This window comes from Dendropsophus ebraccatus, chromosome 7 (genome assembly GCF_027789765.1).
Source record: "Dendropsophus ebraccatus isolate aDenEbr1 chromosome 7, aDenEbr1.pat, whole genome shotgun sequence".
Taxonomy (NCBI): Eukaryota; Metazoa; Chordata; class Amphibia; order Anura; family Hylidae; genus Dendropsophus; species Dendropsophus ebraccatus.
Genome location: NC_091460.1, coordinates 115,978,130 through 116,050,218, shown reverse-complemented (window position 1 = coordinate 116,050,218; position 72,089 = coordinate 115,978,130). Strand labels below are relative to the sequence as shown.

The following is a 72,089-nucleotide window of genomic DNA, read 5'->3' as shown; positions in this document are numbered from 1 at the left end:
CTCACCGTCAGTAATGCAGTATGCACCCCCTCCCCCCGGGCCCCGCCACCAACTGCCACTAGCACCAAAGGCCTATCACCAGGAGCAAAAGCCCACCCCCATACCACCAGCACCAAAAGCCCACCCCCATACCTCCAGGATCAAAAGCCCACCATATGTTTTTATTATTATTATTTTTGTGTGTGTGTGTGTGTGTGTGTGTGTGTGTCTGGGGATGGTTTAAAAAAAAAAAAAAAAGGGAGCAGATATACTCATCTACCAGTGATGTTCATCCTGTTCCTGTTGATGAATCATCCATACAAGAAGATTCTGCACACCTGCTCACCCAATCACAGGCAATACACTGCTGCAGGCCAGTTTAAGGTGGTCGATTTAATGGATATATGTAAGCAATAACCAGAAACATGTCAAGACTGAAAAGTACTTGAATGAAGTCAAGTTATGATAATTGTTAGCCAACATTTCTTAGGAAGAGAAATAAAAAGTAATATCACAATTCCAAAGAATTATATACAATGGAAACCTTTCCGAGTTATACTGTATAATACTGTCTAATTTAAGGAGAAGAAGAACAGTAGGGAGCCAAAAGCCCCAGTGAATTTCACACATTTTGCAATGCTGTGCATTACTGAAATTATTAGAACACATCTAAATTGTGGTTGTCATGGCTGTTATTCTGGGACTGGCACTTTATAATTATTTTCTATTATTAATTTTCAATTTTACAAAATTAAATCTAGCTGCCATGATTACCACTGGTATTGAGACTAAGGGTGGTATTACACGGGCCGAGCAGGGCCCGATAATACCTGTAAACGAGCGCCGATTTGCTAGATCGTCACTCGTTTACTGGGCCTATTACAGCCCGATAATTGTTACCGATGTCCTTGCAGCCCTTGCTTAACTGGCATACATTACCCATCCACGTTCCAGGGCTGCTCCTGCCGTCCGCTTCTCCCAGGGTCCCACGCGTGCTCTAGGCCTCTAGGCTGATAGGCCGCTCAGCCAATCACAGGCCGGGACCGCCGTGGCCTATGATTGGCTATCAGCTGTCAGGCCGATGTGAAGTTAGAGCGCGCGCGGGACCCCGGGAGAAGCGGACGGCAGGAGCAGCCCTGGAACGTGGATGGGTAATGTATATCGTTGGTCGCCGCCCGTGCACTGCTATTACACGCAGCGGTGCACGGTCGGCGCCCGACAAAAATAGGTTCTAACCTATATCAATGATCAGCCGATGATCGTTGTCATCGGCTGATCGTTGCATTTATTACACGGAGCGATAATCGGCCGAATCGGGCCAATTCGGCCGATTATCGTTCTGTGTAATAGGGCCCTAAGGGTACTATTCCACCAACAGATCTGACGACAGATTATCTGCCAAAGATTTGAAGCCAAACCCAGGACTGGATTTGAAAAGAGGAGAAATCCAGTCTTTCCTTTATGACCTGTTCTCTGATTATAGTCTGTTCCTGGGTTTGACTTCAAATCTTTGGCAGATAATCTTTCGCCAGATCTGTTGGTGTAATAGTACCCTAAAGATAGAATATAGAGTAGTATATAGGTACTTGAAACAGACTTCCAGCAGATGTGGTTGGTAAATCTACAATAACAAAATTTAAACTGCCTGGGATACACACAGTATATATATATCCTAAGATAATAGGAATGGAAATACTAAAAGGGCAGACTAGATGGACCAGGTGGTCTTTTTCTGCCGACAATCTTCTATGTTTCTATGTAAGGTATATAGATATAGTTCTCTCTCACTTCATATGTTAAATGACTGAGCGTGAGGGGCTTTGCCATACATCATACATCATTTTGTCTTTTAACATGCACTTAACCCCTTCCTGACTGCCCCATTATAAAGTAATGTGTCAGGTCGGGAAGGCGTATGAAGCGGTCTCATGATGGTGGCAACCAACTGCTATCTACAACTGACAGCTAATGACTGACATCAGCAATTATGTTGATGCGGGTCATTTAACACACTAAATGCCCTGATCAATAGCAATCACAGCATTCAGGGAGTTGCCCGATCTCTGATCAGTTACCATGGCAGCCAGAGACCTTACGGTCTCTTATGGTACTTTTACACGGAGCGATAATTCACCCGATCGCACGATTAACGATTTTGAATGAACAATGTTTTTTTTTATAACGATCAGCGTTTAGACTGAACGATACATCGTACGGAAAAATTGTTATGCGATCGTTTTGCGTTTAAGCCTATCTCACACATAGGTGAAATCGTTAAAAGACTGTTTACACTGAACGATCTGCGAATTTTTTGCGAACAACCAACGATAATTTGAGAACATGTTGAAAGATTAAAATGAACGATTTCTCGCTTGTCGTTTGATCGTTCGCTGCGTTTACACGTACGATTATCGTTCGAATTCGATCGTTATCGTGCAAATTCGAACTATAAATCGTTCCGTGTAAAACCACCATTAAGGTCTCTTAAGGTCCCAGTGCCTGTCATGGTAGATCTCCTTGTACAGCCTGCTTCACAAAGATAAGCGAATCACTAATTTAATAGATCAATACAATGCAATAACTGCTATAATCAAGTGACTTCTTATAAAAGTCCTCTAGAATTTTATTTTTTAAAGGTTTATCAAACTGGTGTAAAGCAGAATTGTCTCAGTTGCCCCTAGCAACCAACCAGATTCCACTTTTCATTCCTCACAGATTCTTTGAAAAAAAAGGTGGAATCTGATTGGTTGCTAGGGGCAACTAAGACAATACTGCTCCAGTTTGATAAATCTCCCCCACAATGGTCAGAATTATTTTTTTTAGTAATGTAATCTATCAAAAACTATATAAATTAGTCACAGTGAATAGCATAAGGGCTCGTTCACACAGAGCAAAAGCAGCTGAATTTCTGCGCTGAATCAGTGCTGAAATTTCAGCCGTTAAAATAGGTGCAGAGCTAATTTCCATTGTGTTGAATGTAAATTCTGCTCTGCAGTTCACACAGTGGAATTTCCACACTGAACTAATCCGCTTTCTGCCAGAAGAATGAACATGTTCATTCTTCCGCTAGCGGAAGCCTATACAAACCAATAGGACTCTGAATTTCTGTTTCAGCGCGGAATACGCGCGTATTCAACGCGGATTACAAGCGTAATACAAGCGGAAATTACATGCTGAATCAGCGAGGAAATGGGGAAAAAAGGGGGGAGGAGGATTCTAGTATATATTCTGGTATAGTCTAGTTTACTTGCCAAATTTCAGCACTGAATGCATGCGGATTCAGGGCAGATTCCTCGAGTATTCCGCGCTGAATTTGTCAAGAGCTGATTACAAGCTGAACACTTTCCTAGCGGAATACGCAGGGAATCTGCTTACATTCTGCTTATATTCTGCTTGGAATTCAGCGTCAGTTGATTTCAGGCGGAAATATTTCCTCGTGTAATCCGCCCCTTTTGCTCTGTGTGAACGTAGCCTAAAAGTAAAAGCAGCTGAAAGGGAACAGGACATCATTGCAATTAGAAAGTGCTGGACCTCAGCGGGGAATGGAAGATATGACAGCTGCAGCACCAGTAGAACATCTGTGTATGTGTTATTTTATTATTTTAATGCTGGAGAATATTGGGAAAAGTAGAATTGGTCTGGCATTTGCACAAGGAACTTTTTCCTCCTCCTTTGGGATTAAAGGAGTTGTTAGGGAGCAGAAGACAGCTTAAGTTTTCTGTTCACCAGTCACATCTTGGATGTAAGACTTCCAAGACATGGAGGGAGCGGATCGCGACATCATGCAGTTATTGGACATCCCATGAGGGCATGGTTTTGCCTGGACAGATTGATTAGGGTATACGCCTAACACCCTCCACATCTCAGAAGGCTTACTTCTGAGACATGGTATCACAGGAAGCAGCCTTTTAAATTAACATTGTCACTATCCCCTTAAATGCCGCAATGCATAGGAAGTCAGTGACAGTATAAGAACCTGTCACTGACTGATTGGCCATGCTGTGGGGGGCCTGATCACATGTACTGACAGGTGGGGGTAAGCCACTTACCTTCGTCCTGTTGCATTGGCTATCTGTAGATAGATTCTCAGGTAGACTCTGTACAGATCGCCAATAGTACTGATCTATGCTTTGCTATGGCATATTATTGATCAGTATATGCTATCTAATGATTACATGTTTATCAGTTAAAAAAAGTGTAATTAACTCCTTGCCTCCGCAGCCTGTTTAGGCCTCAATGCCTGGAGCCTATTTTTCAAATCTGATCTGTCTCCCTTTATGTAGTGATAACTCTAACGCGATGCTTTTAACTATCACAGTTATTCTGAGATTGTTTTTTCGTGACATATTCCTCTTTATGTTTGTGGTATACTTTGGTTGATACACTCAGTAGTTTTTTGTAAAAAAAAAAAAAACCAAAACACAACATCTGTGCAAAAATGTGAAAAATTCCCATTTCTTTACATTCAAAATTCTCTTTTTCTAAGAAAAATAGTCATGCCATATGAACTAATTATTACTGAAACATCTACAACATGGTGACATCAATTGGTTGAATGTCCTTTTAATTTTTAGGATGTTTGAGGGCTTCTAAATTTTGCAGGAATTTTTCAAATTTTCAGGAAAATTTCAAATTCTGATTTTATTAGGGACCAGTTCAGTTCTGAAGTGGATTTGTGGGGCCTGTACGTTAGTTACCTTCATAAATCCATCCACTGTAAAAACTGCACCCCTCAAAGTATTCAAAGTAACATTTTATAAGTTTATTAACCCTTTAGGTGTTTCACACAAATTTAAGCAAGTTGGAGGGAAAATTTAATTTTTTTTATTTTTCTGGCAGATATTCTATTTTAATCCATTTTTTTCCTCTAACACAGCAAATACTAACTGAGAAATACCACTCACTATTTATTCCCATTATTCCAATGTTGCTGGAAATCCCCCATATGTGGCCACATTGCGTCACCTGACTCCACCACGGGCCGCGGACATGACAGAGACCTGTTGAATTTTGGGGCCTTTTTTATTTCAGTTTTTTTTTTTTTGCCATTATACCATGTCACAGAGGCCTTGCGGTGCCACAATATTTGACGTTTTCATCTGTTCCAATCTGGGGGACATTTTTTTTTGTACGCAGTTTACTATACGTTACATATGATGTGTTATTGTTATTCATCAGGTCAGTACGATTACAGTGATGTCCATTTTACATAGCTTTTGTTATTGTTTACGGCATTTATACTGCAAAAACTGTTTGTGTCTTGCATATTGTAGTAGCAGTAATATTTTTATTTTTTCACCAATGGAGTTATGTGAGGGCTTTTTTTTTGTGGTATAAGCTGATGTTTTTAGCAGTACACCTTTTGGGTACATGTGATGTTTTGATCGTGTTTTTCTGTATTTTTTAGGGGGTGGGTTGGGGATGGGAGGCGTGGGGGGGCACGGAAAGGGGGTCTGCGAGAGTCCGCTGGGGGGGGGTGAGCACAGGGAGGAGGGCTGTGGGAGCAGACTCAGCAGGGGAGGTGGGGAATCACAGGGAGGGTGGCATGCGTGGAGGGGGGGCAGTGGGAGCTGGCTCAGGGGGAAGGGGTGCCTGACTGGGAGCACAGTAGTGGTGGCGGGAGGAGTCAATGTGCCGCAGCCTCCTCCCGCCGCTCGATTGGCGGGAGAGAGCAGATCTCACCATAGACACTGCGGGCGCACCGCATCTATGGGGTTAGCTGCCCAAGGGAAGTGCAGCTCCCCACCGGGCAATGGCGGTGGGAGGAGGCTGTATGCGGCAGCCTTTTCCCGCTGCCAGATCGCAGTTAGGGACAGCAGGGGTAGGCAGGAACAGCATGACCTCCAGGGACGTAATGATGCAGAATGGCACTGCTTTTCAGGATGTCCCTGCATGTCAGTTTGGGGGAAGGGGTTAAAAAAGCAGGTTTTTTTAGGTACCAAAAACCCTTATAACCCCCCTCAATAAAAGTTTAAAATACCGCCTTGCCCACTATAAAATAAAAATATGTAAAAAAATAAATAAAAATAAACATATATATCGTAGTGTTTGGAATTGTCCAGTCTATTAACCCCTTAGCGACCCATGACGTACCTGGTACGTCATGGTGCCGCGGGGGGTGTTCAGAGCGGAGCCCCGCCGGGACCCCGCTCTGAAAGGTGCTGATCCCGGCTGACACGTGCAGCCGGGCAGTGCCTCTATTAGCCGGCGTGGGTCCCGTTGCCGCGCCGGCTAATTAAGCACTTCAATGCAGCTGTCAAACCTGACAGCTGCATTGAAGTGCTTCATGCACAACATTCCTGGTGTCTAGTGGGTCAGATCTCCCCCGTGCGATGCGATCGCGGGGGGGGGGGGGGGGGGGGGAGATCCGTTCTTCTGCCCGTGCCGGGCCTCAGCGTCGCAACGACGCTGATCCCGACTCGGCAATAGATTGCTATGGCCTGCAGCAGGCCATAGCAATCTATGACCGATCTGATCGATCTTTGCTGTGTATATACACAGCATTGATCTCTATGAGAGATCAGTGCTGTGGATATACAAGTCCCCCAGGGGGACTTCTAGTTCATGTAAAAAAAAAAAGTAAAAAAGTATTTTTATTAATAAAAAATCCCCTCCCCTAATAAAAGTCCAAATGTCCAAAAAGTCGTATATGCGCAATCAAGGTACCGATAGAAAGAACACATCATGGTGCAAAAAATGACACCTCACACAGCCCCATAGACCAAAGGATAAAAGCGCTATAAGCCTGGGAATAGAGGGATTTTAAGGAACATATATTTGTTAACAATGGTTTGAATTTTTTAAAAGCCATCACATAATATAAAAGTTATACATGTTATATATCGTTGTAATCGTAACAACTTGAGGAACATGCATAAAAAGTCATAAAAAGTTTTACCCCAGGGCGAACGGCGTAAATGCAAAACTCCCCGAAATCAAAACAAATTCGTTTTTTTTTTAAAATTTGAAGGCGCAAATGATTTTTTTCCGGTTTCGCAGCATATTTTATGGAAAAATAATGCCTGCCATTGCAAAGTACAATTGGTTTCGCAAAAAATAAGCGCTCATATAAGTCACTAGGTAAAAAAATGCAAGCGCTATGGACTTTTAAACATAAAATGGAAAAAGCAAAAGCGCAAAAATGCGGTGAACGCTGTGCGGTGAACGCTGTAAAGGAAAAAAAAAACAGGATTGATGATTTTTAAAAAATTATATTTTAGAAAAAAAATAATAAAAAGCAATCAAAAATTTTGTTTTACACCAATATGATACTAATAAAAACTAAAGATCATGGCCCAAAAAATGTCACCCCATCCAGCCCAGCAGGTGGAAAAATAAAAGCGCTATGGCTCTTAGAAGGTGGGGAGAAACATTGCATTAATTTGACCTGGACATCTAGGCACCAATGACCTTGGTCATGAAGAGGTTAAAGACTGAAGAAGCTGAAAATCTAAACAGAACATTCCTTTTCAGAAAAGCACAAAATGCTATACATATACAATAAAATAAAAGAATTATTGACATAAGTATTATGCCCCCATTGCATTTATCCAAAACTATTTCTGGGCCAGTTTGCCAATTTCTCTTGTTGATCTTGCTAAGTACATAAGAAATCTAAAATCTTAAAAAAACAACAACTGCGAATAAACAAAATGTAATGATCCATACATCTTCAGTCAAGCATTCATCTATGACTTTCTAAATTCTGTATAAAAAAATAAGACTAATGACACATACATGAATTGCGGATTACCACTCTAACCACAGGCAGGTCTTGGTGACTCAGTGACAGCCTTACTGCTACAAGTGACTTATTTTGGAATTTACGTTGTTGAAATACAGAATGATGTCAGAATGACCCTGCAGAGTCGATGGTATAAATTCCCGCCACTTGCCAATAGAAAACAGATGATCTTAAACTCAGCCAAGCTAAAGAATTTCAGAAATCCGCAGAGTAAAGTCAGCCATGAAGTTTGCTAAAACTTTCTTTGCTACTTTCTCCATCTTCCTGCTTTTTACCACTATAACGGAAGGTACGTTTAACCTTTCTTTTTACAGTAGCTTTCTTTGTGTTGTATAGATAGAAAACTAATGGTAGAATGGTAGAATTTGACATTTTAAGAAATATAATTTTCTAACATATTAGCTTTTTTTAAATCCAGTAGCTGTTCCTCTTTACTTTATGGGCTGTGTCTGATACTGCATGCACTTTCCTAAGGACAATTTGCAATATAAAACACAGCCCATAGGCAAGAATAGCACTTTCTCTTTTTTGATAGACCTGGAGAAAACACTTCAATTTCTGCTTTCAAATCCTTGTCAAACTAAACTGAACTTGTAATGAATTTGAAAGTTTTTTTTTTATTTGATGAAAGTGTTTTTTTGTATTGTTTTACTTATTTTATTATTATTTTTTTTTACCATAGAGGTGTATTCCCATCTTCAATAGGAGATAACATACTGATCATTTAGGGGTCCCAGTGGTCGGACCCCCTCCAATCAGCTTGTTATACCCTATCATATGAACAGGGGATAATAAGCTGATATGGGAATACCCCTTTAACTGTGTAACCAGATCTACCTCTCTGGTCCGGGTGTCACCTCTTTGCTATCCAGGATTTCAGAGTGTCTATCGGCCATATCTTCCTCCTTCTCCTCCCGCTTTCTAAAACTCAACATGGACAAAACAGACCTTATCTTTTCCCCACCCCGCCATCTAATCTGTCAATCAATGGCTGCACTCTGTCCCCCAAGTCCGCTGCCTTGGGGTCACCTTTGACTCTGCCCTGTCCTTTAAACCACATATTAAGGCCCTGACCACCTCCTGTCACCTTCACCTCAAAAACATTTCCAGAATCCGCTCTTTTCTCACCCCTGACTCCACCAAACTGCTGGTACATGCTCTCATTATTTCCCACTTGGACTACTGTAACATCCTCCTCTCTGGCCTTCCATCTAACTCCCTTGCTCCCCTCCAGTCTATCCTCAACACTGCTGCCCGACTAATCCACCTTTCCCCTCGCTTTGCCTCTGCCAATCCCTCCACTGGCTCCCCATTGCCCAACGTATTCACTTTAAATTGTTGACCATGACATACAAGGCCATCCACAACCTGTCCCCTCCGTACATCTCTGACCTGATATCCCACTACTGTCCCTCACGCAACCTTCGATCCTCCAGTTACCTCCGTCTGTGCTCCCCCCTTGTTCTTACTTTGCACAACCGCCTCCAAGACTTTGCCCGAGCCTCCCCCGCTCGCTACCCCGACACATCCGGCTCTCATCCACCATCAAGTTCTTCAAAAGTGACCTGAAAACCCATCTCTTCAAACTAGGTTACAACCTACAATAACTCTGCATCACACTTGACTGGCTGCACTTTACCTCCTGTTTCTCTCCCTATACCGTATAGATTGTAAGCCCTCGCGGGCAGGGTCCTCTTTCCCATGTATCAGTCTGACATCTGACTTCATGTAATGTGTCCTGATCTTGTATTGTTCCTGCCTGTTGTCTATCTATTGTATAGCGCCCTGGAATTAAGGGCACTTTATAAATAAATAAATAATGATAATATGGTATATCTAAGGCTAAATTCACACCATGTTTGGGGTCAGTATACATTTGGCATATATGTTTACCTTCCCTTTTAAGAATTAGTAGATATGATAGAAAGGCTGTATTTTTTGTTTTTTGTTTTTTAGGCAGGTGTAGAAAAAATGGAATAAAGTAAGCTTTAAAAATAGAAGTGTTAATAGAAGTGTGACTGCCCTGTACCTTCAAAACGGCACCAATTATTCTAGGTATACTTGTACACAGTTTTTAAAGGAACTCAGCAGGGAGGTTGTTTTAACCATCTTGGAGAACTAACCACATGTCTGAGGATATAGGCTTGCTCAAGTTCCTCTGTCTTCATGTAGACTTAATGATGTTTAGATCAGGGCTCTGTGGGGCCATATCACCCTTTTTTAGGACTTGTTTTCCTTTAGGGGACGTTCACACTTACTGCGGATCCGCAGCAGAAAATACGCTTTCATACGATTTCATTTAATTAATTGAACACAGCATCAAATCTGCACCATCAAATCTGCTGCGGATCTGCTGCGGATCCTGTAGGTGTGAACGCACCCTTAGGCCGAGTACACACGTACCATATCCGCAGCGAGTTTGCTGTGAGTATGTCAAACTCAGCACCCTTAACCCACCCCACGGCCCGGGTACATACTTTACCAGGTCCCGGCTCTGGCTTGCTTCAGGGGCTTCCAGCGCTCAGCCGTTCATTGTGCTGCCCCACCACAGGGCACTGCTTGGCTGAGCACAGGGAGAAGCCAGGACCCCCCGAGGCCAAGCCATAGAGGAGACCTGGTAAAGTATGTACCCGGGCTACGGGGGTTGAGGGTGCTGACTTTGAAATACTCGCAGTGTGAAATCCGCTGCGTATACGGTACGTGTGAACCCACCCTTAAAGGGGTACTCCAGCGTGGGGGCACTTTTGCGCTGGGACTGGCCTCCTTCACTGAGTGGCTGAGCGGACCAGAGACGTCACGTCTCGGGTCCGCGACAGACACCCGGAAGCGGCCGGGAACCGACATTGGAACAGACATTGGATGCCGCCCTAGGGAGTCCTGGAAAACATGGCTACAGCCATAGGCCATTGGCTATATCCATGAATTCCTGGCACACAGTATACAGAAAGCTTATGAACACTCCGTCAAGTGGTTCCTATGGTTCTAGAATTCTGTTATTTCAATTGCAATTTTATGTTATAGACCAGAATATAGACATGTCATTTCCTTTTAATTTCAGGTATGTCCTTAGCAAGATCAGTATCAGAGTTAAGATGTCAGTGCATCAATGTTGCAAGACCAGAGAAACCAATTAAAGGCATGAAGAGTCTAGAACTGATACCTAGTGGCCCCCACTGCAAAAATACTGAAGTGATGTGAGTATATTATGCACCAATGAATATACATTTGCATATTGCATATAGCAACAATCTGCTTTTGTTTGTTTGTCTTTTGCTGGAGATTGAAAATAGGTATTCCCATCCAGAAACGTATAGTATATCCATGTTCTGTAAGTGTCTGATAAATGCCATCCCTAGGACCACACCTTTCTTAAGAATTATGTCTGGAGGTGATCAGGAAGCCTGTCTAAGGGGCCTATTCCACAGAGCGATAATCGATTATCGCTCCGTGGAATAGAGACAACGATCAGCCGGTGATCGTGTCATCGGCTGATGGTTTATTTAGGTGCAAACCTAAAATCATTGGGCACCCACCACGCATCGCTACGTGGAATAGCGGTGCGCGGAGGGTGACCGATGATTTCACAAACAGCATACTTTACCTAACCACCTTCTCCTACGCTCCTTCTCCCCCGGTCCTGCGCGCAGAAGCAGTTTCGGAGCGGCCTGTCTGAGCTGACAGACCGCTCAGCCAATCACTGGCCAGGACCGCCGCGGCCAGTGATTGGCTGAGTGATCTGTCAGCTCTGACAGGCCGCTCCGAAGCTGCTGCTGCACGCAGGACCGGGAGAATGGGTGCAGGAGAAGCCCTGAAGCATGGTTAGGTAAAGTATGCTGTTTAAACAAGGGCTGCAAGGACATCGGTAATGATGTCCCTGCAGCCCTCGTTAAACGATTATCAGGCCATGGAATAGGCCCAGTAAACAAGAGCCGATCTAGCAGATTGACGCTCGTTTACATTATTGATCGGGCCCCCATGGAATAGGACCCTAATTGATGTTAATTGTAGTTGCCTGAACAGTGTGGCACCACAAGCTTAGCAGTTTCTGTAACTCGTTCAGTGACTGATGGGCTATCCTGTAGAGCTTTACTCCAAAAAAAACGTAAAAAATATATGATACACATTAAAATAAAAAACATTCTTTTCGGAACGTTCCCACATAATCATATACCAATTACTGGCACACTATGTGATTTGTATAGCTCATTATATAGGGTTCCTACCTGTAGTTCAGTATTGTTTTTTTTTGGTCAGGGACATGCAGTTGCAGCACTAGGAGTTATAGGAGGGTGAGATGTTTGTCTATGGGTCCTTTTACACTTGAAGATTTGTCAGCCAGTACGGCTGCAGACGAGCAATGATTAGCAAGATGCAGTGCCTTTACACAGCACAACACAACAGCAGCCAGGCTGCACTAATGATACAGGGATCATAAAAGGCCCATAACATGCAGCAAAAGGTGCAAACTATAAGGCGCAGCAGTGAGGGAACACAATAAAAACTGCGCAGAGACCGAGAGGAGAATACAGGTAGAGGAGTACAGCCTGGAGTAGACTTAAAGCGACTCTGTACCCACAATCTACCCTCCCCAAACCACTTGTACCTTCAGATAGCTGCTTTTAATCCAAGATCTGTCCTGGGGTCCGTTCGGCAGGTGACGCTGTTATTGTCCTAAAAAACTACTTTTAAACTTGCAGCCCTGTGTCAAATTGGCGTGACCTAGAGTGTCTATGCCCTAGGCCTGCAACGCCCATCCATCCCTCCTCCCCGCCCTCTTCTCCATAAGGAATGCTTCAGGAAGGATTCCTCCTATTCATCACCTGTGTGATCATTAAGGAACCCGTGCTGTGTTTAGATGATGTAATGAATAGGAAAAATGCTGCCCTGGGGCCTTCCTTTATGGTGAAGAGGGCAGGGAGAGGCGTTGCAAGCCTAGGGCATGGGTACTCTAGGCCACGCCAATTGGACACAGGGCTGCAAGTTGTTTTTAAGGACAATAACTGCATCACCTGCCGAATAAACCCCAGGACAGATCTTGGATTAAAATCAGCTATCCAAAGGCACAAGTGGTTTGGGGGGGACAGATTGTGGGTACAGAGCCGCTTTAAGCAAATCATAGGAATTGTAGACTACTTCCCCACATACTACTGTTGATGCCTGGCCCTCTCTTGCTGTGCTGAGGAATAGCACATATGGCCAACAATATGGTAAAACTTGATGCATAATTAAAGAGGCATTCCAGGAAAAATAATCTTTTTCCCTATCCAGAGGGGTTTGACCTCTGTATCCCTTGCCGATCTTTGTATCTGGCCCTGGATTCTGTATTATGAATAGAGCTGCGGGTACAGCACATGACCCGCGGCTCTTTTCATTACTTTAGAGCGACTGAAAGAGCTGAGTACAGCACTCTTCCTGTGTACTCTACTATTTCCATTGCTTCATAGAGCTGTGGGTCATGTGCCGTACTTTCGACTCTATTCATAATACAGAAGCTGGGGGCACAGAGGTTGGACCCCCTTTTCCCCTATCCTGTGGATATGGAAAAAGTTTATTTTTCTTAGAATACCCCACTGTCATGTGTCTAATGTCCCTGCAGACTTATTTCTACATTTTTATTATCTAGAATACCCCTTTATTTTGCTTTATATAATTTTTTTAACTTTATATTTTCAGAATTACTCTTAAAAATGGAAGCAGTGTTTGTGTGGATCCATCAACCCCTTGGCTAGAAAAAATTATCAAGAATCAATTGGAAAGGTAGGATCACTCAACATATGGGTTGTTGATAACATTTCCTGCTTCCTCTCACTTTAAGAATGCAGGTCTCATTAATGTGAAAATTCCCTGCTAAGCAGGGAAATATACTTACCGTTCTGGTCTTCTCTCTGTCTTCATTATTGCTGCTCAACCAATCAGCAGCTGAGGCAGGACACTGTTGCAGCCACTGATTGGCTGAGCAGTGATAGTGAAGACAGATAGAAGACCAGAGTGGTAAGTATACCTTCACTGCTCCCCCACCAACAGAGCACAGTTTGCCCCCCAGGAGGTTAACTTAACCTAGGAACAGGGCGCACCTCGTTAAATACTCTCCCATTATTTTCAATGGGGCTCATAACTTTAGTCAAGTACTTGAGCATTGAAGAATACTTGACTATTTTGGTGCTCGCTCATCTCTAGCAATAATCTAATAAAGAGTCAATCCCTTCTTGCATAGAACCCATTCTGGTCATCAGATAAAAACAGTTTCTGTCTTCTCTAACTTCTGGTTAGGTATTATGATTTTGGGTTATGACAAGGTAATTTATGGTTAAGCCAGGTTCAACTGAACTAAAACTACCCACAAACTCTGGTAGAGTAGATAAGTGCGATTCATTGTTTATTATTAGAGATGAGCGAGTACTAAAATGCTCGGGTGCTCGTTACTCAAGACAAATATTTCCCGATACTCGATTGCTCGTTTCCCGTAACGAACCCCATTGAAGTCCATGGGAAACTCGAGCATTTTTGCAGGGGACCAAAGTTCTGCACTGGGAAGGTTGCCTGAAAGCCTGAAAAACTGGAAACCTCAGAAAATGATGAAAACAACACAGAAATGGACAGGAAACAGTAGGGGCAGCATGCATAAATGCCTCTGGGGCTGCCTAATAGCAACATTACGCCAAATTATGGGCAACAGCCGGTTGGTGGCCCTCAATACAATTTTGCTGACCCAGACCAAGATGGGCAAGGCACATGTGCTGGCAAATGTTAGGAAAGAACCCAACTAGGTGCAACTGGGAGGACTTTGGTGTAGTCAATGGAGTCTATGTGTGCCAGGTGCTTTTTGTTTTAGAGCACCCGTTACACTGTACAGCCAGGATAGGTAGCGGCACTACAGATCCCAGAAAGCCAAGATACAGCAGCAGCAAAAATGAGTACTGAGAGGACTTTGGGCAATTTCTTTGGCGTCTTTGTGGACCAGGTGCTGTCCCCTTTCTGGCACCAGTCGCTCTGCACAGTGTGCAGCCAAGATGGCTGCATTACAAGTCCCAGCCAGCAGCCAAGAGGAGGCCAAAAAATGTGGTTGTAGCCCTTAGAAGGACTGTTGGGTTCTTTGTGGATGATTCCTGCCTAACAGACACTATTATTCCCACACTAACACTCTCCCTGGCAGACAGCAGCTCTCTCCATAAGCTCATCCAGCCTGCGTCTGAAGCGAGCATCACGGGACCTGATTCTTATATGCCCAGCTGATCTGATCTGGCCAGCCAATCGCTGCTATCGACATGTAGCGTTCCCACGTGATGCTACCAGCTCCCAAAGCCTCTCCTGCATAATGATTGGCTGAGAAAAAGCCGCCAAACATGCAGGAAGAGGAAGATGCCATTAGATGCCATTGTCTCGAGTATCGGGAGATGCTCGTCCGAGTAACGAGCACCATCGAGTACCCTAATACTCGGTCGAGTACCAAGCTCGGACGAGCATGCTCGCTCATCTCTATTTATTATTCGTCAGATCTTTTTTGCACAAATGGACGTTCATTGCCAGTTTCTTGCCTATCTGTCTGAGCATAGCAACGTTTTCTAAACTATACATTCTATTTGCCAAGTAAAATTTACTATTATGACATCTCTAACATTACAATAAATCTTTTTTTAACAGGCAAAACAATGAAGAAACAAAGGAAGCAGCAGTTTAAGATATCACTTCCAAGTCCCTCAAAGATGATCAAATACTTCGTCTTGGATTCCAGTGTTGTATTATTTTTTTTCTCTCTAATATAGCTGTGAAATTCTGCTAGAAACTAAACAGATACCACAATGGGATTTACAGGAAAACATTTATTACCTATCCTTAGAACATGTCATTACTGAGTGACTAATGGGGCCCTGTCCTGGGGTCCTTACAGAATTCGCCAGACATAGGGGTCCTGAAGGTCACGTCTGAAAATCACACCATGATAACATATGGGCCCTCTGACATGGTAAAATATTTTTTACCAAAACTGTAATCCGTGTGACTAGATCATGCTTCCACTATTTTTGTAACTTATTTATTTATTTATATATATATGTATATTATTGTATTCTTTATTTAATATTTAAATGACACATATGCCACAAAAGGTCTGATTATTTCTAGAAACAGCAAAACTACTCTCCATAGGCCACACCTTATGTATTATGTATTCTTATTCAATCATATTTGTGCACTTATACACCATACACACAGTGCTACAATGTTTTAAGTAGCTTAGAAGTTAGATAAATAAACGTTTCCAATATCATTAATTTTATATCTGTTTCTCGCTTTGTTGGACTTTATTTTACCTAAAAAAATAATACTTTCTCTATACGGTAACTCACACATTAATTTATTTTGTTGCATAAAACATAAAAAGTGTAAATGAAGTGTAAATTGCTTTGCAGTGGTAGCAGTGCTTTGCAGTTTTTTTTATCATATAAATTTTTGAGTAGACATTTTTGAAGTCAATATAAAAAAAAGCCTGAAAAAACACCATTACAAACGGTGCTGTCCCTAGCCATAAAGCTGTGCTGTCCCTAGCCTAACCATTCCTTAGGGTGTTATTACACAAGCCGAAGGGGGCCGATAATAACTGTAAACGAGGGCTAGATAGGCGCTCGTTTACTGGGCCCGATTATCGTTTAACAAGGGCTGCATGGACATCGTTACCGATGTCCTTACAGCCCTTGCTTAAACTTTATACATTACCTATCCAGGCTGCAGGGCTCCTCTTGCGGTCTTCTTCTCCCTTCTAAAGCTGGAGCGCGTGGGACCAGGGGAGAAGAAGACCACAAAAGGAGCCATGCAGCCTGGATAGGTAAGGTAAATCGTCAGTTGCTGGCTGCACACCGCTATTACACGTAGCGAAGCGCGGTCGGCTCCCGACAATTATAGGTTCGAACCTATATCAACGATCAGCCGATGATCGTTGTCATCGGCTGATCGTTGTATTTATTCCACGGAGCGATCGTTGTATTTATTCCACGGAGCGATTATCGCTCCGTGGAATAAGCCCCTAAGCTGTGCTGTCCCTAGCCATAAAGCTGTGCTGTCCCTAGCCCCGCCTCCACAAGGCCTCATTAACACATCTGCAAAATGTGTCTGTAATTGCGGCTTCGCAATATGGACAGTTCTAGGGCCCATGGTTCTATTTGCTTATTCACACAGCCGCAATTTTTGCGGATCCCTGAATAGGGTGCGATCAATGGGCATATCCTAGTGTGGACACGGACAGGTCTGTCTATAATGTAGTGGTCTGAGAATTTCATGCTACTATTAATGCACAAAGCGCTGTCCGCAATCCGGTTCGAGATAGCGGACAGCACTATGGATGTGTAAATATAGCCGAAGGGTGCGTATACACATACAGGATCCGCAGCAGATCTGCAGCAGATTTAAAGGTGCAGATTTGTTCAGTTGTGTTCAGTTATTTAGATCAAATCTGCTGCAGATCTGCACCATCAAATCCACTGCGTTATGGTACGTGTGAATCTACCCTTAGGGTACAAACCCAGATCTGCAGCGAGTCTCCTTGCTGCGTTTTTGCAGCGAGACTCGCTGCAGATCCCAGCCCTATACTTTCATTAGCAGAGAAACTCGCAGCAGGGATGTACATCCCTGCTGCGATTTTGTCTGCAGCCCTCCCCATTAACCCCCTAGCCGCCGGACATTATACATTACCGGGTCCCCGTTCCTGCTTGCTTCGGGGCTCCCGGTGTCTTCACGGCCCGCCCGGCCAATCAGTGCGCTGCGTCGGGGCAGCGCACTGATTGGCCGGGCAGAACGTGCCGGGAGCCGCCGAAGCAAGCAGGAGCGGGGACCTGGTAATGTATATCCTGCCCACCCCCCCTGCAGCCCCGATCGCCCCCGGCCGCATGATCGCCCCCTGCACCCCCTGGCCGCATGATCGCCCCCCCGCACCCCCCGGCCGTGCGATCGCCCCCCGCAGCCCCAATCGCCCCAGTGCGGGGGGCGATCGTGTGCGGCTGGGGGCGATCGGGGCTGCGGGGGGCTATCGTACGGCCGGGGGGTGCGGGGGGCGATCATGCGGCCGGGGGCAATCGGGGCTGCAGGGGGGGCGGGCAGGATATTACCAGGTCCCCGCTCCTGCTTGCTTCGGCGGCTCCCGGCACATTCCCCCCGGCCAATCAGTGCGCTGCCCCGCTGCAGCGCACTGATTGGCCGGGCGGGCCGTGAAGACATCGGGAGCCCCGAAGCAAGCAGGAACGGGGACCCGGTAATGTATAATGTCCGTCGGCCGGGGGGTTAATGGGGAGGGCTGCAGACAAAATCTAAAAGTATAGGGCTGTAAAGACAAAAAGTATAGGGCTGGGATCTGCAGCGAGTCTCGCTGCAAAAACGCAGCAAGGAGACTCGCTGCAGATCCGGCAAGTGGGTTTGTACCCAGGGGCGTAGCTACAGTGGTCGCAAGGGTCGCAGTTGTGACCTGGCCCGCCAGTCAGAGGGGCCCGGCCGCCCCCCCCTTGCCAATTCACAATCTAACCAACCTTGTGCAGCTGCTCGCATCCCACAAACCCATGGATGCAGGCTGCTGCCGCTACACAGGAAGTGCTGGAGCCGATAGGGGGCCTGAGGCCCTGCCCCCTGTATGTCTGACAGTCTTCAGCGGCAGGCTGCAGAGCTGAGGACCCTCACCAGGACGAGTCAGGGATCGCACATCCCCCTCCTCTCTCCACTGAAGCAGGGGGCTGGTCATGTGCAGCACTCACCTCCTCATAAGCAGCTGTCGGGACCGGAGGGCGGAGGAAGCATCATCAGAGTGAGTGGGTCGGGGGCTTGGGGGCTGTGTATCAGGCTGTCAGGTTTGTCTGGGCTCCTGCACACTGTCCTTATCAGGCTTCCTCCCCCTTACTGGAGCAGACACACACAGGGGCAGGAGGTCACAGCTCCGGAGCTCTTAAGGGGGATTTATTGTGAGTTTCCTCAGTAGTAGCTACAAGTACTGTACAGCTGCTAGTGAGTTTACAGAATGGATCCACTTTTTCCCTGTCCCCTCCAGTTCCCTCCCTGCTGCAGAAAATCTCCATGTAGCCCTAACTTATGATCTCTTATTCTCTATAAACAGCTGCATCGGGGGTTTATTGATCACCACTTGTCCAGCACCAGAAAACTTGGAGTTTCCTCTGTTCAATATTTCACACCACCTATACACAGCCAGGCAGGTGGAAGTCAGCCTTTAAAAAGTGTTTTCCTATCATACAAAATATTGCTAGGAAAGCAATCACTTTCTGGTTACTATGACTGGTTACTGGAGAGGACTTCTCACCCTGGCTCCTGAATATAAGGACAGGGCAGCAGTATACACTGACACTGCACACTGTAGCTGCCATACACATTACAGTAACAGTTCCCATCATAGTAATTTGTATCTTTCATTACAATTTTTTCTTCTATGAGGTCTCTTTATTGTGGGAGAAATTATACTTTTTGCCCCCCGCCCTCTCAAAACTGCAGTGTGTGACAGAACTGTGTGTGGCAGCAGCCTAAAACAAAGACACAACTCTTTTGAAAGAAGCAATCACCTTACATCCCAATTCTCTGAGCCCTATAAATGTTGTATTCTACTATGGACTGAGCTGTGTGAGGTGCATTTGCCGTGTGCTCATCTGTACTTATCTGTACTATTTTAGAGTATGTTCACACAGCGTATGAGACCAGCCGTTCCGTGATCCAGCCGGATCACGGAATGGCCGATCTCTGCACAGATCATCTTTCCGGCTGCAGTGTTCTGATGTGGGCGCATCAGCGTGTCCACATCAGAGCACCTCATAGCACACAATGAAGCAAGCGTCCGGAGCCGCTCACTTCATTGTGTGAACGGACAGGTCTTTCTGCGGCCGCAATTCACTGAATTGTGGCCGCAGAAAACTGACATGTCAGTTGTTTGCAGCGTTGTATGGGATCCCGGCCGGAGGGTATATGATGTGTGTACACTCTGGCCGGGATCCCATAGAAAAAAAGGGAGTGTTCCACCTGTACAAAGTACGGCCGTTGTTGCCGATGGCAACAACGGCCATACTTTAATGCTTTGTGAACATAGCCTTAGGGTAGAGGGGACTTTTTTCTTAGGGGGGCCCCAAGTTGACCTCTTGCACCAGGGCCCATGAGACATTAGCTACGCCCCTGTTTGTACCCTTATGGTGCGTTCACACCTACAGGATCTGCAGCTGATTTTCTGCAGCAGATTTCATTTAAATAACTGAACACAACATCAAATCTGCTGCAGATCTGCTGCAGATCCTGTAGGTGCGAACGCACCCTAAGGCTATGTTAACACTACGTATATGTCCGGCCGCATATTTTTCATGTAAAACTCCGGCCGGGATTTACGCAAGTTGCGACCGGCTACGTACGGTCCGCGAACTTACACCCGTAATCTATGTACACTTCCCGAGCAGCGTACGTAGCGATCTGACAGCGGTCTTTTACTTGGATATCTTCGGCTAGCCCCAGACACCCCACAGAAACTTTTGGATCGGCAAATCAAAGTGTAAAAATGAAGAAATCACCACTCCGCACGGGACCGCTTGTTTACGCTACGGGCGTAAGTTACAGCATTTCCGTCCCGAAACAATGGTCTGGTTCATTTTTTACGGCGCCGCATACGATCCGAGCGTAAGTTTATACGTAGTGTGAACTGTGCAGCCGTAGATCCTATACTTTCCATTGTAGGCAAACTATGTAAATCTCCGGCCGCTTATTCACGGAGCGCGCTACGGCCGGAAACTTACGTAGTGTGAACCCAGCCTTAGGGTACAAACACACACACCGTATACGCAGCAAATACGCAGCAGATCTGCAGCAGATTTGATGGTGCAGATTTGATGCTGTGTTCAGTTATTTAGATCTAATCTGCTGCGTATTTGTTGCGTATTTGCTGCGTATCGCAGCAGTAAATACGCTGCATATACGGTGTATGTGTTTATACCCTTAGGCTAAATGTTTTAAGATCCTGATTAAAGTGAATGTACCAGTTTGCTAAGTGAATCATTTTTTCACTACCTGGTCGGCACAAAGTGGGTGGCACGGTCCATTTTTCAAAACGCTGTCTGGTTCCCGCGATCAGCACCAGTTTCTTCACATGCACCAGCCTGCTCTATGCAGTGGAGGCAGGCCCGACACCCCTGTGTAATGATATCCCCTCCGCTGGGTGACATGGCCAAGCTTGATCCTAATGGAGGCGCATCACTAAGGGAATATCATTACACTGGGGGCGCCAGGCCAGCCTCCACTGCATAAAGCGAGCTGGTGCACATGAAGAAACTGGCACTGATTGCGGAATTGCGCCGGTGTTGACCAGGTAGTGAAAAATAAAATTCACTTAGTGAACTGCTCTATGTGCTGCTGCTGGCAGCTGGGACACAGGAGGAGGGGAGGAAGAGGGGCTGCAGCCTGCACAGACTGGCCCTGGAGCTTCAAATCTGACAGCATGTGAGCTGTACCTGGTGCTTTCCTGTACCAGAGGTAAATCTGTGTGTGTGGACATGAAGTATGTATATTATGTGAGTCTGTATGTATGATGCATATGTGTGTGTATTATCTATGCATATATGTAATATGCATTTGTTTAGATTTGTGTATTGTGTGTGTGTGTGTGTGTGTGTGTGTGTGTGTGTGTGTGCATATTATGTGGGCATATATATCTAATTTCTGTGTGATTTGTCAAGAGTGTGGAAAACGTCTAGATTTTCTGTACAGAAATCCTATTGGGACATATAACACGGTTTTATTCTGTAAAAACATAAAACATTACTACTCTCAATGTGACCATAGTACATTATTATTATGCTGTATACATAGAACATAACAACCCCTAACATGACCATAATCTATTTTCATTATGCCCTTTATATAGAAAACCACAACCCCCAACATGACCCGACCACTGCCCGAGAGCAAAATACAAATTCTATAATACTCTTTACCTACAACACTACAACCCCTAACATGACCATAATCTATTTCTATTATAGCCTCTGCATAGAACACTACAACCCCCAAAATAACCTGACAACTGGACAATACCATAATACAATTCTTTTATTGGCTATACATAAAGCACTACAACCCCCAACATGACCATAATGAGCCTGCTCCATAGGACCCTCCTGCATTATCGACATGTATGTACATAGAAGGGCAGTAGGGATGGTCCGAAACTGCTGAGGTTCGGGTTCGTATGAAACCGAACGCTTGGCATCAGATTCCCGATGTCTGCCCTCTCCGTGCAGCGGGTGGATACAGCGGGAGGACCGCCTGGAAAACTGGGATACAGCCTATGGTTATGGCTGTATCCCAGTTTTCCAGGCGGTCCTCCCGCTGTATCCACCCTCTCCACAGAGCGGGCCGACAGCGGGAACTATTTCCTAAAGTTCAGGTTCATACGAACCCGAACCGAACTTGGTTCGGACCATCCCTAAAGGGCAGGAAGAAGGTCTAGGTTCAGAACAACCTGGTTGTCTTCTTGTAAAAACAGCATCACACCTGTCCACAAGCTGCAGGTGGAGTCATATGGGGGAGATTTATCAAACATGGTGTAAAGTGAAACTGACTCAGTTGCCCCTAGCAACCAATCAGATTCCACCTTTCATTTTCCAAAGAGTCTGTGAGGAATGAAAGGTGGAATCTGATTGGTTGCTAGGGACAACTGAGCCAGTTTCACTTTACACCATGTTTGATAAATCTCCCCCATTCATTTCAATGGAGCTGGCTGCAATAGCAAATACACCCTATAGACAGGAGTGGAGCTGTTTCTGGGAGAAGGCCGTGTTCACACAATGCGTGTATCAGATGCATTCTTAACATGCATTTTGATTGGTGAACTTATTGAGAGACTTGGGAGTTTACCAACCAAATCGCATCATAAACGCACAGTGTGAACCCAGCAGAAAGCTGCAAGTCTAATCATGTAGTCGCTGGGAGTCAAATGCTGAGTGTTTGGGTTCAGATAACGTTACTGAACCCAAACATTTTGACGGATCCGATCGACACAACCCAGCAATACGCCTGGAATATGTAACTTTCAGCTTTCTTATATAAAGTATATAAAAATACACAGTGTGAACTGTGGCGTATATTGTAGGCATAACATACATTTTTTCAGCACATATTTTCATGTATAATAGTTGTAAAGTTTGTTTTTTTTTTTCTAATATATATTTTATAACATTTGCTGCTCTTTATATTTTTTATTTTATTTGTAGAGAATTCCTTTAAAGCTTACTGGGTTCACACTACGTATATTTCAGCCAGTATTGTGGTCCCCATATTGCAACCAAAACCAGGAGTGGACTGCGCAAATTTTGTTCTTTGCGCTTTCGTTTTTCCCTCCTCCCCTTCTAAGAGCTCTAGCACTCTCAGTTTTCTATCTTCAATGCCATGTAAGGGCTTGTTTTTTACAGGAATAGTTGTACTTTGTAATGGCATCTTTCATTTTTACCATAACATGTATGATGGAACCCCAAAATTGTTATTTATGAGGATATAAATTGGTGAAATCGTAAAAAAGAATGCAATATGGTAACATTTGGGGGTTCCTGTGTCTACGTAATGCACTATATGGTAAAATCGATATGATACCATTATTCTATAGGTCAGTCCGAACACAACCATATGCAGGTTACACAGATTTTCTAATGTTATATATATTTTTTTTTATAAAAATCCTTTTTTTTGGCAATTAAATATTAATAAAATGGGCCTATTGTGACGCTTATAACGGTTTTATTTTTACACCTATGGGGCTGTATGGGGCGTCATTTTTTCTGCCATGATTTCTAGTTTTTATTAATACCATATTTGTGAAGATCAGACGTTTGGATCACTTTTTATTGATTTTTTTTGTATATAATGTAACATAAAATCGTCTACGCCATTCGCAATGGTGCTTGTTATATTTTAATAGATCAGACAATTGCTACGGTATATTATATGTTTATTTATTTATTTTTAAATGTTTTATTTATATAATGGGAAAGGGGGGTGATTTCAACTTTTATTGGGGGAGGGGCTTTGGGGTAGTGTATTAGTGATTTTAACTTTTTTTTTTACACATTTGAAGTCCCTTTGGATTTGAAGTCCCTTTGGACATACACTACTTTGATTTTTACACTGATCACTGCTATGCCATAGGCATAGCATTGATCAGTGTTATCTGCGCTCTGCTCATTGAGCCTTCCCGTGCAGGCTCAGTGATCGATCGCACAGCGCCGATCGGATCGCACAGAGGCAGGTGAGAGAGCTCCGGCGGTCCGTGTTAATGATCGGAACCCCCACAGTCGCACTGCGGGGGTCTCGATCGGTAAGTGACAGGGGACTCCCCCTGTCACTTACACTTAAAGGACAACTCCGGCGGGACCCCCAAAAAAAAAAAAAACACAGACACACACAGACACCATACTCACCATCCCTCCGGTGACGATCGCCACTCCATTCGCCCGCCGTCCGCCTCACCGTCACCTGCGTCCGCCGTCCAGCGATGTCTCCTTCTTCCGGGTCCATGAGAGAGAAAAGGCTGCCAGCGCGCTTGCGCACCGGCAGCCTTTTCATTGGCTGGAGCGCATCACATGGCTTCCAGCAAGCTCAGCCAATCAGGGCTGAGCAAGCTGGAAGCCATGTGATGCGCTCCAGCCAATGAAAAGGCTGCTGGTGCGCATGTGCACCAGCAGCCTTTTCTCTCCCATTCACTCTCAATGAAGACGCCGAGAAGGAAGAAGACGCGGACCGCCCCCAGCTCTGACATCACCCGACACCAGAGAAGAGGACCGTGACGACCGTAATAGGTAATGTATATATTCTTTAACTTCCGGGGTGGGGGGTCGGGGGTCGGAAAGTGGGGGAAGGGGGCCAGACCGGGTATTTAACCACATTACAAAGTTATATAACTTTGTAATGTGTGTTAAATAAGCCAAAAAAAATTTTCGCCGGAGTTGTCCTTTAAACACCACGGCGGCAGCGTTTAAGGAGTTAATTGCGCGCTGCAGTGTGTCATTAACGGTGAGGTGCCGGCTGCTGATTGTCGTCTGGGCACAGACTTCCAGGACGTACCGGTATGTCCTAAGTCATCTAGGGGTTAAAGGGACACTCAAATCTTGAAGAAAAAACATGAAAGCAAGGTTTTTCCCTACATCTGCAAGGTTTGTCAAAAGGTTTTTTCAAGTGACACCAATCATAGCAACATGGACACCACCATAAATATACATACATATGTACAAATTACTAGCAGTGAGATAGCATCGCTGGTCATATACACAGCGTTGTGCAAAGTTGTAATATGAAAGGTTTAGCGCTGGGTATATCTGTATATGTAGGGTGGGCCCTTAGAATTAAATTTACTGGTGGCCCCAAGATACTCCAGTCCGACACTGCCCTAGTGTGTTGCCCGATAGTGATAAGAAACTAATCTGGCTTACCACTAAGGGTTAACATACAGAATGCTCCTCTTGTAGAGCGCAGTAGATGGGATGCATCGCATGAAATTAATCATGGAACACATACCAGATGTGCAAGATACCATCAGATTAGTTCCCTAGAAATCTGTCAGGGCTTTCCAGACATTTCTCTCAATGCCACCAGGGGGAGTTATCTAGTCTTATTGTATGTAGAATTGAGAAAGTGAGGAATGGCATGGGTACTTCACAAATGGGAAGCTATAATGGTGCGTTTACACAGGCAGATTTATCTGGCAGATTTTTTAAGCCAAAGCCAGGGAAAGACCATAAACAGGGAACGGGTCATAAAGGAAAGACTGAGAGTTCTCCTCTTTTCAAATCCATTCCTGGTTTTGGCTTCCAAAATCTGTCAGATAAATCTGCCTGTGTAAACGCACCATTAGATCTTACAATTTGATAGCTGATTCCCAGAAATTATCTTATGTGCATATACTATGCACAACATATTAATGTCTTGTGGTCATGTTATATCATAGATAGGGTTAGGGGTTTTTAGCTTTTAAAAAGACAGCTGATGGCCAACCCAATAACTATGTATAAATATATCTGGGGCTGTACAAAGATCTCTCCTTTGTTCTATTTATACCAAAGACTATATATGTAACAAGGGGACATGCTCCAGGTGGAGAGGAGAAATGTTTCTACACTGGTAGCGAAGGGGATTCTTTACTGTAAGAGAAGTGAGACTATGGAGCTCTCTGCCAGAGGAAGTGGTAATGGTGAACTCAAAAAAGAGTGCATTAGGTCTTGGAAGTGTAATAAATAGTGTATTAAATAGAAAAGTGATTGATCCAGGGATTGATTCTAACTGCCAGATTTGGATTCAGGAAAATGAGGAAAATTTTCTCATACCACATAGATTTCTTTCCTTCTTCTGGATCAACAATATAGGGTAACAGGCTGTTCTGAATGGACTGAAGTCTTTCTTCAGCCTAACAAACAAAAAATATAGCAAAGGAAGGAAAATCTGCACTCCTTCTTGTGACCAGAGGGTGGTAGCAGAGGCAATTTTCACTTTTTCCTATTCATGTTTAAAAGTTCATAGCACTTTTTCACGTACAGACCCACATGAGCCCTATTTTTTGAGACACCAATTGTACTTTGCAAAGACAAATTAAACTTTTCCATAAATTATGCTGCGGAACAGGAAAAAAATTATTTGCGTGGTGAAATTGAAAAAAAAACAAAACAAAAAAAAACCATTTTACTTCATTAAGGGGGAGTGACGTTTTGTTTACGCTGGTTACCCTATGGTAAAATGTTCTTAAAAGTGCTCTATTACCATTTTATAATGCTTTTTTTTTCCACCATGATCTGTACACTCTATTGGTACCTTGCTTGCATATATGCAACTTTTTTATTACAATTTTTCTGGATTTGATGTGACTAAAAATCTGCAGTTTTGTACTTTGGCATTTTTTGGGGCGCTTACGTTGTTTACCATGCATGATCAGGAATGTGATAATTTATAACTATAATAATAGTTTGGGCACTTACAAATGCAGCAATATCAAATATGTTTATTTATTCATTTATTTATATTTTTTTATTTATAAAATGGGGAAAAGGGGTTGATTTAAAGGGGTTGTCCTGCAAAAATGTTTTGGTTTTTTTCAAATCAACTGGTGTTAGAAAGTTATATAGGTTTGTAATTTACTTCTATTTAAAAAATATCAAGTATTCCTATCCTTATAAGCTGCTGTATGTCCTGCAGGAAATGTTGTTTTATTTAAATTCAGAAACAGTGCTCTCTGCGGACATGTCCATGTCAGGAACTGTCCAGAGCAGTAGCAAATCCCTATAGAAAACCTCTCCTGCTCTGGACAGTTCCTGTCTCAGCCAGAGATGTCAGCAGAGAGCACTCTGAATTTAAATAAAACAACATTTCCTGAAAGGCATACAGCAGCTGATAAGTAGAGATGAGCAAACCTTACGATGTATCCACCCGCTGCACGGAGGGAACAGACAGCGGGAGTCAGCCGCCGAGATTTCTGATTCATACGAACCAGAAATCTGGCTGGTTCGCTCATCTCTACTGATATGTATGGGAAGACTTGAGATTTTTAATAGAAGTAAATTACAAATCTATGTATATAACTTTCTGACACCAGATGATTTGAAAGAAATTTTTTCGCTGGACAACCCCTTTAAAATTTTATTATGGAATGGAATTTTTTATTAACAAAAAATTGTGTGAACATCATTTCTTTGTAAGATTTTTTTTTACTGATTATATAAGTTCTAAAACCAATACACATTTCCAATGCTAACCTAGGTATCTCAAAGTAAAAGGAGGAAAGTTATTGATCTGTTTTATTACTAATAATGGTTATGATTTGAAATCATGTTTTCAATATATTATTTTATGATTTGAGGCTTTGTACCTACAACATCGTTTTCAGGTGAAAAAACGGCCATTGTTTGATAAGGACGGCCCTTAAAGTGACTCTGTACCCACAATCTGACACCCTCCCCCCCCCAAACCGATTGTACCTTCAGATAGCTGCTTTTAATCCAAGATCTGTCCTGGGGTCCTTTCGACAGGTGATGCAGTTATTGTCCTAAGGGTATATTCACACGGGCGGGCTCGCAGCGAGATTAACCCTTAACCCCTTCTGCTCCCCCGCTGTAAGCATACATTACCTGTCCTTGCTGCACGGGTCCGGCGTCCTGCTCTCCTGTCCGGCCAATTAGTGTGTTGCCCAGCCGCAGCCACTGATTGGCCGGACAGGAGAGCAGGACGCCGGACCCGTGCAGCAAGGACAGGTAAAGTATGCTTACAGCGGGGGAGCAGAAGGGGTTAAGGGCGGTATAATTACATACTCGCTGCGGTCGTTTAGACCGCAGCAAGTATGTAGTGTATGGGAACTGCCAGGACCTGCCGGGCTCGCCGCGAGAATCTCGCTGCGAGCCCGTCCGTGTGAATATACCCTAAAAAACAACTTTTAAACTGGCAGCCCTATGTCAAACTGCCGTGGCCTAGATTGTGTATGCATTAGGCTGGCACAACCTCTCCGTCTCTCCTCCCCGCCTTCCTCATCATTAGGAATGCCCCAGGCACATGGGCTGGTTTGTTAAGGCAATGTTGAGAAAGGAGAAAATGTTCTAGGAGCATTCCTAATGATGAAGAGGGTGGGGAGGAGGGGTGGTGCAAAGTTAGGGCACAGATATTCTAGGCCATGGCCATTTGACACAGGGCTGCCAGACACAGGGCTGCCAGACCCCAGGACAGATCTTGGATTAAAAGGCTCTTTTGTGGGTACAGAGTCGCTTTAATAATGATCATGATATATATTTACGCCCTCCATTATACAATAATAGCCATTATTTTACCTAAAAACACATTCTGGGCACATAGGCCAACACTGTTTTTCTATTGAGTGGAATCCTATGTGAAATTACACAATATAAGAAGCTGTCTGAGATTGGTTGACAATTTACCATATTACTCGATTTATGATATTATGTAGATATTGGCCAATTGCGTGTCACACAACAGATGTTACCATTTTACATATCATCATTAGGCACTTGCATTGTTTTATTTTTTTTGTGGCTTATTCATCATTAAGCAGCAAAACTACAGATTTCACTTACATCTGAGAAGGAATACTGTACATATTTTGAGTGTTGTATCCTATAACACATTGAATCAGCAGGTTGTTGTAACATCCGCACCTGTTTAGACTTCTGTGCTATCGTCCAGCTGGCAGAGAAGGTGTTTTCTACTGTGATCTTGTGCTTTTATGTTTCTCATGTACACTAGTCTGACCACAGTTCTATTCTCTCTGCTGTAATAGTTGAATCCCCACCACACCCATCTCTTCCCCTGCTAAGCTTTCTCTGGCCTTCAAACCGTTAAGTTGGGTTTTGCTACTTGTTTGACATCCTTCTCTGCCAATCTTGGTTCTACTGTTCTTTTCTATGTGTGGCTGGGATGTCAGGGTCCGCACCAGTCACACCAGGCTCCTGGCATCCCATAAATAGTTCACTAACCCAGACTCTAGTGCTATTGTTCTTGTCTGAGCGTGCTGTCATCCTGTATCTCTGTATCTGGCTTATCTGATTTCTGCTCTCGTAACTCTGACGATTCTTTGGATTCAGATTTTTTACCACTTTGCCTTTAACCCCGTGCTGTACAACCATCCCTTGGTGTTTGTCTGTCTTGTCTTGTTTTGTGTTTACACCTATGGCACAGGGTAGGGAACATCGCTGAGTTGCTTGCAGCTGCCTATGGTTATCTTCAGGCAAGTAAATAGGGACAGCTAGGTGGGGCCAAGCACAGGGCTCATTGTCTCTGTCCTCTCTGCTCCCTTCCTGGTTGTGTCATGGCAGCCTGCGCTGACAGCAGTACAATTGGATTGGTCTTAGCTGCAATAATAGGCACAGCCCAGGATGTCAACATTTTTCTAATCTCACAAAGCTCCTTTGATACTGTATAAACACCATCTTTACAAGCTGATAATAGGATTCACGTTGTATCCTGCCATCCTCCTTGCTCTTAGAATTAGATAAAATGATGTAAGCATGCAGGAGATAAGAGGGGAATGTTTTCACATGTTCAATGCTATGCAAAGATTGTGTATGCAAGCATTATCAACTCTACCTGCACTGCTAAAGGCTCTATTACATGAAGCGACTATCTGCTGAATCAGGTAGATATCGCCCTGTGTAACAGAGCCAGCTATCAGTCTACAGACGAGCAAACACTCGCTCAGCAACTAATCCGCCCGTAAAATATGTACAGAGCAGTGTCCCATTGTGTTCAATGGGATTTATGCTCTGTGTTCACATGGTAGAATTTATGCACGAATGTCCCGCAGCAGATCTTTTTTAAGCCTAAAGAATTGATTCCGCTAGAGAGGAGGAAGGGTGAGGAGGAAGGACGGATGTAAGCCCCAGCCGTTAGACACAGCGCTGCAGGATTAAAAGTTGTTTTTAGGACAATAACTGCATCCCCTGCCGAACGGACCCCAGGACAGATCTTGGATTAAAAGCAGCTATCGGAATGTACAAGTGGTTTGGGGAGGACAGATTGTGGGTACAGATTCACTTTCAGTCATTTTTCAGGATCATATATGATGTCTGCAATCATCCGCAATCTTCGCCAGCAATCCTCCAAAAATTCTGCCATAATGCATCCATATTTATTGTAGATCAGCAAAAAATGGGCAGGCGATAGTTGAAAGATGATTACTCATTCGCATTTTTTACGGATTTGTGCACATTACAGACGTTTCTTTCTGAAAAATTACGGATCCACAAAAATTACGAACGCTCCTACAAACTTCTATGAGACAATCCTTGCCGCAATTACAGTCCGGGCTAAGCGCTTAACAGTACATTTTGTGGATACAATTTTTGAATGACAAAAAAGAATTTCTGCCAATTTATATAGTTTGACAAGTTGGTGGAATTTGGAATTTGAAAAGTGGAATTTGGAATTTGAAATGTGAAAGAGAATGTGCAAACAAAGGAAGTTTATTAGGGAAAACTTCTAATGGTTTTTGAAGTTTTTCACATCTTGGTTACTTTTTCTCACATGACAAAGTTCCCCTACAAAGTTTATATCATTTGCAAATGCAAACTTCTATGCAGACCCAATTTTAAGAATATGATTGTGTTTTCCCCATTGACGGATTCTCAGAGTTGAGGCACTTCTTGATTTTGTAGACCACATTCCAGATTTGGTTCCTATTATGCTGCTTACCGTGGAGTATGTTTTCATTAAAAAGTGTTCTATATAGAATTAAACCAAAGGCCTAGTAAAGTACAAAATAAATGGGAACTATCAGCAGATTAGATGAATCTAACCTGCTGATTGACCTCTATAGCACCGGGGACGCGGAGGAGGAACATATGTGTCTAAAGGCCCTATTACACGAAAGGATTATCGACCGTATTTTGCCGATATAATCTGTTACGGACGCAAATCGTCCTGTGTAATAGAAGGCAACGATCAGCCGACATGAACTATGTCAGCTGATCGTTGTTGTTGTTTGTCTTTCAACATGTTGAAAGACAAAAGACTATGATATCAGCGATCTGCTGCCGTTGCTCCATGGAATAGGAGTAGCGGCAGCAGACCGCCGCTATCCTCCATGGGCTGCCTGGACAATCAAGCAATCACCCTGGCAGCCTCTCCGAAGCTCTCCTCGGCCACCCCTGTACTCACCCACTTGCTGCTGAGTAATAGCGGCGGCAGCGAGCGGGGAATAAGGAGCAAACGAGCGCTGACAGTGCCCCGTGTAATAGGGGCTTTACCTTCCTTCTCTGTGTCGGTCCCACGCTTTTTGGTCTGGGTAAACTCTGCTCTGGATCACTGTTAGGAGTACTTCTGCGTCATCCGGCCTGCCCCTTCTAATGATAATAAATGGAAGGGGTGGGGCCATGCTCCCAACGGTGCTCTGGAGCAGAGTTTACCCCGGCTAACAGCACACACCTTCCTCCTCAGCATCCCGGGCGCTATAGGGGCTATCAGCAGGTTAAATTTGTGTAACCTGCTAATAGTCCTCCTTTAACCCCTTCTGCACCGGGCTAATTTTGGTTTTTGTGTTTTCATTTTTTCCTCCTTGTGCTTAAAAGGCCATATTTGATGGCTTGTAAAAAATTCAAACCATTGTTAACAAATATATGTTCCTTAAAATCGCTCTATTCTTATAGCGCTTGTATTCTTTGGTCTATGGGGCTATTTGAGCTGTCATTTTTTGTGCCATGATGTGTACTTTCTATCGGTACCTTGATATGCGACTTTTTGATCGCTTTTTATTACAAATTTTTCTGGATTTGATGCGACCAAAAATGCACAATTTTGCACTTTGGAATTTTTTTGCGGTTATGCCATTTACCTTGCGAGATCAAGAATGTGATAAATTAATATTTAGGGCGATTACGCACGCGGCGATACCAAACATGTTTATTTTATTTTTATTATTTATAAAATGGGGAAAGGGGGGTGATTCAAACTTTTATTAGGGGAGGGGATTATTTATTAATAATACAACTTTTTTTTTTTTTACACATATACTAGAAGCCCCCCTGAATATGCACACTGATCTCTCATAGAGATGTATGCAGCATAGTTATACTGCATAGATCGATGAGATCAGTGTTCTATTGCTTTTGGCTGCTGCAGCCAAAAGTAATAGAATGCCCAGCCGGGATCAGCGCCATTACGGCACAGACCCCAGCCGGCACCAGACGCGGGGATCGCTCCTCCGTGACTACGTCACGGGGGTGGGGAGCGATCTCCCCACTAGACACCAGGGAACGGCTGCAGTAAGTCTTCAGATGCAGCTGTCAAGTGCACCAGTTTCTACAGATCAAAAATAGAGGTTATGCTGCAGATTTTATCTGAACTTCCTAACCTAAGGATTAAGTCACACTGTAGCACATTATCTGCTGGGACACCCACTGATCTCTAAGTTGCTGTCAAAAAAGTGAAGTGACTGTGCATTGTTTGTGGTTACTAAGAAGCCAAGTGACTGGAGCTAGTTAAACATTTGGCACATGATATGGTGTCCAGGCCCTCTGCGCAAAGATCCTTGTGACTTTTCATGACATGACATTTTTTATAATGTGAAAAACCCTGTTGCTGTTATTGTTTTTTTCTATATATTTTTTTTTTTAACCCTTTCCCGCACGAGGACCTAACTGTACGTCCTCGCGTGGGTGGGGGCGTTCGGAGCGGGGCTGCGCGGCGACCCCGCTCTGAACCGCCGCGGTCCCGGGTGCCGCATGTAGCCCGGGGCCGTGGCTATTAGCGTGCATGGTCCGATCGCCGTGCCCGCTAATTAAGTCTTCAGATGCAGCTTTCAAAGTTGACAGCTGCATCTGAAGACTTCAGAGCAGCTTATCCCTGGTGTCTAGTGGGGAGATCGCTCCCCCGTGACGTTATCACGGAGGAGCGATCTCCGTGACTGGTGCCGACCAGGGTCTGTGCCGTAATGGCACTGATCCCGGCTTGGCATTCGGTTGCTTCCGGCTGCAGCCGGAAGCAAACGAGTGCCGATCTCATCGATCTATGCTGCATATCTATGCAGCATAGATCTGAATGAGACATCAGTGCACTTATACTAGAAGTCCCCCAGGGGGGCTTCTAGTATAAGTGTAAAAGTTAAAAATAAAGTGTCATTAATAATAAAAAGCCCCCTCCCCTAATAAAAGTCAGAATCACCCCCCTTTTCCCATTTTATAAATAAAAAATAAATAAATAAACAAACATGTTTGCTATCGCCGCGTGTGTAATCGCCCTAAATATTAATTTATCATATTCTTGATCTCATACGGTAAATGGCGTAAGTGCAAAAAAATCCCAAAGTGCAAAATTGCGCATTTTTGCTCGCATCAAACCCAGAAAAATTGTAATAAAAAGCGATCAAAAAGTCGCATATGCGCAATCAAGGTACCGATAGAAAGTACATATCATGGCGCAAAAAATGACACCTCAACCAGCCCCATAGACCAAAGGATAAAAGCGCTATAAGCCTGGGAATGGAGGGATTTTAAGGAACATATATTTGTTAACAATGGTTTGAATTTTTTACAGGCCACCAGATACAATAAAAGTTATACATGTTACATATCGTTGTAATCGTAACGACTTGAGGAACATTCATAACATGTCAGTTTTTCCATAGGACACACGGGGTAAAAACGAAGCCCCCCCCCCCCCCCCCAAAGAAAAAGAATTGTGTTTTTTTCAATTTCACCGCACAAAAATATTTTTTTTTCCCGATTTCGCAGCATATTTTATGCAAAAATTCAGCCCGTCATTGCAAAGTACAATTAGTGGCGCAAAAAATAAGGGCTCATGTGGGTCTGTAGGTGTAAAAATGCAACTGCTATGGCCTTTTAAGCACAAGGAGGAAAAAACGAAAACGCAAAAACAAAAGTTAGCCCGGTCCTGAAGGGGTTAAACCTGCCATTATAGTGTGTAGCTCTAGAACATAACTTCAGCTGTTGCAGCTACATGTCCATTCTATTGTCCTGCAGCAGAATTGTTACTTTTATTAGATAATAAACGGATTAGCAGAAGACTAGTCTATATAGTTTCTAACATTCCTTACATTTTGAGATTATGTTCCAACACAATATTTTTGCTCAGTATTTTGCAACCAAAACCAGGAGTGAATTAAAAACACAGGAAGGCTCTGTTCACACACTGTTGAAATTGAGTGGATGGTCACCATTTTTAAAAATAATTTGTTATTTTAAAACAATGGCTGATGTCTTCAAATACTGACCAAATAAACTGTGTGGGAACAGCCTAATGCTGTGATGCATATGGACAATATCAGCCAGCGATCATTCAATGGGAAAATTTAAGGGTAGTATTACATGGGCCGATGAGGGCCCGATAATACCTGTAGACAAGCGCCAATCTGCTAGATCGGTGCTCGTTTACTGGGCCTATTACACGGCCCGATAATCTTTTAACAAGGGCTGCAGGGACATCGTTACCGATGTGCTTGCAGCTCTTGTATAAACTGCATACATTACCTGTCCAGGTGGCAGGGCTCCTCTTCCTTTGTGCTTCTCCCTGGGTCCCGCGCGCTCTAGCTTCAGAGCGGCCTGTCTCAGCTGATAGGCCGCTCAGCCAATCACTGGCCAAAGATTTGAAGCCAAAGCCAGAAACAGACTATAAACAGAGATCAGGTCATAAAGGAAAGCCTGAGATTTCTCCTCTTTTAAAATCCATTCCTGGCTTTGGCTTCAAATCTTTGGCAGATAATCTGTCAGAGAATCTTTCCATGTAAATGGACCCATGGACAAAAGGTTTTAGTTCAGGAAAGTTTTTTCATCCATGAATGATCTTTTTAGGAAAGAAAGTTCTCAAGATATGTGTCAGGTACTTACCTGATCGCGCACCAGCCACGTCTGTCCCGGCTGGAGCGCAGCACCGCCTTCCTCTCCAGGGCCGGGTGACATCACGGAGACCCGACGGCGTCCTTGGTTACCGGGGACGCCGCAGGCTCTGATGATGTGCGGCGGCTCAGCTGAGCGCTGTACGCTCAGCTGAGTAGTATCAGGCTCAAGTTGAGTGGCAGACGCCGCTGCCACCTGGCTTGCAGCCTACACATGTGTATTGATCAGGACTCAGGAGTGCGGACCAATCACATTCTGGTCTGGGCTCCTGGTCCTGTATTTAAAGAGCCAGTGGTCATTTACTGATCGCTGGCTATTAGGTTAACTCCTGGTCCCAGCTCCCCCTTGTCTAGTCCCACGTTTCCCATCCTAATCCCTTCTGACTGCTCGACTCGTTATTCTGACGCCCCGCCTGACCCGTGACTACTCTTCTGTATTGCTGACTTTGTACTGCGTTGCCCATGCGGTTTGACCTGGCTAGTTCACTACTCTTTATTGTGTTTTGTCTGTCCGTCGTGTTTTGTGTTCCACGTACGTAGTGCAGGGAACGTCTTTGTGGTTGTCCGCGACCACCTAGGGTCGACTGAGGCAATTAGGCAGGGACAGTGGATGGTTTCAGATCAGGGCCCACTGTCTGGTTGTGTGTTCCATTCTGACAATATGTTCAGAGATTGTTTGTCCTATTGTTACTGAATATCTATGACCAGGTTAACCAATTGTAATGGCCAATATGGACTAAAATGGAAATGCTTGTACTTTGACAATTGTTCACATGATGATTTTTCTGTATTGTTTTTCCTCTGAAAGTGATATTCGTCATTTCATGGTTTTTGTGCCCGTTACAGTGACGGCTGTTGGTACGTTATTCTAGTTCTTTTTTGAAGGTTCTTTTTTGAAGGTCCATTGAGGTTAATAGTAAAGACGGTGAAAGGATGTTGAAAAAGAATTGTGCATGCACAACTAAAAGTAACAACCATTGTTTGCAAAATAATTGATATGGGGGAGGGGGGACAGGGAAGGGGATACTTGAAACACATTACAAAGTTATATAACTCTGTAATGTATTTTAATTGCCGGAAGAAAAAAAAAATCCACTGGAGTTGTCCTTTAAGTATTGGTAAGATCCTTACTTCCTCTATGATGTCTGATTCTTCTTAATGATTTAAAAACTTAGATTGCGTCAGCCAGAGTATTTGCCAGGCTATAATGAAAAAGAATATATAGTGATAATTCCCTGGAAAAAAAAAACCAAGAAGGTAATGACAAATCCCAAAGCCCAATTCTTAGAAAGATGACATTATTATCCCAATCCGATAAGAGTCATTGGGGACAGTTTTGGAATATTAAGAAAAGAACATTTAGTTGATGACTACAGGATATACTTATAACAGGTTAGGCTACGTTCACATCTGCATTGGCTCTGTTTAGGCTCTCCATCATAGATTGGGTTTGGCAGCGGTGAATAGAGCCAGATGAGCCACTGCATAAGGGGCACTAATCGATCCCAAGAGACCCCACTGACTTGAAAGGTTTCTGCTGTACTGTCTGCTTACCTGGTAGGTTTTGACCTGACAAAAAAGGCTGCAGGCAACAATATTTGTCCAATCATTTGTACATATTCTGCAATGGAGGTTCTAAAAGGAGCCATGGAGACAGATGTGAATCTATCCCAAGAAATAGGCTCTATCCTATGTGTGAGTGTCTATGAAAGAGTCTATATCTGAAGTATAGCTACCATAGGTATTAAAATAGAAAACATGGTGATAAATAATATTTTAAAGAATAAATAATCTAAAGAAACTAAATAGCCTAGAGCAGTTATATAGATATAACACTAAATTATTCCTTAAAGGCAGTGACGTAGCTACCATGAAGGCTGACCATGCAACTGGTATGCGGCCCGTGCAGTAAGGGTGGTCTGGTTTTCCCCTGCACCCTCTTTTCCCCCAGACAGCAACCTACCACATACTCATCTCCCCAGACAGCGGTCTACCACATACACATACTAACCCCTCGCCCTAGACAGCCGCCTACCACATACCCCACGGTGCACGAGTGATGCCGCTGTCAATGACTGTGGGTCAGTGGCGTAGCTACCATAGAGGCAGGGTAGGCAGTTGCTATGGGGCCCATGCAGGCAGGGGGCCCGGGGGGCGAAAGTAAGAGTGTGTCCTTCGGCTTAACCCCTTACAGCACGATTAACGATTTCGAAGTAACAATTTTTTTTTTATAACGATCAGCATTTAGACCGAACGATATATCGTACGGAAAAATCGTTTTGCGATCGCTTAAGCCTATCTCGCACATAGGTTAAATCAGTGAAAGACTGTTTACACGGAATGATCTGCGATTTTTTTTGCCAACGACCAACGATGATTTGAGAACATGTTGAAAGATCAAAATGAACGATTTCTCGCTCGTTGTTTGATCGTTCGCAGCGTTTACACGTACGATTATCGTTTGAATTCGATCGTTATCGTGCAAATTCGAACGATAATCGTTCCGTGTAATTGTTCCGGACCATAAGACATGTCCCTAACTCATTGGGGCATGAAGCAGTGTATCACACACACCTGTGATTAGCATATAAGACAAATAATAAACAAAAAGCCTAGCAGGTAATACATAAATAACGACATAAAGACCTAAATGAGTTCATTCTTGAAGTTAGATCTTTCTTACTTAGCCACAATTTTTTTATGTTTAATCGAAAATTTTTTTTACAACGAAGCGGAATTTCTATGGGAGCTAGACACTCCCCTTCACTAGCACATTTGACTATGTAATTTTGGGAGGAACATTTTGTTTTTTCTAGTGCCAATCCTTTTTGTTCACACTTGCAATGGTACGGGAGATTCATCGATGATGTCATTATCATTTGGAATGGAGATGTATCTCCCGTACCATTGTTTGTGGAGTATTTTTGTTAAGTTAATAATTATAACTTAAAATTCACTTATAATTTACAAAAGGAAACAATTGAATTCTTGGACTTACAGGTACAGGGTACACCTTCTTGTAGCATACAATTCTCCACATATCACAAACCCATATCGGGCAACACTGTATTGCGGGCAGATAGTAATCACCCAGCACATACAATTCGTGCAATTCCTGTGGGTGAGCTAACCAGGCTCAAGAGGAATTGCACGAACAACGAGGTTTTTCTTAAAGAAACCGCAATGTTGGAACAGAGGCTGAAAAGAAGAGGATATGCAAACCATTATCTCAATAGAGCAAAACACATAGTATCTATAAAAAGCCGTGACATGTTAGTAACACCTAAACAAAATACATCTCGCTCCAGAAAAAGTATGTCTAAACCAGTACTTTCCATGGTATACACACCTGCGTTTAATCAAATCAAATACATAATAAAAAATCATATTCACATTTTGATGGAGGATGCCAAACTGGCAGAAATACTAGCGCAGGGTTGCGCCATTGTTCCCAATAGAGCTAAAACATTTGGAGACTTGTTGTCACCTAGTCTTATTGTGACTGAGAAAAGGACTCCCACTTGGTTACAAAAACATGGTTTTTACAAGTGTGGAGGTTATCCTTGTAGAACATGCACATATGTCAAATCATGTACTACATTTTACAATAATTCCAATGACAAACAATTTCTCATCAAACAAAGGATGGATTGCAATTCTACCAATATCATTTATGTCATTGAGTGTTCATTGTGCAACATTAAATATGTGGGATGTACCACACGTAAAATGAAAATTCGCACGTTAGAACACCTCAATGACATAACTGGTAATCCATTACGTAACAAATCAGGTGCCTCTGCACATTTTTTACACTGCCATGGTGGTAGATGCGATGGTTTAACTGTCTATGGCAGGGGTCCTCAACTGGCGGACCGCGGTCCGAACCCGGACCGCGGAGGCCAGCTGTCCGGACCCCTGGTCAGACCTCCTAACCGCCCCGGATCCGGTCCGTCCCGCTCCCCACCGCACTGCCTCCCGCCCCATAGGCGTACTGTCCTTAGATGTCAGTATGCCTGTGGGGCTGGGGGCAGTGTCGGTCCGGCCCCCGGCTGATACGCGCTCTCTGGGGATGTCCCGGGGATTCCCCAGCAGAGCGCGCACCACAGACCTCAGTGTATGCTGCCGGCCTGTCCTTCCCGGAAGTGCAGGCCGGCGGCGTACGCTGATGTCACTGATGCGCGCTCTGCTGTGGAATCCCTGGGACATCCCTACAGAGCGCGTATCAGCCGGGGGCCGGACCGACGGGAAGAGACGAAGACAGCCGCAGCGGGGAACGAGGTGCTAGGTGAGTTGTTTTTGTTATTTTTTTTTTCTGTCTGGGGAGCATCTACAAGGGGAGAGCGCACAGGTGGACTATATACTACAGGGGGGACCTTACAGGGGGCTATATACTACTGAGGGGCTATATACTACTGGGGGGAGCGCACAGGGACTATATACTACAGGGGGGACCTCACAGGGGGCTATATACTACTGAGGGGGCTATATACTACTGGGGGGAGCTCACAGCGGGCTATATACTACTGGGGGACAGCGCACAGGGGGCTATATACTACAGGGGGATAGCGCACAGGGGGGCTATATACTACTGGGGGGAGCTCACAGGGGGCTATATTCTACAGGGGGAGAGCGCACGGGGAGGCTATATACTACTGGGGGGAGCTCACAGGGGGCTATATACTACAGGGGGAGAGCGCACAGGGGGGCTATATACTACTGGGGGAGCAACAGGGGGCTATATACTACTGAAGGAGAGCGCACAGGAGGGGCTATACACTACTGGGGGAGCAACAGGGGGGCTATATACTACCAGGGCAGTCACCCCCTTTGTACCTAATATCAAAGGGCTGGTGAGAGAGAAAAAAATGCCAATTTTCCCGCTAATAAGCAGCAATTCTGTATATAAATAGTTGAACGTTTGTGACAAAGTAACAAAACACGTTTCCTACTGATGTTCAGCTCGGACCTTCACCTGACAATAGACCCCGGTAAGTGGACCTTCACTAAAAGTTGTTGAGTACCCCTGGTCTATGGCATTGAAAAAATTACCCCGAAAATCAGAGGAGGGGATACTGAAAAAATTCTTAGAAATCGGGAGGCATACTGGCAGTTTAAGTTGGGCACCAGAGCACCAGAAGGAATGAATGTACGTAAGGAATTTATGTATCACTATTAACAAATTATGGTATATTCCTTATTAGCGGACATGTAAATATTATTATTATTTTTCCTTCTTACATTCTTTATGTCTATGCACCATTTCACAAACACACGTTTGTTGACACACATGTGTAATAATAAACATGAACACATTGAAACAGCCATTTACATAAAGTTTCTGCTCGAATGCAGTTAAGACACTATTCACATAGTTCAGTTATTACCGCACAGAAGTGTGTTTGACATCTGAAATGTATCCATTTAATTATTATGGCAAAAGTATATTCATTTATGCTTATGTTCATGTTCGTGTTTGTGTCTTTATATGGTGCATTAACTCTTTTGCTTCCATTCCTTATTTAAGTAACCAACCGCATGTCTTGTCCATATGTTCACAGCATTTGTAATTAGTTCTTTTAATTGTATTCCTCTATTCACTTGTATGTACACCTGTATGGTGACTATTTAAGGAAGGTAATGAGGGGGAGGCACTAGGTGAACAAGAGTGCGCATGCGCTCAAAACGCGTCTAATCTGTGGGGTCACTGCCTGTTGGTGTTCTGCTGTCTATTATAATATTATGGAATAAATGAGAAACTTCTTTGCCAAGTGCTGGATTGTTGGACTTCTTCCTTAGTACTGTATATCCACGCATCGAGCCATATGTGAGTCCGGGCACCAGAGAGGTTACTATCTGTGAGCTGACACTTTCCACTACATGTTAATACATACATAACGCCCTGATAGGAGAGTCCACATGTCTAGTGACAGCTGTAGCCGACAGCGTCGCTCACCAGTGACATCACACGCCACACACAGCAGTGGAGCCGCCAATCTAGTCACTTGACGGAGCCCCTGTTACGTGACGGCGATACATTGACCAGTGTTAGTAATGCAATGAATGAATGTAATAATCCCATACGGGGACTTAAAAAGAGTAAAATATATGACATAGCCCCTCCCTCAATAAAAGTTTAACTCACTCCTCTCCTTTTTCACCAGAATTGCTGAATTTATGTTACATGCTATATCAGAAAAAAATAATAAAGAGCGATTAAAATGTCCAATCTACACGAATATGATGCCCGTTGAAAACTAAAAATTTTGGAGCAAAAACCCCTCTTAAAAGGCCAGGAGGAAAAAATGCAAAAAGATGAAAATTAGCCTGGTCCTTTAGGCCACATTCAATGTGTCCTTAAAGCAGGGATGGGGAACTTTCGACCCTACAGCTGTTGCAAAACTACAATTCTCATCATGCTTGGACAGCCAAAGCTAATGCTTTGGCTGTCCAGGCATGATGGAAATTGTAGTTAAAGAGGGTACAATCCGAGAATTAAATGGCCTATTAGTTCCACATAATTAGGAGTCCCTGTTACAGACCAATTACATAGGGGCCCAGGATACATTTGTGAACTGTCTCTAATTATTTCCACTATAATTGTTCCCACATTTTTTACACGTTAGTATGACAGCCCAGAATGATTTGCAGATACTTTCAACATTGGTATTTTAAAGGGAACAAGATAACTATTACTGATTTCTGTTCTTCTTTTGCTTTCTGCAGATATATGTAAACAACAGTCCCAGCGGACAAAATATGACTTTCAGTCTCTTAGTAAATGTCCTCCTATTAACCACGGAGATCCATTGACTAAACATAGCCACAGTAAATATGGATCACAAATCTATTTAATTTTATTAAGTATATACAATATACATATCAATGATATAAAAGAGGCAATTCCAGACTGCAGGGTGGACTATCATGTATCAAGAGTATCAAAAGTGCTCGGTTCTCTTCTTTAGTATATATGTCATGGCAAAAAAAATACCATTGGAGGTTCTTTTCATCTGCCAAGAGATCAACTCGGCACCGACAGCTGAGCGAGCAGGAGGCCAGGCAGCATTGAATATTCATGAAAAAGAGGGAGGAGGAAGGAGAGGTGAGGCTTGTCAGAGTGTGGCACAAACAACTCCTGTTTGACTTTTCATTACAGTAGGAGACATGAGATTGTGCATAATCCACTGCACAGACAAATTACCAAAAAGTACCATGCTTACTAGGGTACTGCCAGCTACAGCACACTGTCAGTATCTTAGGTAGGGCTCAGGAGCTGACAGATTGCCTTTAAAGTACATACTTACCACTCCTGAAGATCAGCTTGGAGCTGTCAACAGTACAGGGACACCAATGGGCCAAACTACAAATCTTTTTGGATTCCCTATCACCTGAAAATGTTTAGGTGATAAGAATATACCTTTAACCCTTTGGTATCCAATATATTCATGATGCATTGCTGCAATCTCATATACAGCTTATGGCTATGTTCACACATTGGGGTTTTGCGTCTGTCATTTGTAAATGAAGGCCGCAAATAATGATCATGATCATTATTTGTGTCCTTCAATAGCAAATGACAGCTGTCCAGAAAGAAGGCTGCCAAATCCCAATGTGTGAACATAGTTTATCTCATATATAGCATTTTTTCCTTTTTAATATCTTTTTTTTATGGTTGTTAAGTATGTTTAGATGTATCTGGGGCACAGAATTGGTTTTTACCAACCCTCATGGTCTTATCTTCTTTGTGAACCTAATACTCAAAAGGGGTTTTCTGGGCATTAAAAAAGTGATACTTGGGGCAAGGTGGTATTAAAAAAAAAAGTTATACATACCTTTCCCAATGCTCCCAGTGTCCCCTCATCACTTATGGTAGCTAATGACGCTGATTGTTCCTGCAGGAACTATCCGTCTTGTAGTAGTGTCCTTCCTCAATCAGTGATTGGCCAAGTAGGACATTTCCTGTGCACATCATCAGTTACCAGGAAGTAGTGATGATTAGAGAAGACCAGGATTGTCTGTATTTCAGCTGCAGGGAGGTGAGTATACCTTCTTTTTATGCAACCCTGCAAATATACTTTTTTTATGCCCAGACAACCCCATTAAGGGTTGTGCCAGTTAACAGACAATATCTAAGCTCAACAGGCAATGTATTTCATATTAAGAATCACTACACTCTAAATTAAGAGAAAGCAAGTTATTTAAATTTAGATACCTGCTTTTTTTTATGTATAAAATGGAAGTATGAGGGTCTTAAAATATCACATATAGGCATGTTAAAAGTATGGTGTCCAGGGTACATGCACTCAATACCAATGACAAGAGTACAGCTGTACATATGTGTATCTTCACACTCCAGTACACAGGTCTTCTCTCGGGCTTAAGGACTTTACTTAAGGTTTACATAACTAAAACTACATTGTCATGTGATCTCCAACAAGTTCATAGCCCCGCACAGGAAATCCCATATTATGCAAACAAGTGACTTAAGGGTGGCATTGGGAAAGTTTACAATTCTTCAGTCTGGTCATATAGATGTGATATATATTCCCCCCCCCCCCCCTGGGGGAATTTTAAGAGCGATCTTGTGGTATACTTAGAGGATCCTGAAGCACCAAAGGAAAACAATGGCTGGCAGCTATATCCGCTGTTATTATTTCCTCAAATTTCTTGTGATGGATGGCAATGTTATTGTGCAATAAGCTGGAAATTCTAATATGCCATAATATAAACTGACCAATACTTTAACAAAGCGTAATGCTCAATAAATTCCTATGTGGAATAATAACTTATAAAGAGTTACATGAATATATTCTTAGCAATAGTGGCTCCTATGCATCATGGCAAATTCTGTAAGATGGTCCACTAGAGTGACTGTAATCCCATTCATTTACACAACCGGGTAAAGCTTTATATCAATCATCTGCAATTCAAGTTCCAAACTAGTGACACTGTTAGATAGCTGTTGGGGCAAGAGGACACATGTTACCATTCATATATCCATTTGTGCTTCCAGAAAGTAGAAAAATGCTTTTATTCTTTAGTGCAAATGTCAAGTGTTCCAATGTCCCTGAGGTTCTGAGGTCCTCATTATGGTCAAGAATTCCTCCTCATCCCCCCCCCCCATCTATATCCCTGCTTGTTTGATAGTTAGCTCCCAGCGCTAGGCCTAGCTTCCAAATCTTATTCTTGTGTTCTTATTTTTTTATGCAAATTATGTGACTTGTGTGAGATTTGGAAGCACGGCTCAGCTTCAAATCAAGAAGGGATAGGGATTGGAAGGGGAACAAGGAGGATTCCCTCAGGATTCCAGCAGTTTAGAAACACCTCTTTGCCACTTTGCATAGGAGATTAAATGCATTTTTTATGTTACTGAAGCAGCGACTTGTGTATAATAGGCACCATTTATCTCCTTGCCCTAATAGCTATCTAAGCAGTCTTCTGAAATGTAAATTACACCTGATTTAATGTCATGAGTTAAGGCCCTATTACACAAAGTGATTATCGGCCATATTCGACCAATATCGCCCGTTATGGACGTTAATCCTCTTGTGTAATAGAAGACAATAATCAGCCGCCATGCACGATGTCGGCTGATCGTTGTCTTTCAACTAGAGATGAGCGAATACGATTCGATCGAGTAGGTATTCGATCGAATATTGCGGTATTCGAAAGATTCAAATTCAATCGAGTAGTGAGGCGAATATGTGGGAAACATTCGAAAGCCCTCCCATCGCAGTTGGCGTTTTTTTAATCCAATCACCATGCAGGGAGGCCGTGAGGGACCCTTGGAGTACGCATGCAAAGCGAAACGGCATCTACCCTCATTGGATGGCTAAACCACATGACCTTGAATCTTAAATACTTGGCTCCTGCCTCTTGACCGCAGCTTTCAACCTAGCCAGGGAAAGATCTTGGAGCAGGGAGAGATAAGTTTTAGTAGTGTTTTGGTTAGGCAGGTTTACTACAGAACCCAAAAGTCCTTTTCGAAAAAGTCAAAAAGTCATCTCTGAATCCAAAGCACTTCTCAGTGCTAAGAAATAGATGATAACAGCAGCAGCATCAGCCTTAGCAGGTGTATTCATTCCAGTACCCTGTGTGTACAAGTTACTTACAGTGTCCCTCGTTTAGCCCACTAAGGGCACGTTATACATACTGTTCCAGTAGCCCACTAAGGGCACCCAATAAATACTGTTCCAGTAGGCCAGTAAAAGGCACATGATACATACTGTTCCAGCAGCCCAGTAAAAGGCAAGTGATAAATATTGTTCCAGTAGCCCTGTAAAAGGCACGTGATACATATTGTTTCAGTAGCCCACTAAGGGCACCTGATATATACTGTTCCAGTAGCCCAGAAAAAGGCACGTCATACATACTGTTCCAGTACCGTTTGTACAGCATGACGCGTGATGCGCGCGAATAACATGACGCTAATGTGACCATTCGATTCGAATTCTTGAAAGTCGAATATTTCACTATTTGCTCATCTCTACTTTGAACATGTAAAAGTAATCACGATAGCAGCAGCCTCCGCTACGCTGGATTTATCAAGAGGTGTTCACCCCTGATAAATTCAATGGCAGGGAGTACCATTTTTTAAAAGAAAAAACTGCCCCCTTCAAAAAATTCAACACTACATAGGAACTTTGGTTTTCTAAAGAATTACTTGTTTTCCACTTTTTTGTCACTTTAAGAGGACTTGGCACTGAGATAACATTAGTACTGCTATGTACTATACACTGCCAATATTACACAGTTAGGGCCCTTGCACACTAAGGAAATCACTCCCATTTGACCCTCTGCCAGTTCTATAGGCTCCATTCTATGCTTGGGCAGATTCAGGTGTCCACCTAAAGAATTGACATGTCACTTCTTTGGGTGGACGACGGAATCCACCTGAACATAAAATGGAGCCCATGGGACTGGTGGAGAGTCAAGCGGGAGCGGGCACGGAATCCGCAGCAAGTTATCTGTGTGATTTCCTTAGTGCGCAAGGGCCCTTAGCCTGTGAGACCCAGCCTGTGGCTTACGTAGCTGGCAGACCTGTCACAATCCCATCTGACCTCAGTTCTGACCATGGCATCTATAGGGTTAAACTGTTAAGACTAGCAGCTGCGGAAGGAGCAATGCTGTGATTGACAGCCAACCTCCATTGATGAATTTGAAGGTTCAGCTTCTGAGCCCACAGATGAACTTGTACATCATGGTGCGCTAAGACACTGCATGATGTACAGGTCCTGGTGCGGCAACGTGCTAGGTGGAATCATCCATACTAAAATATAGCGTATAACAAAATATTTGTCTGGGCTGTAACCATTCAGATCATACTGTATATTCAGTTTTTCCAATGACATAATGTAAAAAATATTCAATACTAAATATTATTTCGCAACTCACACGCTACTGTATTGATGACTCTTGGAAGTAATATTTTTTGATTACTTGTATTTTATGCAACATCCTCTTTAGTTTTCTAAATTGGGAAGTAGATGGTCGTCTCACTCAGTTTCATATCCTTATTCTGCACCATAATTTTTTCATATTAAACACAAGTCAATCATTGTTTTTATTACTATATGTATATTTATGTATGTTCTGCTTTAACAAAGTTTTGCCAAATTTTTAGTAACAGAGACAAACAAAGTATCAATCCATAGACATACTGGAGTCTAGAAATATTCCCTATAGGAGCTGTAATGTTTGCCATTTTGTGTAGTCATTTTTGGGAATATCTGCAATATTTAAAGTGAACTGATTATGTGTAAACCTCCCTAATACCTTGTAGCTGTAGTCTACGGCAGGGTAATACTTTTATAATTTAGTAGTTTAAAGGGATACTGTCACTCCCCCTCCCTACTCCATGTGCGGTTCTCCACACCATTCACAAGCTTAGATGCTGCATATTTGATATATACTGTTACTGTATATAACTTGTCTGTGCCTTCTTTCTGTTCAAAAATCGCTTCATTTCATTTGTTGGCAGTGTCTCCTAGGCGGGCTTTGCGGCAGTGTGGCCATCTCTCCTATATGGACAGTGTCTCCTAGGCGGGGCTTTGCAGCAGTTGGGCCGCCTCTCCTATATGGACAGTGTCACCTAGGCGGGGATTTGCGGCAGTGTGGCCAATTCTCCTATATGGACAGTGTCTCCTAGGCGGGGCTTTGCAGCAGTTAGGCCGCCTCTCCTATATGGACAGTGTCACCTAGGCGGGGCTTTGCGGCAGTGTGGCCATCTCTCCTATATGGACAGTGTCACCTAGGCGGGGCTTTGCAGTAGTTGGGCCCCCCTTCTAAATGGACAGTGTCATCTAGGTGGGGCTTTGCAGTAGATGGGCCCCCCTCCTATATGAACAGTGTCTCCTAGGCGGGGCTTTGCGGCAGTGTGGCCATCTCTCCTATATGGACAGTGTCACCTAGGTGGGGCTTTGCAGTAGTTGGGCTCCCCTCCTATATGGACAGTGTTACCTAGGCGGGGCTTTGAGGCAATTGAGCCCCCTCCCTATATGGACAGTGTCAGCTAGGTGGGGCTTCGCGGCACTTGCGCCATCTCTCCCCAGGAGAGAGGGCCCAACTGCCGTGAAGCCCCGCCTAGGTGGCATTCTCAACCAATCAAATAAAGCGATTTTAGAGCAGAAAGAAGACACAGACAAGTCTTAGGGTAGATTCACAGGTGTCGCATTGGCAGCACATTTCATTCTGTTAGTTTCACAGTGAAATCCACTGTGATACTCACTACAGTTATGGCCTATGACTCTGCATTCTCACAGAGGATTTTCATGAGAATGTAGTCACTGCCTATTTAACTAATTAGCTGCCGGGCCATAAACAGATCATTGTTACCCACGCTCCTGCCTGCTTCTCAGGCTCTCGGCTCACTGACAGCCCGCTCAGCAGATCAGTGCACTGTCCCATCGCAGCCACTGATTGGCTGAGCAGGCCATCAGTGACCCAGAAGCCAGAGAAGCAGGCGGGAGCGCACACATATTATTGGAAATTAGCTTCAGCTGCTCAGCTTGCCGCTCTTCCTGGCTATCTCGCCTGCTTGGGCTTAGGATACGGGAAACGTGCGGGCCTTTACATCAGTGGTGTGTAAAATGGAGGCCAAGACAAAATTATTATTCAAATGAAAGAGGCATTAGGAACCAGGGATTAGGTGTGGCAGACCGCGGCACAACCACAGAGCCACAACTCCTTTTTGACTCTTGATAACAGTAAGGAGACGTGGATTCTGAAAGGAAGGGGGGGATCTGGACCAGCGTGTCTGTACATCGTTTTTACTTAAATTCTTGCTTCCATGCCCCACTACAGATTTACTGTGACACGCACGCGAATCTGAGGGTACTGCGAAGCTGGTGTCCATGTTTCACTATGATTTACATCTGGATAAACCTTTTCCTCTATACGTCTTTGTGTTTTTCGTTTTAATGATATCTTTTCACATAGGATGTCACTTTTTTGGAGCTAGGTATCATTTATTGTCAGGAAAAGGAGGCCAGATTTTTGGCACGGAGGTCAGTGATAAGCAAAGAGTTAAAGGGGTTATCTAGCGCTAAAAAAACATGGCCACTTTTCCCCCTTCTGTTGTCTCCAGTTCAGGTGTGGTTTGCAATTAAACTCCATTTACTTCAATGGAACTGAGTTTCAAACCCCACGCAAACTGGAGACAACAGTATGGGAAAGTGGCCATGTTTTTGTAGCGCTGGATAACCCCTTTAAAGAGTTGTTTTGGGTTGTTGGATAGAGAGAAGATAAGAGAGGTGTAATAGGTTTATTTGACAAGGTGAAGGGCAGAGCAGCAGGTCTGAACATGAATTTATAATGTAGTCTGCAGATGTATTAGATTTCCTCCACAGGCGTTTAGCACACCAGAAGTCTGTGTCTGATAATCACTAATTCCACTTTAGGGTACGTTCACAAGATACAGGATCCGTAGAAGATTTGATGGCGCAGATTTGATGCTGTGTTCAGTTACTTAGTTACATTGATATCTGCATCATCAAATCTGCTGCGGATCCTGCATGTGTGAACGCATCCTTAGGCTGGGTTCACACGCTGTATGACACCGGCCGTTCTGTGACCCAGCCTTGTCACAGAACAGCCGGTGTCAGTGAAGATCATCCCGATCATCCTGATGAATCTAATTTGTGCTGAATTGGGATGCATCCCAATTCACCATAGCACACAATGGAAAGTGCGTCCAGAGCCACACTTTCCATTGTGTGAGCTGTCAGTGTTGTACGGACGCTATTCAATGAATAGCGGCTGGAAAACACTGACAAAACTATGGGAGGGATTTACGAAGACTAGCGTACAAGTACACTGGTCTTATATGAGACCCCGCCTCCTTTCCCCGGCAGGATACTCTAAGAGGCGCATGCCTCTTAGTGAATCCGGCCGGCCGGGCACCCGAATCTGCTTCCAGCAGGTGTGGATTTTGATCATGATTTACGCTGGTGTAAATCATGATAAATGAGGTGCGAGAGGAGGCCATGCCTTCTCCCCGCCTTATCACGCCCCCGCAAACTCCGCCAGCGGGCAACTCGGGCAAGCGGGGCGTACGGGAGGTGTACACCAGGGAGAAGGGGACACCAGGGAAACTGCACATTCTCCCTGGCGTATGCTTCGTAAATCCACCCCATGTATATACACTCCGACCGGGATTCCATTGACTGCAGTGCTACATAAATTTTCTATTAATCATGGCCGTTGTTGCTAATCGGCAACAAAGGCCATGATTAATAGAAAATTTATGTTGTGTGAACTTAGCCTTAACTAGTAAATACACATGTACACATGAGTATGCATGTGGATCAGAATAGCTGGCATTTGGCTAGCAGCTGTTAAAGGCGATTGAGCACCATTAGACATGTGCTTTGGGTGACGACATAAAACATACCCAAAACTCTGACGGTAGGTCACGAGGTCACTGTGCTTTAATGTGTTCAGTCAAGATCAGAAATTCCTGGATAGATGAAAGTAATGTTTTCAATTCTGAGACTGGAATGCACAAGAGGTGTGAACATAGCTGAGGTCACTGTCGGCAGTAAGTCAGCCACACCTTGATAGGAGACAGGCCTCTATGGGTGGTGCTTCTGAAAAACTGAACTTTTAGTAATTATTCTAAAACATGGATTTTTGTTATGCAAGAAGTTGTGCACTTGTGAACCTTTTGCTCCACACATGAAGGCGTCTGTGTGACCATTAGTCATGGTAACATGATAGGGTCTACTGTATGCCATAACATGTTTAATGGTTGGTGTTACACAGCAGCAAAATTGCCTCCTCTGTGGAAATTGATTGATACTGAATGCAGTGAGAATCTACTTATTCCTTTTTCCAGGTCCATACTATACGACACATGCAGGTCTATAAGTAAATAAAGATGCTTAATGGTGCGTTCACACCTACAGGATCTGCAGCTGATTTTCTGCAGCAGATTTCATTTAAATAACTGAACACAGCATCAAATCTGCTGCAGATCTGCTGCAGATCCTGTAGGTGTGAACGCACCCTAATTATAAGGAGTATTCTGGGAAAAATTCACTTTTGCCCTATCATCAGGATAGGGGAAAAGAAGGAGATCATGGGGTGTCCGACCCCTGAACCCCCCGGCGATCTCCATATCGGACCCCGCCAACTATGTTATGCATGGAGCCCTGGGTCAGCACGTGACCCGCAGCTCTATTCATTCCTATGGAGCGAAGGACAGAGCCGAGTACAGCGCTCTTCCGGTGTACTCAGCTCTTTGCATCGTTCCATAGGAATGAATAGACCTGGGGGGTCACGTGCCAACCGGGGGCTCTATTCATAACAGAGTTGGCGGGGTCCGATATGGAGATCGCCGGGGGGTTCAGGGGTCGGACCCCCTGCGATCTCCTATTTTTCCCCTATACTGTGGATAGGGGAAAAGTGATTTTATTTTCCCGGAATACCCCTTTAACTTTATTTGCCATGTTACTTCAGCTGAATATTCAGATTAGGCCTCCTATAGAAGGTAGTCATTATCTGACCCATTGAGACATTACATTCATATCAGTGCAACCAGAGATTTCAAAGAGTAGGATAGTTACCTATACATGGCACCAGACTATCACTTTGTTCCTTCTGTGGATAGGTAATTTTTAGACTTTTTCCCAGGGCATCGCCTGCAAGAATCGCTATATTAATTTAATCCCAGAAAAGAGGACGAATGCCTTGCACTATTTTCTGCTGTCTGTACAGGATTGCGGTGATGTACTGCCGTCTCTCAGCTTGTTGTTATTCCCCCGATGCAGGATCAGATTTCACACACAGACAGTGATTTATGACTGATACTTTCAGAGGATAAGCCCTTCTGCTTGTGAAATAAGATACTCTCTTATATTTCAGTAGTCTCTGCAATTAAGCTCAACATCTGTCAAACTTGTATAATAACTTGATCATCTGTATAAAGGTCCCACCATAGTTACATAGTTAATATGGTTGAAGAAAGACACATGTCCATCAAGTTCCACCAAGGATGGGAAGGATACAGGGAAGGGGGGTATACAAGGAGGGGATGGATACAGGGAAGGGGGGTATACAAGGAGAGGATGGATACAGGGAATTGGGGTATACAAGGAGGGGATGGATACAGGGAAGGGGGGTATACAAGGAGGGGATGGATACAGGGAAGGGGGGTATACAAGGAGGGGGTAGATACAGGGAAGGGGGTATACAAGGAGGGGATGGATACAGGGAAGGGGGGTATACAAGGAGGGGATAGATACAGGGAAGGGGGGTATACAAGGAGGGGATGGATACAGGGAAGGGGGGTATACAAGGAGGGATGGATACAGGGAATTGGGGTATACAAGGAGGGGATGGATACAGGGAAGGGGGGTATACAAGGAGGGGATGGATACAGGGAAGGGGGATATACAGGGCCGCCGATAGGGCAGTACAAGTGGTACTGCCGTATGGGGCCCGGACCCTAATAGACACGGGGGGGGGGGCCCGGCGGGCCCGCCGGCCGCCGCCCCCCGACCGCTACGCTAGGGGGGCCCGCACAGCCCCCCTTGCCACCTGTTTTTGAGCATCCCGAGAAGCTGCGGCCACGCAGCTTCTTGGGATGCACTGATCGCTTTAATGTTCCGCCCGCACAGCGGGCGGAACATTAAAGCGATCAGAATACAGGAGAAGGACCTGTCAGCGTCCTCCTCCTGTATTCTCTCCCATAGGCTGCCGGCACTTCATACCAGCAACCTATGGGAGGCCGGGCCGTGATCATGTGCCCTTCCGGCAGGCGTGATGATGTGACGTCATCACGTCTGCCGGAAGTCCCGTCCCTGCGGCTCGCAAGATGGAGCCCGAAGAGGAGGAGGAAGAGCTGCTGCCTGCACAGCGCGGATTAGGTGAGTAGGATGTTTGTTTTTTTTAGGGGCACCTCTGGGGGCGTTATTAGTGTATGGGGGCACCTCTGGGGGCATTATTAGTATATGGGGGCACCTCTGGGGGCATTATTAGTGTATGGGGGCACCTCTGGGGGCATTATTAGTGTATGGGGGCACCTCTGGGGGCATTATTAGTATATGGGGGCACCTCTGGGGGCATTATTAGTGTATGGGGGCACCTCTGGGGCCATTATTAGCTCATGGGGGCACCTCTGGGGGCATTATTAGTGTATGGGGGCACCTCTGGGGGCATTATTAGTGTATGGGGCCACCTCTGGGGACATAATTAGTGTATGGGGCCACCTCTGGGGACATAATTAGTGTATGGGGGCACCTCTGGGGGCATTATTAGTGTATGGGGGCACCTCTGGGGGCATTATTAGTATATGGGGGCACCTCTGGGGGCATTATTAGTTCATGGGGGGCACCTCTGGGGGCATTATTAGTTCATGGGGGGCACCTCTGGGGGCATTATTAGTATATGGGGGCACCTCTGGGGGCATTATTAGTATATGGGGGCACCTCTGGGGGCATTATTAGTATATGGGGCACCTCTGGGGGCATTATTAGTGTATGGGCGCACCGCTGGGGGCATTATTAGTATATGGGGGGCACCTCTGGGGGCATTATTAGTTCATGGGGGCACCTCTGGGGGCATTATTAGTTCATGGGGGCACCTCTGGGGGCATTATTAGTATATGGGGGCACCTCTGGGGGCATTATTAGTTCATGGGGGCACCTCTGGGGGCATTATTAGTGTATGGGGGCACCTCTGGGGGCATTATTAGTATATGGGGGCACCTCTGGGGGCATTATTAGTATATGGGGGCACCTCTGGGGGCATTATTAGTATATGGGGGCACCTCTGGGGGCATTATTAGTATATGGGGGCACCTCTGGGGGCATTATTAGTATATGGGGGGCACCTCTGGGGGCATTATTAGTTCATGGGGGCACCTCTGGGGGCATTATTAGTTCATGGGGGCACCTCTGGGGGCATTATTAGTATATGGGGGCACCTCTGGGGGCATTATTAGTTCATGGGGGCACCTCTGGGGGCATTATTAGTGTATGGGGGCACCTCTGGGGGCATTATTAGTGTATGGGGGCACCTCTGGGGGCATTATTAGTATATGGGGGCACCTCTGGGGGCATTATTAGTATATGGGGGCACCTCTGGGGGCATTATTAGTATATGGGGGCACCTCTGGGGGCATTATTAGTATATGGGGGCACCTCTGGGGGCATTATTAGTTCATGGGAGCACCTCTGGGGGCATTATTAGTTCATGGGGGCACCTCTGGGGGCATTATTAACTCATGGGGGCATCTCTGGGGGCATTATTAGTGCATGGGGTACCTCTGGGGGCATTATTAGTTCATGGGGGCCACCTCTAGGGGCATTATTAGCTCATGGGGGCACAGCTGGGAATCCTACATACAGGGGGCACAGCAGGGGATCCTACATACAGGGGGCATCCCACACAGCGCAGTTACTATGGGAGCCTACAGGGGGGAGAAAGGAAAGGAAGTTGCTAGAAATGTGCGGAGCCTAAATTGTTTGTCTCGCAGGTTCTAAGGGGATGAAACATATCTGGAAGGAATCATCATGGAGGTCTGGGCCGGATGGAGAGGAAAAGGGAAAGTAACGCCTCAGATCAAAGAAGACGTCACCTGTGAGTCCCTGTATGACACTTTTCTTATTTTGTAGAACATCATTTAGTAGGGGCGCCCCGAGGTGACAGCTACTACATTATCTGTACTCAGAGATATCACTGTGTTATCTGTGGTGTTACATAGGACTGCAGGTGACTACTACATTATCTGTACTCAGAGATATCACTGTGTTATCTGTGGTGTTACATAGGACTGCAGGTGACAGCTACTACATTATCTGTACTCAGAGATATCACTGTGTTATCTGTGGTGTTACATAGGACTGCAGGTGACTACTACATTATCTGTACTCAGAGATATCACTGTGTTATCTGTGGTGTTACATAGGACTGCAGGTGACATCTACATTATCTGTACTCAGAGGGATATCACTGTGTTATCTGTGCTGTTACATAGGACTGCAGGTGACATCTACTACATGATCTATACTCAGAGATATCACTGTGTTATCTGTGCTGTTACATAGGACTGCAGGTGACATATACTACATGATCTGTACTCAGAGATACCACTGTGTTATGTGGTGTTACATAGGACTGCAGGTGATATCAGGTGATTTCTCCAGGTTGCAGAAGTTCAAACTTCATCGTGCCCTGGTGTGCTGGTGTCTGTATGTCTGTATACATGTGTGCTGGTGTCTGTATACATGTGTGCTGGTGTCTGTGTGTGAGATCAATTCTAGAGAACTGGCTCATATATCCCATTTTCCCCAGTGGCTTAAAATGTAACCTCTGTTATACAGTTATAGAATTATAGAACCTAAATGTGAACAAGGTGCAATTCAAATAGACACTTACTTGTATAGCTGTCTCTTGTGCTCTGTATGCAGTGCATTATATTCACCCTTGCAACGTACAATTTATAGCGTGTCTACAAGCCCAGCGGGGCTCATTATGATGGAGACTAAAACTTATACAAGAGTGGGGTAGGGGTTCCCCTGTATTCAGAATGCTGTTGAGTGCTAGGCAATGCCCGTTTGGGGTTATTGAATTTCGAGGGTCTATGCAGAGCAGGATAAAGACACCTCTGCTGCACAAACAGGATCTTCTAGAAAGCGTTCTCACCGCCATGTATTCGCTATCACTGGCTTGGGTGAGCTAAACTAGTCTGCCTGGGGGCTGTGTGATTTGTATATGCTCACTAACATGGAACAGCCTCATTATATTAGCCTTATCAACATATTCTATGTTAGTGAGCATACCGGGGGGGGGATATTGGTGAACATATACAAATCAAACAGCCCCCCCAGACCCTCGAAATTCAATAACCCCAAACGGGGCATTGCCTAGTACTCAACAGCATTCTGAATACAGGGGAACCCCTACCCCACTCTTGTATAAGTTTTAGTCTCCATCATAATGAGCCCCGCTGAGCTTGTAGACACGCTATAAATTGTACGTTGCAGGGGTGAGTATAATGCACTGCATACAGAGCACAAGAGGCAGCTATACAAGTAAGTGTCTATTTGAATTGCACCTTGTTCACATTTAATTTCTACAATTTTATAACTGTATAACAGAGGTTACATTTTAAGCCACTGGGGAAAATGGGATATATGAGCCAGTTCTCTAGAATTGATCTGAACCAAATTATACCTCCCAGCAAGGCGTGGGTCGAACACACTATATATATTTTTTTTTTTTATTAATGTGGGGGGCCCAGACACTTTGGTTGTATGGGGCCCCGAAATTCCTGATGGCGGTCCTGGGGATATACAAGGAGGGGATGGATACAGGGAAGGGGACAGATGATGATAGGCTCTATACATATGCATTTATATTATTTTGGTCTAAGAACTTGTCTAAGGCTGGGTTCACACTGCGTTTTTAGCATACGTTTAACGGATCCTTTTTTTTAATGGACAAAAAAAATATTGTCCGTCAAAAAAACTGATCCGTTTGATCCGTTTTTTTTTTTTATAATGGAAGCCAATGTAAAAACGGATGCACACAAATGCATCCGTTTTTGCAATCCGTTTTTCATCCGTTTTTTTTTTTTTTTTTCAAAAAACGGATTGCAACAACGGATTGCAAAAACGCAGTGTGAACCCAGCCTAAGCCTGTTTTGAAGCCCTCTACTGTTTTTGCTGAGACCATATCTCTCCAGCGCTGCCCACAGAAATTCCCACTCCACCCTGTAACAGGATGGAGGGGGATCCGGCCTCAGACCCTTTCTGGATATTGTGGTACATTCTATGAATATTATGCTTTATCAATCGTCCTGGAACAAAGCCTTTCTGATCTTGATTAAAGATGATCGAACAGGGCTGAGGTTCAGGTTTGTACGAACCCAAAACCGTCGGCATTTGACTCCCGCGTCAAATGCTGATGGTTCGGGTTTGTACGAATCTGAACCTCGGCCCTGTTCGATCATCTCTAATCTTGATGTATCAGATCACATATCACTTTTTTGAGTCCTTTGGCCAAACCTATCGCATACATCTTGATGTCCACATTTAATAATGAGATTGGCCTATAAGGGCCCTATTCCACAGTAACGATAATCGGCCGGATCGGTGAAATAGAGAGAACGATCAGCCGATGATCGTGTCATCGGCTGATCGTTAATTTAGGGCCAGACCTAAAATCATTGTTCCCCCACCGCGCATCGCTACGGTTGAATAGCGGTGCGCAGCGGGCGACTGACGATTTGACAGCAGCAGCATCATCATCACCTTACAATTACATGTCCAGGCTTCTTCTCCGCGCTGTCTTCATCCCCGGGTCCCGCGCGCTCTATCTTCTGAATGGCTGGTCAGCTGACGGAGCGCTCAGCCAATCACAGGCCGGGACTGCCGCGGCCTGTGATTGGCTGAGTGTGGCCTGTCAGCTGACCGGCCATTCAGAAGATAGAGCGTGCGGGACCCTGGGATGAAGACAGCGCAGAGAAGCCTGGACAGGTAATGTATTACTGCTGCTGCAAGGGCTGCAAGGAGATCGGTAACGATCTCCTTGCAGCCCTCGCTCAACGATCATCGGGCTGTGAAATAGGCCCAGTAAACGAGCGGCGATCTAGCAGATCGCCGCTCGTTTACATCGTTGATCGGGCCCTTCTCGGCCCGTGGAATAGGACCCTAAGACTCGTCCGCTGTTGGGTCTTTGTCTTCTTTTTTAATTAATATTATTCTGATTTCTCTCATTGAGGCTGGGAGGCTATCTTCACCTATTGCCTTGGTAATTACCCAGTGCGGTGCTGGGAGAAGTTGTCCTTTGTATCTACGATATGTCTCATAAGGAAGACCATCCTGGTAATGTATTTCCCTGAGTTTCCCTCAATACATTTTCAAACTCTTCCAATGTTAGTGGGGCACCTAACATTCCCCTTTGTTGTTCTGTCATTTCATGGAATATAATCCTATATAAAGAGGCTGGGGAAACTAACTACAGGAATCCCTGAGCCCGCCTCCTGGACACTTCCCTTAGCAGTAAGTAGGACATTAAAGAAAATGCAAACTGCATGACAAAGACATCAGGTATGGTTCCACTGCCCTTCCCAATGTCTGTAAAGGCCTTTAGGCTATTTCTAATTTTCGAACAAGGGGGGAAATTTATCAAACTGGTAGAATTGTCTTAGTTGGCCCTAGCAACCAATCAGATTCCGCTTTTCATTCCTCACAGAAAAATGGAAGGTGAAATCTGATTGGTTGCTAGGGGCAACTAAGACATTTCTACTTTACACCAGGTGTTTATGTATCTAAAACACATAATAATTGTGATTCAAATCTGTAAACCAGTTTTTTTTTTTGTCAGAATTCAGCCACATTTTCAGTAGTAAATCTGCCTTAGGGTATAAACCCACACACCGTATATGCAGCAGATATGCAACAAATACGCAGCAGATTTGTTGGTACAGATTTGATGCTGTGTTCAGTTATTTAGATCTAATCTGCTGCGATTTTGCTGCGAGTTTGCTGCGTATCGCAGCAGTAAATACGCTGCATATACGGTGTGTGGGTTTATACCCTCAAAGCGACTCTGTACCCACAATCTGCCCCCCCCCTAACCACTTGTACCTTCGGATAGCTGCTTTTAGTCCAAGATCTGTTCTGCAGTCTATTCAGCAGGTGATGCAGTTATTGTTCTAAAAAAATACTTTTAATCTTGAAGCCCTGTGCCAAACGGGAGTATCTGTGCCCTAACTTTGCACCACCTCTCTGTCCCTCCTCACCGCCCTCTTCATCATTAGGAATGCTCCAGGCAGATTGCCTCCTATTCCTCACCTGTGGCAGCCCAGCACATGGGCTGGATCGGTAAGGACCTGTGCAATGTTCAGCATGGAGAAAATGTTTCAGTGGCATTCCTAATGATAAATAGGGTGGGGAGGAGGGACCGAGGGGTGGTGCAAAGTTAGGGCACAGATACTCCCGTTTGGCACTGGCTTCAAGTTTAAGAGTTGTTTTTTAGGGCAATAACTGCATCCCCTGCCGAACGGACCACAGGACAGATCTTGGATTAAAAGCAGCTATCCGAAAATAAAAGTGGTTTGGGGGGGGGAGGGTGTCATATTGTGGGTACAGAGTCGCTTTAATGTACTAGATGCTGAGTCAGGCATAGTAAAAATAACCATGAACTGAATGAATATATTTTATCCAAATGATCACAACTGATAACTACAGGACAAAGAAATTGCAAAACGAACCAGTAAGACTGGATTCTGGAAAACTTCACTCACCATCACTCCTTTATTACTTTGTACACTTCAAAGCACTATATAGTTGATCCTCAGGGGGCATAGACTGGTAAACTGCACCAGTTTGCTAATAAAATCTGAAAAGTGTAAAACAATGTGTAAACAGATGGAAAAAAAAAACTTTTTTTTTTTTTTGCATAAGCAGGTCATAAAACATTTATGGATGTTAACCTATACTTTGTGGACACTACTGATCAATTGTTCGTTGACTTCAATGGAGCGCATTATTGAAAATGTCTGTGTTTTCCTCCAAATTACGGTTGTGTTTTGCTATTATTTTACTGTGTGTGATCAGACAGAGGTGGTATAAGAGAGCACTGTACCAGATGGTAAACAATACACCACTTCCTGTAGGGCATACAGCAGTTGATAAGTACTGGAAGACTGGAGATTTTTGAATAGAAGAAATTTAAAAATCTATACGTACTGTACAGATACAAGATGCCCACAGTGTACATAGTGTGTACACTGACATTTCTGATCCTGTTTCTACAGTAACAGATCGGTCAGATCAACCACTAGCCTCGGGGCTGTTCCATCTCGATCAGTGATTGGCTGAGAGGCCTGTCACTGCAGAGATGGGTTCAGAAGTGGCAGCTGCCAGCGGGAAAGGTCAGGAGGACACTGGGGGAGCGTGAAGAAGTATGTATACATCTTTATTATTTTCTGTATGAAGCAACGGCTGCGCGGACATCACTAACAATGTCTGTGCAGCCCCACTCACACAATTATCGAGCTGTGTAATAGGGCTTGATCTAGCAGATCGGTGCTAGCTTACATTGTGGGGTTGGGCCATCTAATACGGCACGTAGTCAAGAACTAGAATGCAGGTTTGAGCACTCACTTCTTTACACTGCCCATTCTGTATTAGGCTATTAGGTTCGCATTAGGTCCGTCCTCTTTGACTACAATGTAAAAAAAAAACGGAAGTGTACTTTCCGTTCGTGATCCTTTTTTTAAGCGGAAAGAAAAATACAGCAAACACTATTTTTTTTTCCATTCAAAAAAACGGATCTTGAACGGATTGCATGCAAACGGAGCACAATTAGGGCAAACGGAGCACACTAAAATAGCATGGGAATCTATGGGGATTTTAACGGATCTGACAGTTTCCGTTTTGCTTACTCTAAAACGGAAAAGGTAGACGGAATGGTGCCGGATGGTCAAACGCTAATGTGAACGTAGCCTTAGTAGTGTGTTTCAATATTCCCTAGTGGCTTTTGGAAAACATTAGTGTTTTATAAGTGAAAGAATTGGACAAATGTTAAAATGGCAATAAACATGCCATTAAAAAAATGCTATTTGGAAACTACCCTTACCATGCTTTTCTATTTCTCTCCTTTCTCTCATCTCTCCTGACACGTTTTATGAATAATGATGCCAGTGGTTCCATCACTGACACAGTATCCATAATTCTAACAAAGAAATTTGGCAGGGCCTTCAATTTGAAGCTAAATACTTCCTCGTGTCCTTAACATTAACTTTGGAAAAAATATATTTTGTGTGAAAAAAAAATTAGCAAAAATTAACAATTATCTATACCTCTATTTATTGCAAAGAAATACTAACAATATAATGTGATTGCTGGGGATTAATAAACAAAGATTGAGACACATTTATACACTCACAGAATAAATAGCTCTGATACAGTCCACAAAAAAGGATGCAAAATATGCTCAAGTAAAAGTGGTTAAACTCTACAAAAAAAGGCTATGTTCACACTACGTTTAACAGCGTCTATTGCATAGACGCCGGGCTGCATTCAGTCTGTTCCTGCAGCCGATACCTTTGCATCGGCTGCAGGAGCATTCTTAGTTAATGTGAACTCGTCCCCTCCAAGTGTAAAAATTTACGCCGGCGCAAACTGCTCAAAAGTAGCGCAATTGCCTCTATAAATCTTGTCTAAATTTTTACACCATAGGCAAAAACTGAGAATTAGCCAAAATATTAGCGCAAACTCAATGATAAATGTACTCCAAAGTGTTGTTTTTTTTTTTTTAATATATTTTCATGTATACGATGACAAGCTTTATTAACCTAAAACTGTAGAAGTCATTTAAGTAGGTAATACAGCTCAGCACTTAAACGGCACAAAAAATGGATGGAAACTAAAGTTATATAACTGCAAATGTATCAATTACATCAGAATTCAATTTTGCAAATATAGTTAGGAAGTGTATAGGGAACATAAAAAAATAAAAATAAACATCCTGTTTTTGGAAAAACATCAACCACTAAATGTGTTAAACATGTGCTGCCTGGTTAGCTTCCTTCTTTCGGGATTCCCCATAGCCTTATAAGTGTAGCATGACACTCTTACTGATCCTGAGGGTATGGAAATTCCAGTTACGCAATCCTTGTCTCCTGTCTGCATAGTATAAAAGAGCTCACTCACTGTTTTATTAGCAGAACTCCTGAGACAGAGCTAAAAACCACACAGCTCATACTAAAGGCAAAAAAGAACATTCCTAACCATGAGAACAAAGATGAATATCCTTCCATTTCTGGCTGTCTGCCTGACATTCATTGTGCTATCAGAAGGTAAGAGCTGATTCAGAATTATTAGAACTTTGACCTTATTATGACCTAAAATGCACAGACGGAAATGACTGCAAGGTGATTGACCAATAGTTTATATACTGTTGCTGATGAATGCAGATTCTTCTCTCTCTGATAACTCTTGTTCCATTTCATTGCAGGAATGACAATAAAGAGAGCTGGAGAGCTTAGGTGTCAATGTGTAAAACTGGAGCGCTCGGTAATACCTATAAAGCAAATCCTCAACTTTGAAATCATTCCTAAGGGAGCCCACTGCAAGAATCTGGAGGTCATGTAAGTATTGCTTGTTGTTTTCCTCCAAAGTATATCTGCTCAATAAGCTTGTTGCCTATAGCTATCAATTACACCGTGAAAATAAAAATTTGAGAACTTAGAAAATTGTTGGCAGAAAAAGACCACTGGGTCCATCTAGTCTGCCCTTTTAGTATTATTTTAGGATAGATACAGTATATGTTTATCCCAGGCAGGCTTACATTCAGTTATTGTAGATTTACCAACCACATCTGCTGGAAGTTTGTTCCAGATATCTACTACTCTTTCAGTAAAGTAATATTTTCTCACATTGCTTCTGATCTTTCCCTCAACTAACCTCTCACCGTAACCTCTTCCCCCCTGAACCATATTTAGTCTTTTAACATACTTAAAGGTTTCATCTCCCCCCTTTCTCTTCTTTCCTCCAGACTATACTATACTTTGAGAAGATAGATTTGTATGTGCACCCATCATTCCAATGTGAATTTTTAATACTATTGTTTATTCAATCTACAGTGCCACAGTGAAGACTGGTAAAGAAACTAGTCAAGAGATCTGTTTACATCCCGCTGCTCCATGGGTCAAGAGGATCATTGACAGAATTCTGGACTCGTAAGTAAAAAAATTTTTAAAAATTGTACATTTTAAAAACTATATAAATGAACTAAGAACATGTGATCCATCACAATTCATAAGGGTACGTTCACACTCACCGGATCTGCAGCTGATTTTCTGCTGCGGATCCGCAGCAGATTTCATTTAAATAACCGAACACAGCATCAAATCTCCACCATCAAATCTGCTGGGGATCCGCAGCAGATCTGCTGCGGATCCTGTAGGTGTGAACGCACCCTAAAGCTCAGTGCTGGGGACAGACACATGTGTATGTGCTGCTGTGCCTGGAAAACAATTAAGGTGGGATATAGCATATGCTGATTAACGGGTGGGACAGCATAAAGGGTCGTATTACATGGGACGATTATCGTTCGAAAAATCATTAGATCGTTTGTATTTAAACAATAATCATTTGGTGTAATAGCAGGCAACGATTAAACAAACAACGAGAAATTGTTGATCGTTGGATAGAATTTGGTCCTAATTTCATTGTTGATCGTTCACAAATCGTTCAAACATTGTTCGGTCTAATAACACATTGTTCGGTTGTTTCCTGGTCTATCAACCAGGAAAGGATGAGCTCAAGAACGACCGCAAATAACGATCATCGTCCTGTGTAATAGGGTGAACGATTTAAGATCATTTGTCACAGTGGTTGTTTGAGATCGTTTATCGTTAATCATTAGTTGACGAAAAATCGTCTTATGTAATACCACCCTAAGGATAGCCAATCCATATATATTCCTGTAATGTAATTAAAGTGGAACCAATAGTTGCTGTTATTAGTTGGAATCAACATTAACTTTTTTTAAAAAATTTTTAGGTCCAAGACTTCATCATCCACTAAATAAGGTGATCTCATAATGCAACAAGTCTCGTGATAAATGGAGTGAAGGCTGAAGAGGGAATCCGGATGAATCCGTGCAGGGAATATCTCCTGGAGAGAGAGACCTCCTATGGAAATGGACATTGTCTACTATGTAGACCATAACAGAATAGGTTGACCATGTCAAAATCCTGCTGAAAAGTTGTAAAAAATGTAGTGGAAGCAGATATAATAGTACAAACCTACCTGTATGTAGTCTTTTAGGACTTCCATTGTGTTAAAGGGGTATTCCCACCACCTAACAACCCCTTTAAATATACATATTACCTTCTTTGGTTGATTATACCAGGAATTATGTCATTTATGAGAACTGTCAAACAGAAAAAGAGCTGAACCCAACAGAAACCAGTTTTTTTTTACTGACAACAGTATACAGTATTTTCAAAAATACTTTGTGCTTTCTTCAAATGGGAATCCATATCAGTATTAATTGCATTGTCTCATTTTTGCAGTAGATTTTTCAATATTTTAAAAATAACTTATTTATATAAAGCTCTATGAAAATTACTGTAAATGTGATTTATTGGTACGCAGATGTGTTCTGTATATGTCGAATCTACTGTAATGTGTAATTTATTTTCATTTACACCTAGCTAATTATTTAAAATGTTATTTATTTATTTTTTACATATTTTAATATTCTTTCTTAAATATTTCTTTAATAAAATAATTAAATACATTGATTCAAAATTGCAACAAATTGTACAGTAGAGTACTGGCGTTGGTTTTTAAATGTAGCCGAGAGGCATTAGTGTCGTCCATGGGTGTGAGGTGCAGCCATTTCTTTTTCTCTAGGTTTGCATCATCAACCTGTGGACCTGCAGCCACATCATACTCATAATGTTGAGGCTTTGTGATTGATTTTACTACTTTATGTGCATTGGGGTGGGATCCATGGTGAACCTGCAACAGGTATTTGTGACAAAAATTCTAACTCTCGTGGAATCACCCCAATGGGGTGTACTCAGCCAAAGGTCAGGACAACCTGTAAATGTGGGTGAAAGTATTGATTTTACTGTGTGCAGGGGCATAGCTAATGTTTTTTGTGCCCGGGTGCAAGAGGTCGATGTGATGCTATTGGTATATATATATATATATATATATATATATTTATTTATTTATTATTATTATTTTTTCTCAAGACTGATATTGAGACCAATAATACCAGTATACAAGGGGCAAATACTACCACCACTACCATCACCACCATATTGGTACTGACCAAATCCAGTAAACTAAATCTAATAAAACACAAAACACAATAGAGAGGTAGCCCCAGCTCTACACAGGTTCTATACATCATATACATTACAGTGCAGATATATTTAGTGACTAACAGGGGACGTCTTCTCTAATCAGAGTTCTTCCCTTTTCATCTTCTTCTCCATCTGTCCTGGGCCGTTATGAGAACTTCTCCGAGCCACGAATCCACAGAATCTGCCAGACAGACATATTAGGCTCCTCACTCTAGCACCATCCTCATCTCTCTACAAACTGCACATCTGCATTGTATTTACACCCTCATTTGGTGGGTAGGTTTAGTCTATGTGACCCCCCTTATAGTATATGACCCCCTCTGTGTAGTCCACTATAGTACATGCATACCTCTGTGCATGACCTATTGTATACGCCCCCCCCCGTGTAGTCCCCCTTATAGATGGCCCCCCAATGTTTCCTTAATATAGATGGCCCCTTTGTGTTGTCCCCCTTATAGATGGCCCCCATGTTATCCCCCTCATAGAAACCCCCCCTGTATTATCCCCCTTATAGATGGCCCCCATGTAATCCCCCTTATAGATGGCCCCCATGTAATCCCCCTTATAGATGCCCCCATGTTATCCCCCTTATAGATGCCCCCATGTTATCCCCCTTATAGAAGCCCCCTGTATTATCCCCCTTATAGATGGCTCCCATGTAATCCCCCTTATAGATGCCTCCATGTTATCCCCCTTATAGATGCCCCTATGTTGTCCCCCTTATAGATGCCCCCATGTTATCCCCCTTAAAGATGCCCCCCCCCTAATATCCCTCTTATAGATGCCCCCCCTATTATCCCCTTTATAGATGCCCCCCTATTATCCCCCTTATTGATGCCCCCATGTAATCCCTGTTATAGATGGCCCAGTCTGTGCAAAGCAGATTAAAAAAAGAAACACACACAACTCACCTGACTACTTGCTCCCCCATTGTGGCTCTTCTCTCCAGCACGCTCGGTCTGGCCCCCGGCTGACGAGCGCCTCCCTGACTCTGTCCCGTCCCTGGAAGGACACGCACCAGGGAGCTCAGTGTGTGCTGTAGCTGTTACTTCCGGCACAGGGGGTGCTTGTTATAGACGCTCCTTGCGCCGGAAGTACCAGCCCCTGCGCACACTGAGCTCTCTTGTGTGTGTGCTGCCAGGGAAAGGTTGTGTAATCACCGACGCATATGGACCACTTAAGGACAAGTAATACATAACCTTTAATAATACTTTAAAAACAAGGTCCATACAACATGTACACACAAAAAAAACCATTGGTGCCCTATATATACAGTGTGGTATCCTCAAGAGCACTAGCAAAATAGAAGGGGGGATCATGGAATCATCAGGGACCTTGTGAGAGGGCTATCACTATTTCCTGACTCAGCACATCTTAAGCTAAGTGACGGCTAGACATGTACATTATGACAGTATCTTTGCTAGTGTGTCATGGGTATTGGTAGTAGTAGAGGTACAGCTGGTAGCGCTATAACTGGCGCTCCCCACCACAGTATATACTACGAGTAACCCTTTTTATCATATATCATTGCATTTAATTATTAAAGGTCCATTTTATTGAGAGGAGATCTTCACAGCAGCTAATATTATAGGGCACATCCATTTTGGAGTGCTGGGACTGTTCCCTGATGAAACCGTCACATATTGGGACGGTAGAAACGCGTTGGAACGAGTGTTGTAAATTTCATATACACTCCAAGTAATTTCTGTATCTATTGTGCTGCTGCAATTATTTAGGTGATTGTAAGTTGTCACATGTGTTGCACTGTTTTTTGCTTTTTGTCTCTTTGTTTGTTTTTTTCTCCTGAGCACTTACTACAGGAGAGGGACTGTCACCGTGGTTGGGGCCACCATGTTAAGGAGGTGGGTACCCCAAAAGGCAGGGTAAGAGGCTATTTAGGGTCAGCTGAGGGTGCACCAACCCCCCCCCCCCTTTACCATAGCACTGATCATTGTACCCTGTGACAGCCTTGACCATTACTCCTGTTGTGTCTATTTAGTTATTTGTTCCTTCTATTTTGCTAGTGCTCTTGAGGATACCACACTGTATATATAGGGCACCAATGGTTTTTTTTGTGTGTACATGTTGTATGGACCTTGTTTTTAAAGTATTATTAAAGGTTATGTATTAAGTGTCCTTAAGTGGTCCATATGCGTCGGTTATTACATTGATATATACTGACCACTGGGTCTTATTCCAATATTGGGAGGCGGCACCCTAATTTCCGCTAGTTTTTGGAGATTACTTTCAGGGAAAGGTTGTGACAGAGTCAGGGAGGGCGCATCAGCCGGGGGCCCGCCCTAGCCTGCCTCTTGTGATCGCAAGCAAAACACTGCTTGTAGTCACAAGAGGGAGTGGGAGGGGAGCAGTGCGATGGCAAGGGGGGGGCCTCAAAGGGCACCCCCTTGGTAGCAGCCCGTTTGCAGCCGCGACCACTAACTGTGTCATAACTGCATATGAATTTAATATACACATTACATGCCGTTATTATAGTGCTTGAAAAGCACTATATTGTAATCCATATTCTTCTTCTTCTTCTTCCAGCCATTGTTCTGCGCGTAATACAGCCCGAACCGCTTTGTGCACACACTCCGTTCAAACTGCGTTTCGAAGCCCTCGGCGGTGTGTGGTGTGCTATCTATTTTTCGTTTTTTTTCGTCCCTCGGCGGTGTGTGGTGTGCTATCTATTTTTCGTTTTTTTTCGTCCCTTTAAGAGCAAAATATGTTCCTTTAAGAGCGACCTGGGTCCCTTTAAGAGCGAAATTGGTCCCTTTAAGAGCGAAATTGGTCCCTTTAAGAGTGAAATTGGTCCATTTAAGAGCGACCTGGGTCTCTTTAAGAGCGAAATATGTCCCTTTAAGAGCGAAATATATCCCTTTAAGAGCGAAATATGTGGCTTTAAGAGCAAAATGGGTCCTTTTAAGAGCAACCTGGGTCCCTTTAAGAGCGAAATGGGTCCCTTTAAGAGCAAAATGGGTCCCTTTAAGAGCGATCTGGGTCCCTTTAAGAGCAAAATGGGTCCCTTTAAGAGCGAAATGGGTCCCTTTAAGAGCGAAATGGGTCCCTTTAAGAGCGACCTGGGTCCCTTTAAGAGTAAAATATGTCCCTTTAAGAGCGAAATATGTCCCTTTAAGAGCAAAATATGTCCCTGTGGCGGGACCCAAGTCGCTCTTAAAGGGACGGGACCCAAGTCGCTCTTAAAGGGTCCCATGAAGCTCTTAAAGGGATCCAAGTCGCTCTTAAAGGGACGGGACCCAAGTTGCTCTTAAACGGACGGGACACTCCAAAAGGTATGGGACCCATGTCGCTCTTAAAGAGACCCATGTCGCTAGAGCGACCTGGGTCCCTTTAAGAGCGGCCCGGGTCCCTTTTAAGAGCGACCTGGGTCCTTTTAAGAGCGAAATATGTCCCTTCAAGAGCGACCAAGGTCCCTTTAAGAGCGAAATTGGTCCCTTTAAGAGCAACCTGGGTCCCTTCTAGAGCAAAATATGTCCCTTTAAGAGCGACCTGGGTCCCTTTAAGAGCAAAATATGTTCCTTTAAGAGCGACCTGGGTCCCTTTAAGAGCGAAATTGGTCCCTTTAAGAGCGAAATTGGTCCCTTTAAGAGTGAAATTGGTCCATTTAAGAGCGACCTGGGTCCCTTTAAGAGCGGAATATGTCCCTTTAAGAGCGAAATATATCCCTTTAAGAGCGAAATATGTCGCTTTAAGAGCAAAATGGGTCTTTTAAGAGCAACCTGGGTCCCTTTAAGAGTGAAATGGGTCCCTTTAAGAGCAAAATGGGTCCCTTTAAGAGCGATCTGGGTCCCTTTAAGAGCAAAATGGGTCCCTTTAAGAGCGAAATGGGTCCCTTTAAGAGCGAAATGGGTCCCTTTAAGAGCGACCTGGGTCCCTTTAAGAGCAAAATATGTCCCTTTAAGAGCGAAATATGTCCCTTTAAGAGCAAAATATGTCCCTGTGGCGGGACCCAAGTCGCTCTTAAAGGGACGGGACCCAAGTCGCTCTTAAAGGGTCCCATGAAGCTCTTAAAGGGATCCAAGTCGCTCTTAAAGGGACGGGACCCAAGTTGCTCTTAAACGGACGGGACACTCCAAAAGGTATGGGACCCATGTCGCTCTTAAAGAGACCCATGTCGCTAGAGCGACCTGGGTCCCTTTAAGAGCGGCCCGGGTCCCTTTTAAGAGCGACCTGGGTCCTTTTAAGAGCGAAATATGTCCCTTCAAGAACGACCAAGGTCCCTTTAAGAGCGAAATTGGTCCCTTTAAGAGCAACCTGGGTCCCTTCTAGAGCAAAATATGTCCCTTTAAGAGCGACCTGGGTCCCTTTAAGAGCAAAATATGTTCCTTTAAGAGCGACCTGGGTCCCTTTAAGAGCGAAATTGGTCCCTTTAAGAGCGAAATTGGTCCCTTTAAGAGTGAAATTGGTCCATTTAAGAGCGACCTGGGTCCCTTTAAGAGCGGAATATGTCCCTTTAAGAGCGAATTATATCCCTTTAAGAGCGAAATATGTCGCTTTAAGAGCAAAATGGGTCTTTTAAGAGCAACCTAGGTCCCTTTAAGAGTGAAATGGGTCCCTTTAAGAGCAAAATGGGTCCCTTTAAGAGCGATCTGGGTCCCTTTAAGAGCGAAATGGGTCCCTTTAAGAGCGAAATGGGTCCCTTTAAGAGCGAAATGGGTCCCTTTAAGAGCGACCTGGGTCCCTTTAAGAGCAAAATATGTCCCTTTAAGAGCGAAATGTGTCCCTTTAAGAGCAAAATATGTCCCTTTAAGAGCAAAATTGGTCCCTTTAAGAGCAACCTGGGTCCCTTTAAGAGCAAAATGGGTCCCTTTAAGAGCGACCTGGGTCCCTTTAAGAGCGACCTGGGTCCCTTTAAGAGCGACCTGGGTCCCTTTAAGAGCGACCTGGGTCCCTTTAAGAGCGACCTGGGTCCCTTTACGAGCAAAATGGGTCCCTTTAAGAGTGATCTGGGTCCCTTTAAGAGCGAAATATGTCCCTTTAAGAGCGAAATATATCCCTTTAAGAGCGACCTGGGTCCCTTTAAGAGCGAAATATGTCGCTTTAAGAGCAAAATGGGTCCTTTTAAGAGCAACCTGGGTCCCTTTAAGAGTGAAATGGGTCCCTTTAAGAGCAAAATGGGTCCCCTTAAGAGCGATCTGGGTCCCTTTAAGAGCAAAATGGGTCCCTTTACGAGCAAAATGGGTCCCTTTAAGAGCGAAATGGGTCCCTTTAAGAGCAACCTGGGTCCCTTTAAGAGGAAAATATGTCCCTTTAAGAGTGAAATATGTCCCTTTAAGAGCAAAATGGGTCTTTTAAGAGCAACCTGGGTCCCTTTAAGAGTGAAATGGGTCCCTTTAAGAGCAAAATGGGTCCCTTTAAGAGCGATCTGGGTCCCTTTAAGAGCAAAATGGGTCCCTTTAAGAGCGAAATGGGTCCCTTTAAGAGCGAAATGGGTCCCTTTAAGAGCGACCTGGGTCCCTTTAAGAGCAAAATATGTCCCTTTAAGAGCGAAATATGTCCCTTTAAGAGCAAAATATGTCCCTGTGGCGGGACCCAAGTCGCTCTTAAAGGGACGGGACCCAAGTCGCTCTTAAAGGGTCCCATGAAGCTCTTAAAGGGATCCAAGTCGCTCTTAAAGGGACGGGACCCAAGTTGCTCTTAAACGGACGGGACACTCCAAAAGGTATGGGACCCATGTCGCTCTTAAAGAGACCCATGTCGCTAGAGCGACCTGGGTCCCTTTAAGAGCGGCCCGGGTCCCTTTTAAGAGCGACCTGGGTCCTTTTAAGAGCGAAATATGTCCCTTCAAGAACGACCAAGGTCCCTTTAAGAGCGAAATTGGTCCCTTTAAGAGCAACCTGGGTCCCTTCTAGAGCAAAATATGTCCCTTTAAGAGCGACCTGGGTCCCTTTAAGAGCAAAATATGTTCCTTTAAGAGCGACCTGGGTCCCTTTAAGAGCGAAATTGGTCCCTTTAAGAGCGAAATTGGTCCCTTTAAGAGTGAAATTGGTCCATTTAAGAGCGACCTGGGTCCCTTTAAGAGCGGAATATGTCCCTTTAAGAGCGAATTATATCCCTTTAAGAGCGAAATATGTCGCTTTAAGAGCAAAATGGGTCTTTTAAGAGCAACCTAGGTCCCTTTAAGAGTGAAATGGGTCCCTTTAAGAGCAAAATGGGTCCCTTTAAGAGCGATCTGGGTCCCTTTAAGAGCGAAATGGGTCCCTTTAAGAGCGAAATGGGTCCCTTTAAGAGCGAAATGGGTCCCTTTAAGAGCGACCTGGGTCCCTTTAAGAGCAAAATATGTCCCTTTAAGAGCGAAATATGTCCCTTTAAGAGCAAAATATGTCCCTTTAAGAGCAAAATTGGTCCCTTTAAGAGCAACCTGGGTCCCTTTAAGAGCAAAATGGGTCCCTTTAAGAGCGACCTGGGTCCCTTTAAGAGCGACCTGGGTCCCTTTAAGAGTGACCTGGGTCCCTTTAAGAGCGACCTGGGTCCCTTTAAGAGCGACCTGGGTCCCTTTACGAGCAAAATGGGTCCCTTTAAGAGTGATCTGGGTCCCTTTAAGAGCTAAATATGTCCCTTTAAGAGCGAAATATATCCCTTTAAGAGCGACCTGGGTCCCTTTAAGAGCGAAATATGTCGCTTTAAGAGCAAAATGGGTCCTTTTAAGAGCAACCTGGGTCCCTTTAAGAGTGAAATGGGTCCCTTTAAGAGCAAAATGGGTCCCCTTAAGAGCGATCTGGGTCCCTTTAAGAGCAAAATGGGTCCCTTTACGAGCAAAATGGGTCCCTTTAAGAGCGAAATGGGTCCCTTTAAGAGCAACCTGGGTCCCTTTAAGAGGAAAATATGTCCCTTTAAGAGTGAAATATGTCCCTTTAAGAGCAAAATATGTCCCTTTAAGAGCAAAATTGGTCCCTTTAAGAGCGACCTGGGTCCCTTTAAGAACAAAATGGGTCCCTTTAAGAGCGACCTGGGTCCCTTTAAGAGCGACCTGGGTCTCTTTAAGAGCGACCTGGGTCCCTTTAAGAGCGAAATGGGTCCCTTTAAGAGTGACCTGGGTCCCTTTAAGAGCGACCTGGGTACCTTTAAGAGCGACCTGGGTCCCTTTAAGAGCAAAATAAGTCCCTTTAAGAGTGAAATATGTCCCTTTAAGAGCAAAATTGGTCCTTTTAAGAGTGACCTGGGTCCCTTTAAGAGTGAAATGGGTCCCTTTAAGCGCGAAATGGGTCCCTTTAAGAGCGACCTGGGTCCCTTTAAGAGCAAAATATGTCCCTTTAAGAGCGAAATATGTCCCTTTAAGAGCGAAATATGTCCCTTTAAGAGCAAAATATGTCCCTTTAAGAGCAAAATGGGTCCCTTTAAGAGCGACCTGGGTCCCTTTAAGAGCAAAATTGGTCCCTTTAAGCGTGAAATTGGTCCCTTTAAGAGTGAAATTGGTCCCTTTAAGAGCGACCTGGGTCCCTTTAAGAACAAAATGGGTCCCTTTAAGAGCAAAATGGGTCCCTTTAAGAGCAAAATGGGTCCCTTTAAGAGCGATCTGGGTCCCTTTAAGAGCGAAATGGGTCCCTTTAAGAGCAAAATGGGTCCCTTTAAGAGTGACCTGGGTCCCTTTAAGAGCAAAATATGTCCCTTTAAGAGCAAAATATGTCCCTTTAAGAGCAAAATATGTCCCTTTAAGAGCGAAATTG

The 72,089-nt window shown here is 44.0% G+C and overlaps 2 protein-coding genes across 3 annotated transcripts; both read left to right on the top strand.

Moving 5' to 3' along the window:
* Positions 1 to 7,915: 7,915 nt before the first annotated feature.
* Positions 7,916 to 15,868, top strand: LOC138796992 (interleukin-8-like). The gene is made up of 4 exons (XM_069976756.1): positions 7,916 to 8,012; positions 10,782 to 10,917; positions 13,397 to 13,480; positions 15,365 to 15,868. The coding sequence occupies exons 1-4, from the start codon at positions 7,946 to 7,948 to the stop codon at positions 15,399 to 15,401; spliced, it is 324 nt and encodes a 107-aa protein (XP_069832857.1). The 5' UTR covers positions 7,916 to 7,945; the 3' UTR covers positions 15,402 to 15,868.
* A 2,506-nt stretch (positions 15,869 to 18,374) lies between these two features.
* Positions 18,375 to 63,736, top strand: LOC138796991 (permeability factor 2-like). 2 transcript variants are annotated; one of them, XM_069976754.1, is made up of 5 exons: positions 18,375 to 18,506; positions 61,246 to 61,377; positions 61,536 to 61,668; positions 62,164 to 62,259; positions 63,086 to 63,736. In XM_069976754.1, the coding sequence occupies exons 2-5, from the start codon at positions 61,311 to 61,313 to the stop codon at positions 63,111 to 63,113; spliced, it is 324 nt and encodes a 107-aa protein (XP_069832855.1). In that variant the 5' UTR covers positions 18,375 to 18,506; positions 61,246 to 61,310; the 3' UTR covers positions 63,114 to 63,736. The 2 variants fall into 2 exon arrangements, with proteins under 2 accessions (XP_069832855.1, XP_069832856.1); XM_069976755.1 differs by having other exon boundaries at positions 61,243 to 61,377.
* The last annotated feature ends 8,353 nt before the right edge of the window (positions 63,737 to 72,089 follow it).

What these genes read in the sequence shown, in the direction of transcription:
- LOC138796992 (XM_069976756.1), top strand. Translation starts at nt 7,946, where the DNA reads ATGAAGTTTGCTAAAACTTTCTTTGCTACTTTCTCCATCTTCCTGCTT. An exon ending in TTTTACCACTATAACGGAAG is followed by an intron (nt 8,013 to 10,781) that starts GTACGTTTAACC and finishes TTTTAATTTCAG; the next exon opens with GTATGTCCTTAGCAAGATCA. An exon ending in TGCAAAAATACTGAAGTGAT is followed by an intron (nt 10,918 to 13,396) that starts GTGAGTATATTA and finishes TTATATTTTCAG; the next exon opens with AATTACTCTTAAAAATGGAA.
- LOC138796991 (XM_069976754.1), top strand. Translation starts at nt 61,311, where the DNA reads ATGAGAACAAAGATGAATATCCTTCCATTTCTGGCTGTCTGCCTGACA. An exon ending in ATTCATTGTGCTATCAGAAG is followed by an intron (nt 61,378 to 61,535) that starts GTAAGAGCTGAT and finishes ATTTCATTGCAG; the next exon opens with GAATGACAATAAAGAGAGCT. An exon ending in TGCAAGAATCTGGAGGTCAT is followed by an intron (nt 61,669 to 62,163) that starts GTAAGTATTGCT and finishes TTCAATCTACAG; the next exon opens with TGCCACAGTGAAGACTGGTA.